Source organism: Rhinoraja longicauda, chromosome 43 (genome assembly GCF_053455715.1).
Source record: "Rhinoraja longicauda isolate Sanriku21f chromosome 43, sRhiLon1.1, whole genome shotgun sequence".
Lineage (NCBI taxonomy): Eukaryota > Metazoa > Chordata > Chondrichthyes > Rajiformes > Arhynchobatidae > Rhinoraja > Rhinoraja longicauda.
The window spans coordinates 92,939-159,747 of record NC_135995.1 but is presented as its reverse complement, the minus strand read 5'-3'; the positions used below and the strand labels follow the sequence as shown (position 1 = coordinate 159,747).

Sequence of the window (66,809 nt, the reverse complement as noted above, 5' to 3'; positions counted from 1 at the left end):
AAATACTTTCTTATAATAATATAAGTGTTGATCATAAAGATCAACAAGGAAGGAACTGTGGAAGAAAATATTAATATCCTTTCTTACTTAATTTTGATTGGAATTGAACAAGGAAACGAAAGGGTGCTTGAATGTGACAATTGGCAACTCTCGTTGACCAGGTGCAGAAGATGTTCGTGGGTTTCGGCAAAGTAAAATTAGACGTGTCCAGGAATATGTTGAAGGGTGGATGGTAAATGTAAACATGAAATAGTAGACGGAGATAAGGAAGCCAATAGTCAATAATCAATAGTCAATAGTTGTTTATTTGTCACATACACATAAATGTGTAGTGAAATGAAACATTACATCCTTTCCTTTAAGCTTGTGAAAGCATCATCTTTTCACTGTACTGTTCTCATTATTTGGCGACATAATTTAACAGCCAGCCAAACTCCGTCCAATAAATGCATAAGAGTCAGGGATCATCTTAGTTGTGCCTTTTATTAAGATGCCGTTGTAGGTGCATTCTTGATTCATGAGGTACAGCTGGCTCTTACGATCAACATTTAGCTGAGCATATGCATGTGACAGATCTAGCTTAGAGAATACCTTGGAACCAGCAAGTTCAGTGTATAAATCTTGTGAGGTTGGTATTGGATGCTGTTCATCATCTACTGCCTGGTTGATGGCCACATTGTAGTCTCCACACAATCTCACTATGTTGTCCCCTTTCGGAACCACTACTGTTGGAGTAGCCCAATCACTGCGATCTGTTTTAACCAGTACACCGTTTTGTTCCAACTGTTTAATTTCAGCTTCCACTTTACTTTTCAGCGAATATGGTACCGGTCGTCGTCTACAGTAGACAGTTTCCACATCGGGTCGAACCCTGATGTGTGCTTGCTCACCCTTTATTCCAATTGTAGCTGTCATTGAAGACAGCATGATGTTCCTGCAACATCTGATCCAGTTGTGTTTGTGCTTCGACTTGGAATACAGATTTCCAGTCCAGTTTCAGTAAGCAGTGCCAATTTTTTTCTATCAACGTTGGCCTATTGACATAACTTGCGACAACTATTGGCTACTTCAAATTCTTGCCATTGTGTTGTACATCACAAACTATCTCTCCACATACCTCCAATACTTCTCCAGAGTACGTTTTCAGCTGAACGTTTGTTTCTGTGATAGGTATATTGCTAAACTTGGATTCATAGGTGTCTTTGCTTATAATTGTGCTATCAGCAGCGGTATCAATACACATAGTAATCTACTGATTGTTCACTTTGACCTTTGTCTGAAAGTCGTCCTTTCCAGACCACCGTTCGTAGTAGAGATGCCGTACAGCCCAAGTTCATTACTCGCTGAGTGTTCTTCGAGATTGTGAATCCCACGCATTTGGTTTTGTCGAGCCTTTTGTTTTGCTTTGTCCTGGGATGGTGCTCTACATGCTGATGCAATATGGCATTTCTTATAACAGTTGAGCACTTAAGAGTCCTTGAACTGGCACTTATTAGGAAAAGGGGAGATGCAACGAGACCTGGGTGTCGTGGTACACCAGTTATTGAAAGTAGGCATGCAGGTGCAGCAGGCAGTGAAGAAAGCGAATGGTATGTTGGCATTCATAGCGAGGGGATTTGAGTATAGGAGCAGGAAGGTTCTGCTGCAGTTGTACAGGGCATTGGTGAGACCACACCTGGAGTATTGCGTACAGTTTTGTTCTCCTAATCTGAGGAAAGACATTCTTGTCATAGAGGGAGTACAGAGAAGGTTCACCAGATTGATTCCTGGGATAGCAGGACTTTCATATGAAGAAAGACTGGATAGACTCGGCTTGTACTCGCTGGAATTTAGAAGATTGAGGGGGGATCTTATAGAAACGTACAAAATTCTTTAGGGATTGGACAGGCTAGATGCAGGAGGATTGTTCCCGATGTTGAGGAAGTCCAGAACAAGGGGTCACAGTTTAAGGATAAGGGGGAAGTCTTTTAGGACCGAGATGAGAAAGGTTTTTTTCACACAGAGAGTGGTGAATCTGTGGAATGCTCTGCCTCAGAGGGTAGTTGAGGCCAGTTCATTGGCTATATTTAAGAGGGAGTTAGATGTGGCCCTTGTGGCGAAAGGGATCAGGGGGTATGGAGAGAAGGCAGGTACAGGTTACTGAGTTGGATGATCAGCCATGATCATATTGAATGGCGGTGCAGTGTCGAAGGGCCGAATGGCCTACTCCTGCACCTATTTTCTATGTTTCTGTTTCGATTTGCTGTGTGTTGACCAGAGGTTTGATAGCACACATCTGCAGAGGTTTGCTGTGAAGGCATTTTCCCTGTCTTGTCATGCTTGTGTTTTGGAACTTCCTTTTGACTGTTGACTATGCCAGCATGTCGTGGAAACTCATGTGCAATTTGACATGCCATCTCCATGGCCAAAGCAGTTTTGCATGCCAAATCAAAGGTTAGGGCTGGTGTGTTCAGTAATTCTGATTGGATTCGCTCATCCAGCAACCCAAATACAAATCTATCATGCAAAGCTCGATCCAGAAATGTCACAAAATTGCAGTGTAGAGACAATTTCTTCAATGAGATAATGTGCTCACCCACAGTCTCAACAGACTTCTGGTTTCTTGTGTGAAATGTATAACTTTCCGCAATCCCTATGGGCTTAGGGTTGAAGTGAGCATCAAGTTTTGAGCATCAAGTGAGCATCAAAACCCAGAAAAAAAAGGTCGGGTCTCCGTTTGGAAGAGACAAATTTACAAATTTACAGTCCCCCCCCCACCCCACACAGTACACAACCACAAAAAACACTACACCACATCTAAACACTACAATTAAGACAAAAAACAGCAAAAAAACACGAAGACAAACGGACCGCAGGTAAGCCGCAGCTGCTAGGGCAGCGCCGCCATCTGTTGTTTTGAAAGACAATACCATGCATAGAAGGATCTGTGGCCTATCGTGCCCAGTTCGCAAACAACTGCTACTCAGCTTCGTATTTGCTGTTTAAAATGTTAAACAATACTGCATATTGCAAAACAGTCCTGCACTGTATTTAAAAGTTGAGTTCACAAACTCGAAGATCCTCGCCGCCATTGTAAGATATTACGGCTTCAGCATGTAGATAGAAACAAGCACAGGTTTTCAGTACACGCTGTTCCCAGTGCGGGTCGTCTTTATTTCACGAAAGTACACTGCGCACACTCACACATGTTCACGAGACTAATAAGATATAGAATATATCACATGACACAAATCATACCATGTGCAGGAAAGAACTGCAGATGCTTGTTTAAATCGAAAATAGAAAATGCTGGAGTAACTCAACGGGACAGGCCGCATCTCCGGAGAGAAGGAATAGGTGACGTTTCGGGTCGAGACCCTTCTTCAGACTTCCCCAGGAACGTGCGGCTGGTGAGCGGCTGCGGCTGAGATTCCAGGGAGACGGGCGGTCGAGCAAAACTCAGCTTCTATGTCCGGGCACCCACTGACACAGTAAGACCACCGTCCACTCACAGGCGAGGTTGTGGAATCCTGTAGCATCTACAAAGCTCCTGTGTTCATAGATCCGGACACAGGGTCGGACTTGCACCCAGCAGCCACCCACCCAACGGTCTTTAGTTCACCATTGTAAAGAGTAGGTGAACATGAGGACCCTGTGGACACTCAGGTGATGGGACTTTGGCACTGCATATCCATGACTGGGGACACTGGGATCCAGTGGACACACAGCTAGCGGATACACACTGGTGCACATGAGGACCATGTGGACACTCGGCTGGTGGAGCTGCCCCCTCCCCCCCCACCGCTCCTCACTCCCCCCGATCTCTCTAAGGGGCGGAGGCCGGGCTCCTCGCGAGATTCCCTCTACGTCACGTGTCAGGTAGCCATTGGATTTCCCCTCTACGTCACGCGTCAGGTAGCCCGCGGGATTCATAGAAACATAGAAAATAGGTGCAGGAGTAGGCTATTCGGCCCTTCGAGCCTGCACCGCCATTCAATATGATCATGGCTGATCATCCAACTCAGTATCCCGTACCTGCCTTCTCTCCATACCCCCTGATCGCTTTAGCCACAAGGGCCGCATCTAACTCCTCTTAAATATAGCCAATGAACTGGCCTCAACTACCTCTGTGGCAGAGAATTCCACAGATTCACCACTCTCTGTGTGAAAAAAAACTTTCTCATCTCGGTCCTAAAAGACTTCCCCCTTATCCTTAAACTGTGACCCCTTGTTCTGGACTTCCCCAACATGGGGAACAATCTTCCTCCATCTAGCCTGTCCACCCCCTTAAGAATTTTTTACGTTTCTATAAGATTCCCAAGACGTCAGAAGGCAGTGGAGGCCAGTTCGTTGGATGCTTTCAAGAGAGAGCTGGATAGAGCTCTTAAGGATAGCGGAGTGAGGGGGTATGGGGAGAAGGCAGGAACGGGGTACTGATTGAGAGTGATCAGCCATGATCGCATTGAATGGCGGTGCTGGCTCGAAGGGCTGAATGGCCTACTCCTGCACCTATTGTCTATTGTCTATTGTCTATTGTCTCGCCCTCAGGTGGTCCTGAGTCCCGCCCCACGTCACGCCGTCAGGTGGACCGCGACCCCTGTTTACGTCACGTCGTCAGGGAGACCGTGAGCCCCGCCCCATGTCACGCCGTCAGGTGGACCGCGACCCCTGTTTACGTCACGTCGTCAGTGAGACCGTGAGCCCCGCCCCACGTCACGCCGTCAGGTGGACCGCGACACCTGTTTACGTCACGTCGTCAGGGAGACCTTGAGTCCAGCCCTCCGGTCAAAAAGGCCCACTTCAAAATTTAACCCGAGTCTGAAGAAGGGTCTCGACCCGAAACGTCACCCATTCCTTCTCTCCCGAGATGCTGCCTGACCTGCTGAGTTACTCCAGCATTTTGTCAATAAATCAAAATTTAATCACTCGTCTATCACTCCGACCTGCGCGAGATCACCACTTACGAGGTGTTTGCGCAGTAATCAACCAGAATCAGAATCAACCAGGGTCAGGTGGACCGCGACCTCTGTTTACGTCACGTCGTTATGGAGACCGTGAGTCTAAACGACGTCAGCCGTCAGCCGTCAGGTGGGATCGCGAGCCCCGCCCCGAAATACGTCACGCCGTCAGGAGGATCGCGAGCCCCGCCCCACGTCACGCCGTCAGGTGGCTCGCGAGCTCCGCCCCACGTCACGCCGTCATGGCGACCGCGAACTCCGCGAGGATGGCGGTTTAACGGTCGGAGAGCGAGGGAGCGCCCGAGGGGACGGAGGATGGAGCGGGGAGAGACGACAGGTGGGGCCGAGTGGCGCAGGGTGGGGTCTGAGAAGGAGAGAAGGGCGTAGCGGTGGGGGGAGAGTGGGGTGGGAGAAGGACGGGCAGTGAGGGGTGTAGGCAGGGTGGGTGGGAGGGAGGGCATGGGGCTGGAGGGGAGGATGGTTGCGCAGGGGTAACAAGGAGGATGGAGAGGAGATAGCAAGGGGTTATGGGAGTGGAGCGGGTGGGGAGGGGGCAGGGGGATGGGCACAGGATCGAGGGGGGGGGGGCAGAGGGGATGGTGAGGGTTTAGGACACGTGAGGCAGACGCAGAGGGGCATTGGGATTGGAACTGGGGAGGGGGAGATTAGGAGGGAGACATGGAGGGGGTTGTAGCTGGGAGACTGAGCCTGGCCAGGGAAGTAAAGGGGGTGCAGACAGCACCAGAGGTCATCTGTCTCTAGTCCGCTCTGCAGCATCCTGTCTCAATGTACAAGACATGGGGAGACCACACCTGCTGTGATATGTACAGTTCTGATCACCCTGCTACAGGAAGGGTGTTAGTAAACCGCAAAAGATGCAACATAGATTGGTTGATTACCTGGATTGGAGGGTTTGAGTGAGAAGGAGAGGCTGGATAGGCTGGGATTGATTTCCATGGAGCAAAGAAACTAAGGGGATGACCTTTTGTTTATAAAATCACTTGAGCACAGATCGAGTGAAGTTCTGAAACTAGGGTCTGTAGGTTTAATGTGAGAGCGGAAAATTTAAAGGGGACTTGTGGTGCTGCATGCCTCTTTGTATTCCAACATTCATTAAAGTTCCAGCAGCCAGATTTGTCGCGTCCCTGACTGATGTCGTGTTTGTTTCAGGAAGCGGATAGAGCGAGAACAATGGGCTCTACATGTCAGAGACAAAGGCAAGGTCTGGTGAGAGGCCACAGGGAACATTAGAGCAACAGACACACGGAAGGCTGAGGTAAGAGGGAGCTGGGACTGGAAAATGGGTGTGTGTTTTGTCTTGCTTACCCCTCATTAAGATCTCACCTTTTCCTTTATCTCTTTGAATTTAGATCATCCAGACATGGCAGATTAGACCCTCTTCCCTAGAATCACCTCCCAAAGCACTCTACCCTTTTACACCACAACACAAAAGGGTAGAAGTGAGAGTAGGCCACCTGTCTCCCCAAACCTGCCCCATAATTTAATGTGACCAGAGCCAATTTGCTCCACACCTCAACTCCTCTTCTGTGCCAAGTGCACATAGCTTTCCATTCCCTGATCTTTGAAAAACTGACCTGTGACCTATTTATCATCAACAATCTAACCTCCAGGGTGGAGAATTCCAGCATCACCATGCTCTCCCTGAATGTGCCTGAACAATTATGGTGTAATTACCATAATTTGCAAATTCACCAACAAATTTAGCTACACAGTCATCCAATTTGTTAATGTAGATAACAAACAACAGTGGAAACAGCACCAGCTTCTGCATCACTCCACTGGTCACAGGCCTCCAATGGGAAAAACAGTGCTCAGAAACTACACGTTGACTACTTCCTCGAAGCCAATTTTGAATCCAATTGTCTAGCTTGCCTTGGATTCCATGTGATCTAACCTTCCACGCTAGTCTACCATATGGCAATTTGTCAATGGTGTTCTAGAGTCCATAAAAAACTGCCCTGCTCACTGTCCTGCCCTCATCGTCGAAATATACTTGTCAGGTTTGTGAGATAGGATTTCCCATGGACAAAGCAATGCTGACTATCTCTAATCCGACCTCGAGTCATACTGCACAGAAGCAGGCTCTTCTGTTCAACTATCCTATCCAGACCAGATTTCCTATCTACGCTAGTCCCACCTGCCAGAATGTGACCCATATCCCTCTAAACCTTTCCTATCCAAGCACCTGTCCAAATGTCTTTTAAATGTTTTACTGCACCTGCCGTAAGGTCCTCCTCTGGCAGCTCGTTCTGTGTGAAAATGCTGCCCACAGATTTCTATTGAATCTTTTCCCTCTCACATTAAACTTAAGTCCCTCTGGTTCTTGAGTTCCCTACTCAGGATAAAAGTTCGCAAGTTACACGAGTAGAATTGGGCCATTTAGTGAATCGAGACCACTCCCCATTCAATCATGACTGATCTCTAACTCCTTACCTCGTTTCTAAAAGAGTGCCCTTTCATTCTGTGGCTATAACCTCTGGTCCAAAGCTCTCCCACCTGTGGAAACATGCTTTCCACATCCACTCTATCTATGCCTTTCATTATTCTGTAATTTTCAATGAGGTCCCCCCTCAACTTTATAAACTTCGGCGAGTGCTGTCAAATGCTCAGACTAGATAGACGATAATGTATTTTCCTTCATATGATCACCTCTTAGCCTCCTGAGCTCAAAGTAATAAAGCCCTAGCCTGCCCAGCTCCCCCTTGTTAAAGAAAACTTTAAAACACAACACCAAGACCTGGCAATACAATCAAGACTTTATTCAAAAGCACCAAACACAGTGATCATTGGGAGCAATTTTAAGAGACTGCTCAACGAACAAAAAAAATCATCTGCTTCTTATGTACAGATTTTCCTTTTGATGTTTGGTTTACCAGGGCAAACACTTTAGAGGTTTTCCTTCCTCCAAATGGTCTTATAACAACTATACATCGCGCACTTCCGAAAGCACAGCAGAGTAAACACAGCCCAATTCTACACCATTACAGATAAGCAAATATCCTGTTACCCTTTCAACCTTATTTTATTGCTTTATGATTGCGATTTATCCTTTGACAACAGAGAACAGAATCTGACTAAAGTAAACTGCAGTGTCAGCTACGCATGCTCAGTTTCAACCTTCTTTGAAACACAGAATTATTATAATGCATGAAGAGCTTAAACATTTTAAGCACTCAACCTTTCCCTATCCCATTCTGTCTTCTTGAAGCATTGCAATTTATCTTTGTCACCCTATAGCTCAGGCCCTCATGTCCTGGCAACATCTTCATCGATCTTCTTTGCATTCTTTTCAGCTTAACAATATCCTTCCTCTAACAGGGTGACCAAAACTGAACACAATACTTCAAATTGGGCCTCACCAACAACTTGTACAACTGTTAACATAACATCCCAATTTTTATACTCATTGATGAAGGCCAATGTACCTAAAGGCTTCTTGACCACATTTTCTACCTGTGCGGCCACTTTGAGCGAACTGAGCACCTGCACTTTCAAAGGTATTTATTCACAAAATGCTGGAGTAACTCAGCAGGTCAGGCAGCATCTCAGGAGAGAAGGAATGGGTGACGATTCGGGCCGAGATCCTTCTTCAGACTGATGTCAGGAGGGCGGGACAAAGGAAGGATATAGGTGGAGACAGGAAGATAGAGGGAGAACTGGGGAGGGGAAGAGAGGGACAGATAAGATGGAGGCGCAGGCAAGTTCCAAGAAAGCAGTTGTGGCTGTGGCTGCACTTTCAAGATCCCTCTGCCCTACAACACTCCCCAGGGCCCTGCCATTCTCTGTGAAGATGCTCCCCTGGTTTGACTTTCCAAAATGCAATCATGCCTTGCTCCTATCTGCATTAAATTCCATTAACCATTCCTCAGCCCAATTACATAGCTGATCAAGATCCTGTTGTGAATTTTGGTCACCATTGTTGCTATCTTCAATAGCACTCACTTTAGTGTCATCTGCAAACTTGCAATTCATGACTTGTGCATTCTCATCCAAATCATTGATGTAAACCACTAACAGATATGGACTCAGCACTGATCCCTGAGGTGCACCACTAGTCACAAGCCTCCAGTCTGAAAAACTACTTTCCACCATCACCTTCAGCTTTCTTCCATGAAGCCAATTCTCTATCCAGCACTCCCTTCCAGAGCAGCCAAATATGCACAACCTGACCAAATTCCTTGCTGAAAACTATATAGACAAATGTCAATTACATTTTTGGTTGCTTCTTCAAATAACTCAATTAGATTTGTATTTGGAATCTCCCATATGCAAAACCATGCTGACTATTCCAAATCAGTCAAGAATCAGAGGAGTTAGGTTCCTGATAAATCTTTCCCCACTCACTTTTTCTTTTAGGTTTTACATCAAAAGGTAGTGGATATATGGAACAACCTGCCAGAGGAGGTAGTTGAACCAGGTACTATCATAACATTTAATAAACATTTGAACAGGTAGAAGGATAGGTTTGGAAGGATATGGGCCAAATCCAGGCAGGTAGGATTAGTGTTCATGGGGCATATGGGTCGACGTGGGGAAGTTGGACTGAAAGGCCTGTTTCCACACTGTGTAACTCTAATCAGCCCATGTCAATAGACAATAGACAATAGGTGCAGGAGGAGGCCATTCGGCCCTTCGAGCCAGCACCGCCATTCAATGTGATCATGGCTGATCATTCTCAATCAGTACCCCGTTCCTGCCTTCTCTCCATACCCCCTGACTCCGCTATCTTTAAGAGCTCTATCCAGCTCTCTCTTGAATGCATTCAGCGAATTGGCTTCCACTGCCTTTGAGGCAGAGAATTCCACAGATTCACAACTCTCTGACTGAAAAAGTTTTTCCTCATCTCAGTTCTAAATGGCCTACCCCTTATTCATAAACTGTGGCCCCTTGTTCTGGACTCCCCCAACATTGGGAACATGTTTCCTGCCTCTAACGTGTCCAACCCCTTAATAATCTTATACGTTTCGATAAGATCTCCTCTCATCCTTCTAAATTCCAGTGTATACAAGCCTAATCCAAATGCATGTATATCTTATCTCAGAATCCTCCCCAGTAATTTGCCAACCACAGATGTTAGGCTTCCTGGTCTATAGTTCCCAGGCTATTCCTTGCAGCCCTTCTTAAATAGGGGCACAACATTAGCCACCCTCCACTCGTCCGGCACCTCACCCATGCCTAATGATGATTCATATATCTCAGCCAGGGATCCTGCAATTCTTCTCAAGCTACCTACGGTATTCTCGGATATGTCTGATCAGGTGCAGGAGATTTATTTCCTTTCAATTACCTTAGGACATCCAGCACCTCTTCAACCATATTACAGACTGTCGTAACTGAGGACCTTGCCCATCTCCTGCAGCACACGGAGATAACCATTTTGGTTTCTGGAGGACCCTATTCTCTCTCTATTTCCCCTCTTTATCTTAATGTACATAAAATCTCTCTGGATGTTCCTTAATATTATTTCCCTATTTTTTGCCCTCCTGATTTTCCCAAAACTTCTCCAGGGTTACACTTGATCCTAGCTGCCTATGCAAGTTCTATGCCTCCTTTTTCCAGACAAGAGGCTCAATTTCTCTGATCATGCCGGCTTCGTTACTCCCACCTGCCTTGCCCTTTGTTCGAATTGGAACATGCATGCTCTGAGCTCATGCCATCACACTTTTAAAAGCATCCCACTTTCCAGATGTTCCTTTGCCTGCAAACAACCTACTCCATCAACTTGAGCAAGTACCTGTCTCATACCATCAAAGTTACACTAGTCCCAATTTAGAATTTTAACTGTGGGTCCACCCTCTCTTTATCCATAACTATTTTAAAGCTAATAGTACTGGTCACTGGCCCTAAAACGCTCATCCACTGACATTTCAGGCACTTGCCTGTCCCAATTTCCAAAGAGAAGATCAAGCTTTGCCCTCTCCAATAGTGGCCTCTACATACAGTGCATTCAGAAAGTATTCAGACCCCTTCACTTTTTCCACATTTTCTACGTTAGAGCCTTATTTTAAAATGGATTAAATTCATTTTTTAATCATAAACGCCCGCCCCAATCGGAGGTCCAGAACACTCTGGAGCAGGTTTTTATCAAGGATCTCTCTGTACTTTGCTCCATTCATCTTTCCCTCCATCCTGACTAGTCTCTCAGTTCCTGCCACTGAAAAACATCCCCACAGCATGATGCTGCCACCACCACCATGCTTCACCGTAGATATGGTATTGGTCAGGTGATGAGCGGTGCCGCTTGACATTCAGGCCAAAGATTTCAATCTTGGTTTCATCAGACTAGAGAATCATGTTTCTCATGGTCTGAGAGTGTTTTAGGTGCCTTTTGGCAAACTCCAAGCGGGCTATCATGTGCCTTTTACTGAGGAGTGGCTTCCGTCTGGCCATTCCACCATAAAGGTCTGATTGGTGGAGTGCTGCAGATATAGTTGTCCTTCTGGAAAATTCTCCCATCTTTACAGAGGAACTCTGGAGCTCTGTTAGAGTGACTATTGGGTTCTTGGTCACCTCCCTGACCAAGGCCGTTCTCTCCTGATTGCTTAGTTTGGCCGGGCAGCCAGCTCTATGAAGCGTCTTGGTGGTTCCAATGTTCTTCCATTTAAGAATGATGGAGGACACTATGCTCTTTGGGACCTGCAATTCTGCAGAAATTGTTTTATACCCTTCCCCAGATATGTCTCAACACAATCCTGTCTCGGACGTCTATGGACAATTCCATCGTCTTCATGGCTTGATTTTTACCCTGACATGCATTTTCAACTGTGGGACCCTATGTAGATAGGTGGGTGCCTTTCCAAGTCATGTACAATCAATTTAATTTACCACTGGTGGACTCCAGTCAAGTTGTAGAAACACCTCAAGGATAATCAATAGAAATAGAATGAACAAAAGCTCAATTTTGAGTGTCATAGAAAAGGGTCTGAATACTTATGTAAATATGATATTTCAGTTATTTCTTTTCAAATTACTTAAAAAAAAATTCAAAACACCTGTTTTCGCTTTTTTATTCTGGGATATTGTGTGTAGATTGATGATAACAAAAGTGGATTTAATCAATTTTAAAATAAGGCTGTAACAGAGCACAATGTAGAAGAACTGAAGGGGTCTGAATACTTTCTGAATGCACTGTATTACCTAAAGAAACTTTCCTGAATTCATTTGACAAATTCCATCCCATCGCAGCCCTTGACACTCTGTCAGTCCCAGTCTATATTGGGAAAGTTAAAATTGCCGATGGTGGTGACCCTATTAATCAGCTGTCGGAAATCTCCTCGCACATTTGTTCTTATAATTCCCGTTGACTATTTAAGGGCCAATAGTACACTCCCAACAAGCTAATCATCTGTTTTTTATTTCTCAGCTCCACCCCTATAACTTCATTGCAAGACCCATCAGAAATGTCATCTGATTACTGCTGTGACATTCTTCTTAATCAATCGAGCACCATCCCCTCCTCTTTTACCCCCACCTCTATCTTGTACCTCTCGCACCTGTACCCGAGATCATTAAGCTGCCAGTTCTGTACCTTGCTTAGCGATGTTTTTGTAATGTTTAAAATGTCCCAGTCGCATGTACCTATCCAAGTCTCGCCCATCAGGCCTCTCCCATTAAATAGATGCAATTCAATAGAAACAAAGAAACATAGAAAATAGGTGCAGGAGTAGGCCATTCGGCTCTTTGAGCCTGCACCGCCATTCATTGGGATCATGGCTGATCATCCACAATCAGTAACCCGGAAGTAAGCAGTAATCAGGAAGCATAGGGTGATGGTGGAAAGTTGCTTCTCAGAATGGAGGCCTGTGACTGGTGGTGTGCCACAGGGTTCGGTGCTCGGCCCGTTACTGTTTGTCATCTACATCAATAATTTGGATGAGAACATACAGGACAAGATCAGCAAGTTTGCTGATGATACAAAAGTTAGTGGTTTTGCAGATAGTGAAGATGGTTGTGAATGATTGCAGCAGGATTTGGAACGATTGGCCACGTGGGTGGAGGAATGGTTGATTGAATTTAATACAGAGAAGTGTGAGGTGTTGCATTTTAGGTTGTCGAACAAAAGCAGGACCTACACAGTAAATGGTAAGCCTCTGGCTAGTGTTGTAGAGCAGAGGGATCTAGGAGTACAAGTGCATGGTTCCTTGAAAGTCGAGTCGCAGGTAGATAAAGTAGTCAAAAAGGCTTTTGACACTTTGGCGTTCATCAGTCAGAGTATTGAGTATAGAAGTTGGGAGGTCATGTTGCAGTTGAAGAAGACCTTGGTGAGACCGCATTTAGAATATTGTGTTCAGTTCTGGGCACCATGTTATTGGAAAGATATTGTCAAGCTTGAAAGGGTTCAGAGGATGTTGCCAGGACTAGAGGGTGTGAGCTAAAGGGGGAGGTTCAATAAGCTGGGTCTTTGTTCCATGGAGCATAGGAGGATGAGGGATCTTATAGAGGTACACAAAATCATGAGAGGAATAGATTGGGTCGATGCACAGTCTTTTACCCAGAGTAGGGGAATCGAGGACCAGAGGACATAGGTTCAAGCTGAAGTGGAAAAGATTTAATAGGAATCTGAACAGTTATTTTTTCACGCGGAGGGTGGTGGGTGTGTGGAACAAGCTGCCAGAGGAGGTAGTTGAGGCTGGACCTAGCCCATCGTTTAAGAAACAGTTGGACAGGTACATGGATATGACAGGTTTGGAGGGTTATGGACCAAGTGCAGGCAAGTGGGACTAGGGTAGCTGGGACATTGTTGGTCGGTGTGGGCGAGTTAGGCTGAAGAGCCTGTTTCCACAATATATCACTCTAACCCATGCCTGCCTTCTCCCCATAGCCTTTGATTCCACTAGCCCCAAGAGCTCTATCTAACTCTTTTCAATTATTCCAGTGAATTTGCCTCCACTACCTTCTGTGGCAGAGAATTCCACAAATTCACAAATTCTTTGCTCTCTGGGTGATTCCACAAATTCACAAATCTGTGGGTGATTCCACAAATTCACAACAGTCCTACGTTGCTTCCTGCTGTGCTATCCCGCCTAGTGAGCTTTCTTTATCACCTTCCATACCGAGTTCCAGCCACTCACCTGCCTCAGTTCTCTCAGTTCTGCAATGAACTCCTTCCCCCCCCTCCACCCAGCAATTTTAATTTGAACCCACCCGATTACCAGCAGCAAACTTTCCTGTCAGGATATTGGTTGGTCTCCAGTTCAAGTGTAACCCGTCCTTCTTGTATGGATCACCTCTGCCCCAGAAGAGATTCCAATGGTTCATAAATCTAAATCCCTACCAATAGACAATAAACAATAGGTGCAGGAGTAGGCCATTCGGCCCTTCGAGCCAGCACCGCCATTCAATGTGATCATGGCTCATCATTCTCAATCAGTACCCCGTTCCTGCTTTCTCCCCATACCTCCTGACTCCGCTATCCTTAAGAGCTCTATCTAGCTCTCTCTTGAATGTATTCAGAGAATTGGCCTCCACTGCCCTCTGAGGCAGAGAATTCCACAGATTCATAACTCTCTGACTAAAAAAGTTTTTCCTCATCTCTGTTCTAAATGGCCTACCCCTTATTCTTAAACTGTGGCCCCTGGTTCTGGACTCCCCCAACATTGGGAACATGTTTCCTGCCTCTAACATGTCCAACCCCTTAATAATCTTATACGTTTCGATAAGATCCCCTCTCATCCTTCTAAATTCCAGTGTATACAAACCTAGTCGCTCCAGTCTTTCAACATATGACAGTCCCGCCATTCCGGGAATTAACCTAGTAAACCTACGCTGCACGCCCTCAATGGCAAGAATATCCTTCCTCAAATTTGGAGACCAAAACTGCACACAGTACTCCAGGTGTGGTCTCACTAGGGCCCTGTACATCTGCAGAAGGACCTCTTTGCTCCTATACTCAACTCCTCTTGTTATGAAGGCCAACATTCCATTGGCTTTCTTCACTGCCTGCTGTACCTGCATGCTTCCTTTCAGTGACTGATGCACTAAGACACCCAGATCACGTTGTACGTCCCCTTTTCCTAACTTGACACCATTCAAATAATAATCTGCCTTCCTATTCTTACCACCAAAGTGGATAACCTCACACTTATCTACATTAAACTGCATCTGCCATGCATCCGCCATGCATCCCCCCACTCACACAACGTGTCCAAGTCACCCTGCAACCTCATAGCATCTTCCTCACAGTTCACACTGCCACCTAGCTTTGTATCATCGGCAAATTTGCTAATGGTACTTTTAATCCCTTCATCCAAGTCATTGATGTATATTGTAAATAGCTGCAGTCCCAACACCGAGCCTTGCGGTACCCAACTAGTCACTGCCTGCCATTCTGAAAGGGACCCATTTATCCCCACTCTTTTCTTTCTGTCTGCAACAACTCCTCAGCCACACATTTATCTGTCCAAATTTCTTGTACTTGCCGTCATTAGCACATGGTACTGGAGGTCCTGCTTTTGAACCATTTGCCTAACTACGTATATTCATTTTGCGGGACCTCTTCCATTTTCCTAATGTCATTGGTGCCAACATGCACAGCACTCACCCTCCCCTTGAGAATGTGCATGCCTGTCCAAATGGTGTAGATCCAGTCCCTCCAACTTCTCTCAAATAACCTCTGCGCCACTGATATCGGGCCCACTGTTCTGCAGCTCCCTGATTTATTCTTGCTGCCCTTTTCAACAATTCCCTTCTTAAATAGTATTGTTCAAAACATCTCACAGTGGTGCAGCTAGTAGAGCTGCTGCCTCGGCTCTCCCATCATCTGGCTTCGAACGAGACCTCGGGTGCTGACTGTGTGGAATTTACACATTCTCCCTTTGATCTTGTGGGTGTCCTCTCAGCTCCCAAAACATCAGTGATGGTACTTTCTTTTAATTCTATCTTTTACATTGTTCTGTGTTGTGGTGAATGGAGCAATTTGGGTGGGCAGAATGGGAAGAGGCAGCGGGAAAGGGGGTGGGGGGAGAGGATGGGGGAATAGGAGAAGGGAGGAGGGAGAAGAGAGAGATTGTAACATATTTACCGAAATGGAGCAATGAAATTCTTATTTGCAGTACCATAATACGTCTAAACGATAACATAAAAACAAATACATTTTCAGTTCATTAATAAAAACAATATTAGTGAAAAACAAAGCAAGCCCAAAGATAAAATGGGGGAGAATAACATAGTTGAGGGTAGGATTTTTTTTTTAAAGGATGCTTGGTGTGCACTCAAAGGTCCTGTTTCCATGCTGTTTATCTCTGACTCTGTCCCAACAACAACACTGTTCTGCTGCTGTGGGACCGTGTGTGGCTCACCCCTCATCCCGCATCCTTGTCAACTCCAAACAACACAACCCAACACTTTTAGACATTTGTGGTAGCATAAAAGCTTTATCCCTGAAATTAGGTGAGTTAATCTCTTCTGGGCTATTTTGAATGCAAATGTACTCTTAAATAACGAGACCAACATCGCACTTAAACTTAAACTGTGTTTTCATCTCCAACCCCGCTTGCAATAAATCCCAATGTGCTGCTTACCTTCCTGACGTTTGTCGCACCTTCATGTCGACTGTCAGGTGTCTCATGCACAAGAACATCTTGATCTGTCTGCACTCCACCCACTTTTGATTTCTACTGCCTTTTCATACTTCACACAAGTGCTTAACCTCGCATTACATAGAAACATAGAAAATAGGTGCAGGAGTAGGCCATTCGGCCCTTTGAGCCTGCACCGCCATTCAATATAACAGTATAACAGGTATAACAGAGCTTTATTTGTCGTTCGGCACCGAAGTACCGAACGAAACTACATAGCAGTCACAGAAAAAAAGAACACAAGACACATAACCCCAACACAAACGTCCATCACAGTGACTCCAAACACCCCCTCACTGTGATGGAGGCAACAAAACTTCCACTCTCTTCCCCACGCCCACGGACAGACAGCTCGTCCCCGACCGACCCGCACAGTCCCCGCACCGGGCGCTGAAACGTCCCGCGGCCGAACCGGGCGATGAAAGGCCCGCGACCAAGCCTTGCGCAGCTAAGTCCAGTGGCCGAGCCGCACCGGGCGATGTAAAGTCCCGTGGTCGAGCCGCACCAGCGATGTTAAGTCCCGTGGCCGAGCCGCACCGGGCGATGTTAAGTCCCGTGGTCGAGCCACACCGGGCGATGTTAAGTCCCGCAGTCGAGCCGCACCAGCGATGAAAAGACCCACAGCCGAGCCGCACCGGGCGATGTTAAGTCCCGCAGCCGAGCTGCACCGGGCGATGTTAAGTCCCGCAGTCGAGCCGCACCAGCGATGTAAAGTCCCGCGGCTGAGCCGCACCGGGCGTTGTAAAGTCCAGCGGCCAAGCCGCACCGGGCGATGTTAAGTCCCGCAGCCGAGCCGCACCGGGCACTGTTAAGTCCAGCGGCCAAGCCGCACCGGGCGATGTAAAGTCCAGCGGCCAAGCCGCACCGGGCGATGTTAGGCCCCGCAGCCGAGCCGCACCCCGCGCCGTGAGGAAGAGAAAAGTCCCCCCCCCCCACACACCACCACCCCCTCCCACACATACACAACAAAAAAAATATATAAAAACCATCCCAACACCGACACACAACAAAAAAAAAAGGAAAAAGGAAAAAAGACGAACAGACTGCTAGTGAGCCGCTGCTGATCATCCAGCTCAGTAACCTGTAACCTTCTCTCCATACCCCCCGATCCCTTAAGAATTTTATATGTTTCTATAAGATCCCCCCTCAGTCTTCTAAATTCCAGCTAGTACAAGCCCAGTCTATCCAGTCTTTCTTCATATGAAAGTCCCGCCATCCCAGGGATCAATCTGGTGAACCTTCTCTGTACTCCCTCTAAGGCAAGAACGTCTTTCCTCAGATTAGGAGACCAAAACTGCACACAATACTCCAGGTGCGGTCTCACCAATGCCCTGTACAACTGCTATGAATGCCAACATACCATTCGCTTTCTTCACTGCCTGCTGCACCTGCACGCTTGCTTTCAATGGCTGGTGCACCATGACACCCAGGTCACGTTGCATCTCCCCTTCTCCTAATCGGTCACCATTCAGGTAATACTCTGCTTTCCTGTTCTTGCCGCCAAAGTGGATAACCTCACATTTATCCACATTATATTGCATCTACCATGCATTTGCCCACTCGCCTAATCTATCCAAGTCACTCTGCAGCCTCCTAGCATCCTCCTCGCAGCTAACACTGCCACCCAGCTTCGTGTCATCCGCAAACTTAGAGATGTTGCATTCAATTCCCTCGTCCAAATCATTAATATACACTGTAAATAACTGGAGTCCCAGCACTGAGCCTTGCGGTACCCCACTAGTCACTGCCTGCCATTCCGAAAAGGACCCGTTTATCCCTACTCTTTGCTTCCTGTCCGCCAACCAATTTTCTATCCACCTCAACACTGAACCCTCAATACCGTGTGCTTTAAGTTTGTACACCAATCTCCTATGTGGGACCTTGACGAAGGCCTTCTGAAAGTCCAGATACAACACATCGACTGGTTCTCCCTTATCCACTCTACTAGTTACATCCTCGAAAAATTCTATAAGATTCGTCAGACATGATTTGCCGTTTGTAAACCCATGCTGACTTTGTCCGATGGCATTGTTTTTCATTAAGTTCCGTTCGCCCGGTTTAAACCCATTCTCTCGATCCGTGTCTGTCTAAGATGCCTTGTTTTGGGAGGAGCACAGCTGGGTAAGGCAGGAGAGGGAGTGGGGGCTGGTGCGCAGTGAGCGGAAATGGTGAATCAGAGGACATGAGTGTGAGAGAGGCATCATCTGCAGGATAATTTTCTCCCACACCAGCAGTGAGCTAATGTTGGCCCTCTGTGTACTGGAATATAATATATAGAATGGATTGGATAATAAACATCCAGAGAAAAGGTACATCCCTCCCCAGGAACACTCACTATTAATGTTGGACACTGAGCTATGAGAGTGTTGTAAAGTACGTAATGTTAGGAACGATGATGTTAATTTTGACAGGAACAGAATTGCGTGATTGCAGCAAGCAGGGATGGGCACATGGCATGGCTGTGATTTTGGCCTGAACTGGACATTCCTGTGTGGTGAATTCTAAATAATTCTTTCCAGCTTTCGGTTCCATTGACGATCCAATGGACTCACTCCTTCAATCATTTTTACCCATTCCTGATATCATGTTTGTGAGATGCCGGTTGCAAAGCAAGAATAGAGGATTCTTCACTTCTGACAAAAAAAACACCAGTCGTTGCATATTGGGCAATATTAACAACTGAAAAGTACGAGATTAAGTAAGAGGCTTTCTGGGAAGACAGACAGAGACATTCTGTGGTACCTTGAGGGGTCAGTGACAACATCTTATGATTTTCAGTTCCCTCTATGGTCTTACTCCTCCTTATCTCTGCAATCCATTCCGTGCAGCATCTGATATATCTTAGCTACTCATCTGCACATTTAATGTTTTCATAGCTGGCAGAGAGTTGAACAGCATGGAAACATGCTCTTTGGCCCAACATGTCAGTGGTTTACCTATATCCCTGAGCAAGTGTTCCTCGAAGTGTTGGAGCAACACAACCGGACAGATAGCATCTGTAGAGGGAATGGACAGATGGTGGTCTGAGTCTGAAGAGGGGGCCTGACATGAAACATCGCCTGTCCACTCCCTCCACAATGCTGCTTGACCTGCTGAGCTCTTCCAGCACTTGGAGTTTTGGTCAGAATTGCAGAATATGCAGTTTGTTGTGTGTCTCTCCACATCTTTATTGTCCAAGTAGCTCTTCAAATTTCTTTAATACATGATAATAGTACATGCCTCAACCACTTCCTCTGGCTGCTCATTCCATATACTCACCACACTCTGAAAAATGTGTCACTCCTTAAACCTATGACTTTTATCCGGAGAAAGAGATTGTGACTATCCAGCTTACTAACATTCCTCAATTTTATAAACCTCCATAAAGACACTACTCAGGTTTTATCCTTGCTCCAGGGAAAATAGACAGCTTATCCATTCTCTCCCTTTAAACTCAAAAGTCCCAACAACATTTTCTAGTTTTGGCTGTTTTGCAGCTGCCAAGACCCCATGCGGTGTCTGCTCATCATAGTTCTCGAGCACTGACACCAATGTGCAAAACAAATGAGTTTGTGGATGTTCCTTTTCCAGTCCTCTCTGTTACTGTAGTCCCACCGCACAGCTGAGTGTCCAGAGCTGCCACGTTACAGGAGGTTGATGTAGAATGTAAAACATATCATGGAGCTGCTGGGCAGAACGGCCTGTTTCTATGCAGGGACATAAATAATTCATCTTCCCTTCTGTGGCCATTGCAGGACAAACGGAAACACATGTTCTGGTCAATTCTGCCCCCTTCAACCATCCTGGCAAAATGAGAGCAAGATTCGGGAACGACAATTACTGGAATCTTGAGCAAAATGCTGGAGTAATACAACGGTTCAGGCAGAGTTTGCTGAAGGAATGGAAAGCCATTTTGGGTTGGTCAGACTGAAGAAAGTGGAAACAAGCAACTTTCAATATCAGGAGCGCAGGTAACATTGATGAATGGAAGGATGCAAACTGAGCAAAATTCGACATAAAGAATCAAAGGGGCAATTGGTGAAATGAGGACTGGAATATGAGGGAACAGGAGAGAGTGACAAGTGGTTGTACAGACTGAGAATCAGTATCCTTGGAAGCTTGAGGGAATAATTGATGATCCCTGTTTTCCAGTATGTGTTCTGTCTTGTTCCACTATTTCCTCTGTGTTGAGCTCAGTCACGATGTTCTCATGCTAATTTTCAAACCGTTTAGTGGTCCCATCTGTCTCCCACGTTGCAGTACTCTCCATAATTTTTAATGGTCCAAGATATATGGCTGCCTCCAATTCAGATCTTTAGATAAACTGATGTAATTTTTCGTGAATGAGGAATGATTGTGTGGATGTTCCTTGTCCAGTCCCCTCTGTTCACTGCAGTCCCAGGACACAGCTGAGTGCACAGTGCTTCCACATTGCAGGATGTTGGTGTGCAGTATAAAACAAGTCAATGTTGTTGGGCTGAATGGCCTGTTCCTCTGCAGTAACTTCCATACAAAACACCCTTGTTTTTGCAACCACTACATTACTAATGGGTTAACTTTCCTGCTCTGTCATCCCTGTTTTTACCAGGAAATCCATAGACTGAGAACAAGGGACCTTTCACACCAAGGAATCAGGTAACCATTGATGAAAGGGCTCAGATGCAAATTGAGCGACAAGGAAACGAGAATTTATGGAAAATGAGAGTGGCTGAGGGGTGGGGATAGGGATAGGAGGAGGGAATGGACAGAGAGAGGCAGTTTTCATAGGAGTTTGAGTGGAAGGGCTTAAATACTTGTTTCTGTGTACCAAATTCAAATCTGCCATCATAACATTTCCAATGGAAGCACTGCAGATTAATTTGCCACCATTCCCACAATCCTGTTTGTAACAAGAAGCACCTAGACGGAAAACAAAGTACTTTACATATCGGGCACAGGTAACATTTTGTGAAAGGCCACAGCTCGTTCCATATACCTACCACCCTTTGCATTTAAAAAAAAAAAGTTGCCCCTCACGTTCCTTTCTATTCAATCTTACCCCCCTCACCTTCAATCCATGGCCTCTGGTTTTGATTCCCCTACTCTGGGGAAAAGACTGTGCATTTATACTATGTATTCCTCACATGAAATGATACGCCTCTATAATATCACCCCTCATCTTCCTGCACTCCCGAGTTATAAAGTTCTGGCCTGCTCGACCAAGGAGTGAATTTCCTGTGTCCTTTTCTGCTGTTTCACCACTGCATTATTTATCATTGAATTAGAATCCTCCATCAATGACTGCCAAGATCACTCAGTGTCTTCTCACAGGAACACAGCAACACAGGGACAAAAGTAGATTGCCTGCCCTGTGTCAATGCAATCATAACTGATCTGCCCCAGGCTTCAACTGATAGAGTCAAAGTGTCATACAGCACGGATACAGAGCATTCAGTTCACCTTGTCCATACTGATCATTAAGTATCAATTTATATCATTCCCAGATATCAACATATGATCTGTCACCTTCTAGGCCTTGGTGATTCAAGTGCTCATCTAGATACTTCTGAAATGTTGTGATAGCCTCTGCCGTCACCATCCTCCATACAGTGTTAAACTCCTGGGCCCTGTCATTTACAGTGTTACTTGCACTCCTGGGCCCTGTCATTTACAGTGTTAAACTCCTGGGTCCTGTCATTTACAGTGTGAAGAAGGCATATGGCGCTGTTGCCTTCATTGGACAGGACATTGAGTGAAGGGTTAGGACATCACCTTGCATCTGGATAGAACATTAGTGAGACTACATGAGTATCATGTGCAAACTCAGATCCTGGGGGGACAGGGCTTTCTCCATCGCTGCTCCCACCCTATGGAACTCACTACCCCAAACCGTTGGAGACTCCTCCACACTCACCATATTCAAAACATCGCTGAAGTCTCACCTGTTCAGTACTGCCTTCAACCACTGAAGGTCACCTCACCTTCTGTCTCCTTTCTCTGTTCGTTTATTTATTTACTTATTTATATATTTATTAATTTCCCTATGTTCTCTAAATCTCTGTAAAGCGTCTTTGAGTATATGAAAAGCGCTATATAAATAAAATACATTATTATTATTATTATTATTATTTCTGGTCACCATGCTATTGAATGCAAAGAATGTGATTGAGATAGAGAGGCTGCAGAAGGATGTTGCCGGGACAGGAGTGCTCAAGATGTGAGGAGAGCTTGGATGCATGGGGGCTGTTTCTTTTTTGGAGTGAAGGAGGCTGTGAGGTGACCTTGCCGAGGTTTATTAAATTACGAGGGGCATAGATAAGATTGATGCTTGCATTCATTTTACCAAGGCAGAGGTTGGAGGCCTCTATAGGCTGACTAAAGCTGGAGGCCATGGGTTTAATGTCTGGCTGGATTATGGGCTATTACCTACAGTACAGAACTTTATTGTCATTCGGTACAGATACTGAACGAAATTACATTTCCAGCAGTCACAGAACACAACAAAAAAGAAAAGAACACAGGACACACGACCCCAACACAAACATCCATCACAGTGACTCCAAACACCCCCTCACTGTGATGGAAGGCTGAACCGAGCCGCGCCGGGCGATGGAAGGCCCCGCGGCCGAGCCGCACCGAGCGCTGAAACGTCCCGCGGCCGTACTGGGCGATGGAAGGCCCCACAGCCGAGCCGCGCCGGGCACTTGTGTCCCGCGGCCAAGCCGCGCTGGCGATGTTAAGTCCAGCGGCCGAGTTGCGCCGGGCGATGGAAGGCCTCGCGGGCGATGGAAGGCCCCGCGGGCGATGGAAGGCCCCGCGGCCAAGCTGCGCCCCGGGGAAGAGACCTAAAAAAAGAAAGGTTTCACCCACCCCACCACCCCCCGCCCCCCCCCCACCCACACATACACAGCCAAAAACAGAAATATAAACCATCCCAACACCGACACACAAACAAAAAAAAGGGAAAAAGACAAACAGACTGCCAGCGAGCCGCAGCCGTTAGGCACAGCCACACGTGACTACAAGGAGAGGATAGCTGATGGAAATATATAACGTTACGGGAGGTATAGAGAGACAAGTCAGTTGGACCTTCTTTCCCAATGTGAAATTGTCAAACACTAGAGGGAATAGATTTAAGGTGAGAGAGACAAAGTTTAAAGTAGATGTGTAGGTTTAGTTTTTTTTACACAGGGTGATGGGTGCCTGGAACATCCTGCCATGGGTGGTGAGGAAGCCGATACAATAGTGGCATCGGAGAGGTTTACAGATAGGCTCGTGGACCTGCAGGGAATGGAGGGATATTGATCATATGTCGTCATGCAGCAGGGAAAAAACCCTTCGGCCCAATTCATTAATGTCGGCTAAGATCCCCTAGTTTAGGTAGTCCCATTGGCCCATTTCCTTCTAAACCTTTCCATGTACCTGTCCAAGTATCTTTTTAATGCCGTTATAGTCCTGCATCAACTACATCCACTGGCAGCATGTTCCATTTACCCACCATCCTCTGAGTGAAAAAACGACTCCCAAGTTCCTGTTAATTTTTTCCGCTCTTACCTTAAACCTATGTCCACTGGTTCTTGATTCCCCAACACTTGGGAAAAGACCATGCACGTTTACCCTACTTATTTCCCTCATGATTTTATATACCTCTATAACATCTTTTGCAAGGAGATATGATTAATTTTATCGTGCTGCATTCGGCATAGAGATTGTGGGCCATAGGGATGTTTCTGTGATGTGCTATTCAATGTCCTAATGTGAGCAGGGAAAGATTTAAATAGGACGTGAGAAACAGTTTTATTCACACAGAGGGTGATGGATGTATGGAATGAATTGCCAGAAGTGGTAAAGGCAGGAACAATTATGACATTTGAAAGTCTTTTGGACAGGTTCATGGATCGAAAAGGATTAGAGGGATAATTATGGTCAGGCAGAGGCAAACGGGAGTTGGGCCAAAGAGCCTGTTTGCATGCCGTAGTTGTGCTTCAGCTGCCAATGTCCTGTTTACTGTCTGTTCTGGGACCGGAGCACAGACACCAATATCTGATGCGACATGTTTTAGTACAACAGGAATGATCCTGCCAGTTTCCTTTTGCAGCCCCCTCTGTTCACTGTAGATCCACCACACAGCACAATGCTGCCACGTGGGATGATGGACGATAAATCTGATAACATTCTCTGCAATTTCATCTCTGTTCCAGTTTCCATATACACAGCTCAGTGTCACATACTGACGTGGCATGGATTATTTTATGGCTACTTCCTCTCTAGCCCACACTGTCCATTACATTTCCAATACACAGTCCACTGGCAGCTTTTATCCGATGACTACTCCCTCTGTTAATACTTATGTCCATTTCTGTTCCAGTATGGCCCTCTGTGTAATAATGGTCAGCTGGTCATTAGGCAGGATTTATACAGGACCTACAGTGCATTTCCTCTCTGATACATTGGTCTGTTACAATTGCAGCCCCCTGCTCAGTGCTGACCCTTCACTGATCTGCGGGTGTTAGAGGAAGTCGACGGGAAACAATGGACTCTTCATTCCACAGACACAGAATGGGGGGTGTTGGTTTGTCTGCTTTGCATGTTTTCCCCAAACCCGCATCAGCTGCACTGTTATCCAGCCCTGCAGTTATTCACTCATGAAGTGGATGTGGAAGGTAGTCAGCGAGCTGTCGCTGAGTCTGTCAACACTCACGGTAGAGTCCCCGGGACTGAGGAGGTTGCAGGTGGTCTCATCTCCCTCCATCCCAGGCAGCAGCACCTCTGCAGAATCAGGTAAGAAGACATCACCACTTGATCAATCTCAGAATTTTACCTCATGTTAATTGATTGTAATTAATTTTCCTGTACAACGCTGAGAGGGAGATCTCACGTTTGTCTGTAGATCTCCCAGTTTGTCTGTAGTTTCACCAACTATTAATTGCTGTCCCACTTTACAGCTTGCACAAGACCCTTGTACCTCATTTCTCTCTGATTTTAATTCCGTGCTTTCATTTGCAGAATGTCACCTGGTGAAATGAGGGTTCTGCTACTGATCCTGGGTTCTCTGAGTGAGTAATTTCCAACAGGGATAAACTGTGTGTTGTGTACGGCAAGAAGAATTGGGATTTATATATTGTCTGTACAGGAGCAATAGCAATGTAACTATTCAATGCAAATGGGCCATGACCAATGAAAATTTGACACAGAATATTAGAACAGGGATTAAAAAGTAGAGACAGCAAGTTTGAAAAGGCAGCAATATTGATATGAAGGAGCAGGCAGATTAGTTTTCCACATTCAGCTGATGCAACTTCTCCACCAATCTCTCTATTCTGTATGTGTGATGGGCTGTTTAAATTAAAGATTCTACAAAACGGATATCGCTATCAGCTCCATTCTTGCACATTATTTCACTTTCACCACCTCAACGTCACAGCTGATACCACTGCCCTCTTCTGTGAAAGACCAGTGCAAAGGGTGGCATGGTAGTGCAGCGGTAGAATTGCTGCCTCACAGCGTTAGATACCCGGGTTCAAACCTGACTCTGGCTGCTGTCTGCGTGGAGTTTGTACGTTCTCCCCGTGACCTGCGTGGATTTTCTACGGGTGCTTTGGTTTCCTCCCACACGCCAAACATGTCGAGGTTTGTCGGCTAATTGGCTTGGTATAATTGTAAATTGTCCCTAATGTGTAGGATAGTGTTCCCGTGCAGGGATCGCTGGTCAGGTATGGACTTGGTGAGCCAAAGGGTGTGTTTCAGCGTGGTATCTCTAAACTAAACTAAAAAAGAGGTTTGTTTAGAACAGGACACTGCCTCCAAATACAAACTGTTGTCTGGTCAGCGACACAGCTCTCTATTTTCTTTCCATTTTTTCATTCTCCATACTTTACACAGCATCTCAAGTGCTTTTGTTGCTTATATGTCAGTGTTCTTCACCCATGTGTTTTCCTGGTTGACCTTGTAAACCTAACATCCTTTGCACCTCCTCTCCGTATCTACTTTTTCAGCTCTTGGTATCTATCCTAAATCTCCCTATTTTTGCTTTGGCCAACCCCATGCTTTCCTCGAGGTCTGTGTGCCTCTTGGATTAGAGTCTCCAATTCTTTAATGGGAACATATTTGTTCCAAGACTTCACTCTGTTCTCCATGATTGACTTCCCCTGCTTTGTATTGCCTACAAGCTGCTGTTGTAAATTGAGTGGTGATAACCTTTTGACCAGAAATGTTAATAATAATAATAATAATAATAATAATATTCATTTATTGTCATTGCAACGAGTACAACGAAATTAAAAAATAGCCAATCCTGACGGTGCGTACAAACATATATGCAATAAATGCAAAAACAAATAAATACATAAATACAATTAAATACAATTATATGACCGATTTTTTAACGGTGTTGCCTAGTGCAAGGTAGTGTTCAGGTCCTGAGAGCATAGTTTTAAGTTGACACGGGCAAAATTTAAAGATGATATGCAGGGCAACTATTTATTTACACAGAGGCTGGTGGGTATGTGGAACGCACTGCAGTGGTGGCAGATACGATACTGGTGCTTAAGAAGCTTTTAGATGCATATGGATAGGCAAGTAATGGAGGCATATAGGTCATGTGCAGACAGAGAAGATTAGCCTAACTTGGGATTATGTTTGACACAGACATCGTGGGCTGAAGGGCCTGTTTCTGTGCTGTACTGTTTTATGGTCTATATTTCCTCCTCTGTGTACTCTGAGAATACTTCTGCATCTCTCCACTTCCTTGCAGTGGTATCCCAGTTGGTGAAAATGCTGTTGAAATTCCCAATCATCAGTGCCTGGGCATCTTTGTATTTTAGGTCTCCTATGAAACCTGTATCTGGCAAAGTTCAGCAGCTTCTCCTCCCAACATTAAGACATGACCACTGTCATAAGCCCACATCTAACTGTGGCCCCAGTTCATTGTCTTTATTTCCTGTACGGTACAGGAACAGGCCCTTCACCCACCTTGTCCACACCGATCAAGTAGGTATAGTGGCCTAGTCCCATTTGCCTGCATTTGGCCCAAAGCCCTCTAAGCTCTTCCTACTCGTATATCTGTCTAAATGTCTTTTAAAGGCCTTTTTAGTATTCCCTTCCATAGCTTCCTCTGGCAGCTCATTCCAGATACTGACTCCCCTCTGACTGAAAAGGTTGTCTCTGAGTCCCTCTTCAATCTCTCCCCTCTCAGCTTAAGACAACGGTATTGTCGAGGAAGAAATAGTGAGGGCTAATAACTTCTTTCGTATGTCAACTATAACAATCAAAAGTGGCAATTGGTGTTTCAGAGAACCGTAGTTGACGCTTTGCTGCAAATGTTGCCAGTTCTGTAGAACTACCCAGGGTGGACGACGAGGACGTAAAGCAGCTCCCACCCCGGCTAATAACTAGTGAATAGGGATGTGGATTGTGGGAATGTGGTGTTAGGGAACCACAGCCAAAGCCTAAAATTAGAGAAATGGAATACAGCAGTGATGACACCCATGTTTCAGGAATGTATTGATTACTAGACCAAATGGACCCGTTGGGCCCAAACTTCTCCTGCCTTGGTGCAGCACCCCCCCTCCTCCCCCTCCCCCCACCTCCCCCACCCCCCCTCCCCCTTCCCCCCTCCCTGCTTCCCTCCCCTCTCCCTCCCCATCCTATCCTCCCCTCCCCTCCCCTCCCCCTCCCTCCTCTCCTCCACCTTTGGAGGAGAGGGGGGAGGAGAGGGTGCTGCACCAATGCAGGAGAGGTTTGGGCCCAACAGGTCCACTTGCTCTAGTATATATTAACGATTTAGACAAAGGAATTAAATGTAATATCCCCAAGTTTGTGGATGACACAAAGCTGGGTGGCAGTGTGAGCTGGGAGGAGGATGCTATGAGGCTGTGGGTTGAATTGGATAGGTTGGGTGAGTGGGCAGATGGAGTATAATGTGGGTAAATGAGAGGTTATCCACTTTGGTGGCAAGAACAAGAAGGCACATTATTATCTGCATGTTGTCAGATTAGGAAAAGGGGAGGGGCAACTAGACCTGGATGTTCTTGTACACCAGTCACTGAAAGTAAGCATGCAGGTAAAGCAGGCAGTGAAGAAAGCAACTGGCATGTTGGCCTTCATCGCAAGAGGATTTGAGATTAGGAGCAAGGAGGTCCTACTGCAGTTACACTGGGCTCTGGTGAGACCACACCTGGAATATTGTGTGCAGTTTTGGTCTCCTAATTTGAGGAAGGACATTCTTGCTACAGAGGGAGTGCATCTTCGGTTCACCAGGTTAATTCCCGTGATGGCGGGACTGACATATAATGAAAGAATGGATCGACTGGGCTTATATTCACTGGAATTTAGAAGGCTGAGAGGGGATCTTGTGGAAAAATATAAAATTCTTAAAGGATTGGACAAGCTCGGTGCAGGAAAAATGTTCTAAATTTTGGGGTTTCCAGAACCAGGGGTCATAGTTTAAGAATAAGGGTAGGCCACTTAGGACTCAGATAAAGAAAATCTTTTTCAGTCAGAGAGTTGTGAATCTGTGGAATTCTCTGCCTCAGAAGGCAGTGGAGGCCAATTCTCTGAATGCATTCAAGAGAGAGCTAGTTAGAGCTCTTAAGGATAGTGGAGTCAGGGGGCATGGGGTGAAGGCAGGAACGGGGTACTGATTGAGAATGATCAGCCATGATCACATTGAATGGTGATGCTGGCTCGAAGGGCCGAATGGCCTCCTCCTGCACCTATTACCTATTGTCTAAAAGCCTTTTAGACCGCCCTATCCACCTGTGGCTGCACCTTCAAGCAACCATTCACCTGCACTCCTAGATCCCTTTGTTCCACAACACTCCCTAGAGCCCTACCATTCACTCTGTAGGTCCAGCTCATGTTAGATTTCTCAAAATGCCACACCTCACATTGCTATGTATTAATTCCTTCGCCCACCTGGCAAACCGATCAAGGTCCAGCTGCAATTTCTGACATCTATCTTCACAATCTGCTATACCGCCCACTTTTGTACCATCTGCAATATTGCCATGAAAGTTCTCTTCCAAATAATTGATTCAAATGACAAACAGTAATGGGCACAGCACCGATCCTTTAAGCACACCACTAGTCTCAAGCCTCCAGTCCGAGAAAGAACCTTTCACCAGCAACTCTTTGCTTCTTTCTATGAAGCCACTTTTCCATCCATTCAGCTTTCTATCCTTTGATCCCATGTGATCTAAACTTCCAGACCAGCCTACCACGTGGGATCTTGTCAAATGCTCTGCTGAACTTCATAGATACAACATCTACAACTTTGCCCTCATCATCCTTTTTGGTCACATCCTCAAAAAAATCATTCATATTTGTGAGACACGACCTCCCACATACAAAACCATGCTGACTCTCGCGAATCAGCCCTTGTCGATCTGAATGCATACATATCCTATCTCTCAGAAATACTCACTAGTAACAACAGAAGTGTTAAGATCACTGGCCTATAGTTTCCAGCCTTTTCCCTGCAGTCTTTTGTGATTGGAGGCACAATGTTTGCCACTGTGCAGTATTTAATGATGACTCATAAATTTCAGCCAGGGCTTCCACAATTTCCTCTCTGGCTTCCCACAGTGTTCTCAGGTATATCTGATCCGGTCCGGGACATTTGTCTACCTTGATACCCGTTAAGACCTTAAGCATCTATTTGACGGTCATACTGGCTGCTCTCAATTTACTTCCATTGACTGCCGTCCTCCTGTCTTTCGCCTCTGTAAAAACAGAGGAGAAATACTCATTGAGGACCTTAGCCATCTGTGTCTCCACACAGTATTGACCGCTTTGATTCCAGAGGGGTCCTACTCTCTCCAGTTACCCTTTTTTGTCTTGTGTATTTATAAAATCTCTTTGGTTTGTCCTTAATGCTATCTGCAAGAGATATCTCCTGGCCCCTTTTTGCCTTTCTGATATCCTTTTTTAATTTTCTCCTTAGTTCTTAAAACTCCTCCAGGGATGCACTTGATCCCAGCTGCCTATACATGTCCCATGCCTCCTTCTTAATCTTGACCAAAGCCTCAATTTCCCTCAAACACCAAGTTTCTTATGTTTGCCTGTCTTGCCCTTCACTCTAACAGGGACGTGCATGTCCTGATCTCTTGTCAGCACACTAAAAAACATCCCACTTTCCTGACGTTCCTTTTCCTGCAAACAATCTTCTCCGATCAACTTGAGCGAGTCCCTCTCTCAGACCCTCAAATATGGCTTCACCACAATTTAGGATTTTAATTCATGGTAAGGCCTCTCGGTTTAGAATTATCTCCCCTGGGGAAAAAAGACTGAGTGTTGTCCGTGTCCCTCATGTTCTTGTGCACCTCAATAAGGTCACTCCTCAGCCACCAATGCTTCAAAGAAAAAAGTCCCAACCGATCCAACCTCTCCCGATAACTCAGTCCTCAAGCCCAAGTAACATTCTGAGTTGTGTTGAGTTTAGTTTATCGGCATGTGTACCGAAGTACAGTGAAAAGCTTTTGTTATGTGTTAAATAATCAGCGGAAAGACAATGCGTGATTACAATTGAGCCATCCACAGTGTACAGATACATGATAGAGGGAATAATGTGAATAAAAAGGCTGCCCACTGTCTCCGCTTCTTTTTGCGATTGCAATTGAGCCTCTTTCTATTGCACTTAGATCAACCACAATATTTCAGGGCATTAGGAGAGGAAATATGGAACGTTGTGTGTCTCTATATGCCGATGACCTCCTTCTTTATGTGAGAGACCCTGCAGCTAGTATCCCTGCTATTGTGTCATTGTTACATCAGTTTGGAACTTTCTCTGGCTATAAACTAAACCTCCAAAAAAGTGAATGCTTCCCCATCAACCCAGCCCTCCAGATCCGACAGGAATCCTTGCCTTTTCCCTTATCTCAAGATGGTTTTGTATATCTAGGAATACGCATTACCCGCTCTTTTACATCTCTGTTTGAAGCTAATTATACGCCTCAAGTTAGCCAAATGAAGGCTGACTTTGAGAAATGGCGTAGTCTACCACTTACTATTGCTGGGAGAGTACAGTCGGTGAAGATGACTGTACTTCCCAGATTTCTTTATTTGTTCCAGTGTTTGCCGGTCTTCCTATCCAAGTCATTTTTTAACAAAGTTAACCAATCTATAACCTCCTTTATATGGGGCAATAAGGTTCCAAGGGTTAATAAGTGTACTCTCCAAAGAGGTCGTGAAGTAGGTGGACTGGGCCTTCCCAGTTTTATTCATTATTATTGGGCATCTAATATCCCAAAGATATTATTCTGGCTCCACCGACCAGATGCAGACTGGTGTCTGCTTGAGTCACAGTCTTGTTCTCCTCGTCGCTTCCAGCTTTAGTATATTCCTCCCTGCCATTGAAATCCTCTCCATTCACATCCAATCCTGTCGTACTATCCACCCTCAAATTTTTTAATCAATTTCGCTGTCACTATAAGTTCACATCAGCTTCAGTTCTGGGTCCCGTTCACAGTAACCATTTATTCCCCCCCTCTACACTTGACTCAACCTTTAGACTATGGGGTTTGAATGGCCTTAAGTGCATTAAGGATTTATACACTGACAAGATATTTGATAGTTTTGATAACCTGTGCAGAAAATATGACCTCGCACATAATCATTTCTTTAAATATCTTCAGATCCGCCACTTTGCCATGAAAACATTTCCTTCTTTTCCTGATCTCCCATCTGTCACAGGGTTGGATAAACTCACTCTTACCGTTGCAAATAAAGGACTGATCTCTGCATTATATTCTCAATTGATGTCTTTAGGGGATCAAAACCTGAACAAAATTAAAACTAGGTGGGAGGATGACCTTGGTATGGATCTGTCTGAGGAATGCTGGACAGAAGCACTGAAAAGAGTTAATTCCTCGTCATCATGTGCAAGATTGGGGCTCATACAATTCAAAGTTTTACACAGGGCTCATTTAAGCAAAGCTAGGCTTGCCGACATCTATCCGGGGACAGACGCTGGCTGTGACAGGTGCTCCTTCTCTCCAGCCAATCTAGCTCACGCATTCTGGTCCTGCCCCAAACTTGGTGACTACTGGACAGTGGTTTACAAAACCATCAGTGAAGTCCTTGGGGTGACAGTGAGGCTTTGCCCACTTGTAGCTGTATTCGGCGTAACAGATGGAACTTTGGGTTTAAATGCAAACCATCATTGCATTCACATCACTTTTGGCCCGTAGGAGAATTTTGCTGGTCTGGAAATCTACAACTCCTCCATCTGCTGCCGCTTGGCTAGAGGACGTAATATTTTTTCTAAAACTAAAAAAGATCAAATTTACACTGAGGGGGTCTGTGAAAAAGTTTTATTCAGAATGGGAACCTTTTCTGTCATACTTTGAGAATCTAAAAGAACCACCCACTGACTGAGGGCACTTGATTGCAGTTGGGGATCTGCCTTTAATTATGTTTTACTTTTATTTATTTACTTATTTTTGTTTACACAATTGCCGATTACCTCACAGGATGGCTGATGCATAATGAATGAGAGAATCCTGAACCATCTGACATGTTGTAGATATTTATGGGCCTGCGCCTTGGAAGAATGTAGAGGTTTTGTTGTCAAATTGTGCATTTGTATTTGTGATATGATATATTGTGAACACATCAGCTGCAAAGGGGTGTCCAGGGAGGGTGGGTGAGGGTTATTTTTGTTGTTATATATAAAGAACAAAATGGAGGGGAATGTAATGCATTACGTTTTTCGTATTGTATCTTTCCTTCAATAAAAAATAAATATTTAAAAGTATTACACGGGGAGAGGGGGCTGGGGAAGAGGAGGAAGTTGTAGAGGTAGGGGCCGAGGAAGGGGACAATGGCAAATAAATGATACAACACGAGGCAAATGCTGGAGATGTGGTAAGACGGGGCATTGGGCTCGAGATTGCAGACGTTCCCCACAGCAACAGGGAAGGGATCCAGGCCTTGCCCCCTTCTCATTCAGTAACCCCTTCCTATCCGGTAATCCTAATCCATCACCACAGGGATGCCGCAGAGGTAAGGCGGTACAGGCGGCTGTGATCAGATTGTCTAAATCAGAAGAAGAACCCAAAGCTGCAGGCAAGATAGGTGACTGCCATTTAGACCTTCTGGTCGATACCGGAGACACAATGTCCTCTGTGCCCCCCCCCCCCCCCCTCCGTGGACATCCCCGTCAGTCAGTCAAATATTAATACTATTGGGGTTGCCGGTGTCAGAACCATTATCAGAACCCACTCGTGTGCAGATAAATGGCAAGCCACTTACTGACGTTTTATAATCTCTAGAGCAGCGCCACTCCCGTTACTGGGAAGACACAAACTGGGAGCAGTCTTACACTGTACTGCAGTCGGCATGTTTATGGAACCCCCTCAAATGCACACACATCAATTGTTAGAGCGGTAGAGTTGCTGCTTTATAGCGAATGCAGCGCCGGAGACACAGGTTCGATCCTGACTACGGGTGCTGCACTGTAAGGAGTTTGTACGTTCTCCCCGTGACCTGCGTGGGTTTTCTCCGAGATCTTCGGTTTCCTCCCACACTCCAAAGACGTACAGGTATGTAGGTTAATTGGCTGGGTAAATGTAAAAATTGTCCCTAGTGGGTGTAGGATAGTGTTAATGTACGGGGATCACTGGGCGGCACGGACTTGGAGGGCCGAAAAGGCCTGTTTCCGGCTGTAGATATATGATATGATAATTTTAATTAAGGAGGAAGAACAAGGGTAAAAGATGCCCATCCGATATTGTTGCCAATTGAGTAGCAATCCGTACAGTCAATTGGTTAACCAAATCCACTGTGCTCTGCAAAGAGTGCAGGATTTAAAAGGCCAGTATTTACAGTATCTTGTTGAAACCAGCCAAGAACATAAACGATCACATTGCACTGCATTATACACATGCCTCCCTAATGCCGGGTACCAGGAAATAGTCTCCCCCTGGTTGAATAACATCGAACAATTAGCGGTCAACCCTTATTTGTTTTTTTGGGGTCCCGGGATTAGGAATAATGGTCCACCTCTCTCAAAACCAAAGGGATCGATTGGAGACGGGAGACACTTCTGAGTCACACCTGACCTCCAGGAACAGCGAAGGAAGTAGGAGAAATGATTTTTAAAAAAAGGTTGAAGGACAAACAGTCAATTCATGTTTTAAAGTTACCAATGGCAAAAGGAGAGGTCCAGATTGACTTCATTAATGACACAGTGGTGATCTCGCGAAGGTCGGTGTGAGTAGAGTAGTGATTAAATTTTGAAGTGGCCCTTTTTGATCAAGTTGAGGGGTTCTAGTTGCCCAATCCCCAGTTTAAATGACTGAACATCGGGAGCGGCACGTGTGTTGGGTGGTAACATATTCCATTCCATTATCATCCTTGGGTAAAGGGAATATTGGCAGCAACGTTTATTGAAATTAAGTGAGTTGATGTTGCGGGGACAGGTATTTTGTCTTGTTTCATGGCGGTTGGTGCTCTGGGATGACGGAAGATTTGATGGCGTGATTTTGTGAATCTCCTTGTATATTGCAATAAGTTTTAGCCGGATTCTGCGGAGCTCTAGGGTATCGCATCTGAGAGATGTCAGCAGGGCCTGTTTCCGCGCGGTATCTCTAAACTAAACTAAACTAAACCCAAACTCCTCCCCACACTCTACCCACTCCCCACACTGCTCATAAAACCAAACTCTTTCCCATTCCCTCTCTCCACGCTCCCCATGGACTGAAACTCTCTCCCCACTCCCCACAGGCTACTCTCCCCCCATTCCCTCCCTCCACGTTCCCCATGGACTAAAACTACCTCCCACTCTCTCCCCACCGCCCACACTCCCCATGGGCCCAAACATCTCTCAATTCCCTCTCACTGTCCACACTCCCCATGTACACAAACCTCTTCCCATTCCCTCCCTCCCACTCCTAATGGGCTCAAACATCTCCCCATTCCCTCCCTCCCACACCTAATGGGCTCAAACATCTCCCCATTCCCTCTCACCACCCACACTCCCCATGGACACAAACATCTTCGCATTTCACTCCCGCCGCCCACACTCCCAGTGAACCCAAATTCCTCCCCATTCCCAAACTCTCTCCCACTCCCCACACTCTCAGGAACACAACCTCCTCCCCGTTCCCTCCCACCGCACCCATAGAAACATAGAAAATAGGTGCAGGAGGAGGCCATTTCTCCCTTCGAGCCAGCACCACCATTCATTATGATCATGGCTAATCATCCACAAGCAGTAACCCGTGTCTGCCTTCTCCCCATATCCCTTGATTCCATTAGTCCTTAGAACTCTATCTAACTCTCTTTTAAGTTCATCCAGTGAATTGGCCTCTGCTGCCCTCTGGCAGAGAATTTCACAAATTCACAACTCTCTGGGTGAAAATGTTTTTCTCATCTCAGTTTTAAACTCCCCATGGACCCAAACTCTCTCCCACTCCCCACACTCCCATGGCCCCACACTCCTCCCCACTCACTCCCACCGCCCACACTCCCCACGAACTGAAACTCCCTCCCCACATTCTGCACGGACCCATCTCCTCCCCATTCCCTCCCTCCATCCTCCCCATGGACCGAAACCCCCTCCCTCCCCACTCTCCCCACTGCCCACACCCCTAGGGTTGCCAACTGTCCCGTATTAGCCGGGACATCCCGTATTTTGGGCTAAATTGGTTTGTCCCGTATGGACCGCCCTTGTCCTGTATTAGGCCCGGGGGGGCACTGTAGGCCCGGACGCTGTAGGCCCATACGCTGTAGTCCTGGACACTGTAGGCCCGGACGCTGTAGGCCCGGACGCTGTAGGCCCTGACGCTCTATGTTCCAACAGTATAGGTCCCGACACTCTAGGTTTCCGACATTTTCGCTCCGGACAGTGTAGGTCTGGAGGCCCGGGCGACCGCCATTGGTGGAGCGGGAGCACGTGGCCGCCGCTGGCTGGGTGATGTCACGTGGGGCGCGGGGCGGTGACGTCATCGTGTCCTGTATTTGGGAGTGAGATAGTTGGCAACCCTACGATACACCCAGTCCTTTCCCCATTCACTCCCATGTATCAATGGGTCCCCAGAATTCCCCCTCCACAGAGTTTCAGTGGAGCCAAACCCCTTCCCAGAGAGATGATCCGAGGACAATTACAATGGGAGAAAAGGTGAATAAGGTCATAAGTGACAGGAGGATTATGAGGCCATTCGGCCCATCAAGTTCACTCCACCATTCAATCATGGGTGATCTATCTCTCACTCCTAACCCCATTCTCCTGCCTTCTCCCCGTAACCTCTGACACCTGTATTAGTCAATGGGAAAAGACATGGAAAAGAGGAGAAGGAGGGAAGTGGAAGCTGTGTGTCAGAGAATTAATGAGGGAGGGAGGGAGGGATGGAGGGAGGGATTGAGGCACGATGGTGTGAAAGAGGTTGAATGAGAAAGACGGATACGGGGAAAGAATGATGAAAGGAATGAGGAAGAGTGAGAGGGAGAGAGAAGGATGAATGAAAGAATTCCCGAAGAAAGAGAGAAGGGAGACAGAGGCAAAGAGGAAAGTGAGCGGTCTGAATAAAATTTTGTCTTCCAGAAAGTTCCGTGGCACATCCGAAGGAACAGAGAGCTGAAGATGGGCCGGTGGAGTCGCCCTATCAGGTTGGCACTGTTGTGGCAAAGAGGCAGGTCGGCGTTTGTCTCCTTGTTGTCCCTCCACACCAGCACTGCCCCTCAGATACTAACTCCATGACCGCGGCCATCTGCACCTCACGCTGCCACGGCAAGGCCAGCAGCATAATCAAGGACCAGTCTCACCCCGGCCACTCCCTCTTCTCCCCTCTCCCATCAGGCAAGAGGTACAGAAGTGTGAAAACGCACACCTCCAGATTCAGGGACAGTTTCTTCCTGGCTGTTATCAGGCAACTGAACCATCCTACCACAACCAGAGAGCAGTCCCGAACTACTATCTACCTCATTGGTGACACTCGGACTATCCTTGCTGGCATTGCCTTGCACTAAAGGTTATTCCCTTATCATGCGTCTATACACAGTAAATGGCTCGATTGTCATCATGCATTGTCTTTCCGCTGACTGGTTAGCACGCAACAAAAGCTTTTCACCGTACCTCAGTACTCGTGACAATAAACTAAACTGAACTAAATTCTCTCCCCCCTCCCAGTGTCGAGCACCAACCACATCCCCCACTCCTGCCCACCGAACCCACGCCTCCCAAATCACCGTCCCCACCCCCCGTCACCGTCTCAGCCCCAGGATACTGACCCCACACCCCCCACCACCACACTGAATCCCTACGTCACATCCCACTCTGCCCACTGAGACTGGCCCACGATGTTCATAAGTGATGGGGCAGAATTAGCCCATTCAGCCCATCAAGTCCACTCCGCCGTTCAGTCACGGCTGATCTATGTCACCCTCCTAACCCCATTCTCCTGCCTTCTCCCCACAACCCCTGACACCCGCACTAATCAAGAAATGATTAAAAATGTCCACTGATTTGGCCTCCACAGCCGTCTGAGGCAATTATATCCAAAGATTAACCACCATCTGACAAAAGAAATTCCTCCTCATCTCGTTCCTGAAGGAACGTCCTTTAATTCCCTCCAGAGGCTGGGGCCTCTGGTCCCAGACTCCCCCACTAGTGGAAACATCCTCGTACCCCACTCCCCCGCTCCATCCCGTTCCACGTACTGAACATCACCAACCCTGTCCCTGCCCCACTCCCCCGCGGCTAGAACCTTATCCTGTGCCTCCACACCCCAACATTCACTCCCCTGTAAACCCCCCCCCCCCCTTAGCTCAGTGAATGTCCCTCCACCCCCAGACTGTGTAACCACCTCTGTCCCCTACACCCCTCCCTGTCTCTGTAACCCCCACCCCTCCGGCCCCTACACCCCTCCCTGTCTCTGTAACCCCCTCCCCTCCGGCCCCTACACCCCTCCCTGTCTCTGTAACCCCCTCCCCTCCGGCCCCTCCACCATGGGCTGTTTATTCTGTTCCTGTAACCGGTGTTTCTCTCCTCACAGGAGCTGGGTCTCGGCGAGCGGGATCTGTACAGCGACCTCAACCTCAGATACAAATGAGCCGCTGCTCAACCCCTCTCAGTGTGTACCCTGCCTCCGCCCACTTTCTCTGACATTTCTCTCTGCCCATCTCTCTCTCTTTTCTCACTCTCTCCAACCAACCTCCCTTCCATTGACTTAAGGAGACGAACAGGGAAAGTTTTCTTTACACAGAGTGGGTGTCCAGAACGTGCTGTCAGGGTGGCACGGTGGCGCAGCGGTAGAGTCGCTGCCTTACAGCGAATGCAGCGCCGGAGACCCGGGTTCGATCCCGACTGCGGGAGCTGTCTACGGAGTTTGTACGTTCTCCCCGTTACCTGTGTGGGTTTTCTCCAGGCGCTCCGGTTTCCTCCCACACTCCAAAGACGTGCAGGTTTGTAGGTTGATTGGCTTGGTAAATGTAAAAATTGTCCCTGGTGTGTGTAGGATTGTGTTAGTGTGCGGGGTCGGCGCGAACTCGGTGGGCTGAAGGGCCTGTTCCTGTGCGGCACTGTTCTACGTTCAGGAATTTAGGGCCAGAATGATCTGTAAAGTGGCACAGAGTCAGAGAGTATCGTTACTGCTCCCTCCCCGTCTTCCCCCTCTCCCCCTGTACTGTTACTCTCACTCCCCCTCTCCCCTCGTACTGTTATTGTGGGAAGAACTGTGGGAAGAACTGACCTGTTGTGTCTTGTGATGAACATGGGCAGCACGGTACTGTGGGAATAGAGCGGCACGTTGGCGCGGCGGTAGAGTTGCTGCCTCACAGCTTACTTCTGCGACGAGGAAGAGACCGTGTACCATTTGTACTTACAGTGTGAGAGGTTGCAGCCCGTGTTCGAGTGTCTGAAGGGGCTGTTCCCCAAGTTTTGGCTCCATTTTAGTCCTGTGCTCCTGATTTTTGGGCACCCGAAACAGAGGGGGGGAGGGATGGTGGGGTCTCCCTGTCGGTCTGCTCCTGGGCCTGGCCAAGATGGCCATTTGCGGGTCCAGGCAGCGGGTAGTCGACGGCCGCACCGGGGTCGGCTGCCTGCCCCTCTTCCGGGCCAACGTCCGTGCCCCTGGAGAGGGAACACGTGTCCACGGGGCCACTGGAGGCCTTCCGTGAACGCTGGTCGCCGCGGGACATCGAGTGTATTATTGATAAAGTTGGCGATGTATTAGTTTGATGTTTGTTTGTTTGTAAACTGCCAATATCGGCAGCCTTTGATCGTGTTACCCTTTTGTATCTTTGTTTTGTTTTCTGAATAAAAGCTTTTGTATATATTTTTAAAAAGAGACCCGGGTTTGATCCTGACTACGGGTGCTGTCTGTACGGGGTTTATACGCTATCTCCGTGACCGCGTGGGTTTTCTCCGGGTGCTCCGGTTTCCTCCCACAATCCAAAAACGTGCAGGTTTGTAGGTTAATTGGCTGCAGTAAATTGCCAAAAGCGAAAAGCTTTTATAGATATGTGAAGAGAAAAAGATTAGTTAAGACAAATGTAGGTCCCTTGCAGTCAGAAACAGGTGAATTGATCATAGGGAACAAGGAGATGGCAGACCAATTGAACAATACTTTGATTCTGTCTTCACTAAGGAAGACATAAACAGTCTGCCGGAAATAGCGGGGGACCGGGGGTCTAATGAGATGGAGGAACTGAGGGAAATCCAGGTTAGTCGGGAAGTGGTGTTAGGTAAATTAAATGGATTAAAGGCAGATAAATCCCCAGGGCCAGATAGGCTGCATCCCAGAGTGCTTAAGGAAATAGCCTCAGAAATAGTGGATGCATTAATGATAATTTTTCAAAACTCTAGATTCTGGAGTAGTTCCTGAGGACTGGAGGGTAGCTAATGTAACCACACTTTTTAAAAAGGGAGGGAGAGAGAAAACGGGGAATTATAGACCAGTTAGCCTAACATTGGTAGTGGGGAAAATGCTAGAGTCAGTTATTAAAGATGTGATAGCATCACATTTGGAAAGTGGTGAAATCATCGGACAAAGTCAGCATGAATTTACAAAAGGCAAATCATGTCTGACGAATCTTATAGAAAATTTCGAGGATGTAACTAGTAGAGTGGATAAGGGAGAACCAGTCGATGTGTTGTATCTGGACTTTCAGAAGGCCTTCGACAAGGTCCCACATAGAGATTGGTGTACAAACTTAAAGCACACGGTATTGAGGGTTCAGTGTTGAGGTGGATAGAAAATAGGTTGGCGGACCGGAAGCAAAGAGTAGGAATAAACGGGTCCTTTTCAGAATGGCAGGCAGTGACTAGTGGGGTACCGCAAGGCTCAGTGCTGGGACCCGTTATTTAGTGTATATTAATGATTTGGACGAGGGAATTGAATGCAACATCTCTAAGTTTGCGGATGGCACGAAGCTGGGTGGAAGTGTTAGCTGCGAGGAGGATGCTAGGAGGCTGCAGAGTGACTTGGATAGATTAGGCGAGTGGGCAAATGCATGGCAGATGCAATATAATGTGGATAAATGTGAGGTTATCCACTTTGGCGGCAAGAACAGGAAAGCCGAGTATTACCTGAATGGTGACCGATTAGGAGAAGGGGAGATGCAACGTGACCTGGGTGTCATGGTGCACCAGTCATTGAAAGCAAGCGTACAGGTGCAGCAGGCAGTGAAGAAAGCGAATGGTATGTTGGCATTCATAGCAAGAGGATTTGAGTTTAGGAGCAGGGAGGTTCTACTGCAGTTGTACAGGGCATTGGTGAGACCGCACCTGGAGCATTGTGTGCAGTTTTGGTCTCCTAATCTGAGGAAAGACGTTCTTGCCTTGGAGGGAGTACAGAGAAGGTTCACCAGATTGATCCCTGGGATGGCGGGACTTTCATATGAAGAAAGACTGGATAGACTAGGCTTGTACTCGTTTGAATTTAGAAGACTGAGGGGGAATCTTATAGAAACATATAAAATTCTTACGGGGTTGGAGGCTAGATGCGGGAAGATTGTTCCCGATGTTGGGAATGTCCAGAACTAGGGGTCACAGCTTAAGGATAAGGGGGAAGTCTTTTAGGACCGAGATGAGAAAACATTTCTTCACAGAGTGGTGAGTCTGTGGAATTCTCTGCCACAGAAGGTATTTGAGGCCAGTTCATTGGCTATATTTAAGAGGGAGTTAGATATGGCCCTTGTGGCTAAAGGGATCAAGGGGTATGGAGAGAAGGCAGGTACAGGTTACTGAGCTGGATGATCAGCCATGATCATATTGAAGGGCCGAATGGCCTACTCCTGCACCTATTTTCTATGTTTGTTTGTTTGTAAACTGCCAATATCGGCAGCCTTTGATCGTGTTACCCTTTTGTATGTTTGTTTTGTTTTCTGAATAAAAGCTTTTGTATATATTTTTAAAAAGAGACCCGGGTTTGATCCTGACTACAGGTGCTGTCTGTACGGAGTTTATACGCTATCTCTGTGACCGCGTGGGTTTTCTCCGGGTGCTCCGGTTTCCTCCCACACTCCACAAACGTGCAGGTTTGTAGGTTAATTGGCTGCAGTAAAATGTCCCTCATGGTGTACGATAGTGCTTGTGTGTGGGGTGATACATGGTGATCACTGGTCAGCGTGGTCTCGTTGAGACAAGGGGCCTGTTTCCACGCTCCATCTCTAAAGCCTAAAATAAAGATACTTAATTCCAGCGAAGTTTCCTATCAGTGCAAGACTAAACAGTTTAAATGTTGGGATAGTACCTGCCTCAACTACCTCCTCTGGCAGCTTGTTCAACACATCTGTGGGCTGAATGGCCTAATTCTGCTCCTATCACTTATGACCTTCGTCAGATGAATCCAATCTCCTCCATTAGAGTCGGAAGACGGGTCCCGACCCGAAAGGTCACCTATCCATATCCCCCACAGATGCTGCCTGACCCGCTGAGTTACTCCGGCACTGTGTATTTTATTTGTAATCCAGCATCTGCAGTTCCTTTTGTCTTCCCTCCATTTCCCGACGCTGCCCTCGCCCTCCCTCCCGCCCGCACTCACCAGGGTCCCACACACACACGCACTCGTCAACCACCGCGGGAACCTCACGGCGGTCGAAGGAGCAGGGACCACGTCACATGCGCATCGGACACAGACTGGGGAAACAGCTTGCATGAGCCGCGTGTGTATTGATGCAGCGCTGCAAGAAATCACCGTTTCAAGAAATCTCACAGGAATAAAGTGAAACCTGCAGGGACCAGCAGTTTGATCAAAGCAACCAGAGCAATGAGCCCACGGCACAGAACGGTTCTCCTAACGTGCTGCAACAATAAAAGTGACTGATGTATCAATCGCCATGTTGATGAACTCAGTGCGAGAACCAGACTGCATCACAACAGCACAGTCAGAATATCCCAGTGGGGGCAGTCTATCCCAGTCGGAAGATGCAGTCTGGAGAGGGTCGGACATGCGGCAATGATACCCGTCCCTGGTCCCCAATTCACACAGGGAGTGGGAACCACGGACCCATCCCTTATACCCCAGACTTCTCCACACAAAGTATCACCATAAAGAGGGAAATACAGCAAGTGCCAATATTGATACTGACTGGAAACATAAATAATTACTCAACGTGATTCAAAAGGAAATAATTGAAATAATAAAATAAAATAATATAAAGGAAATGATAACACTGACAATTGGTGAACTTTTACTGTTCTACACAGGCTCTCAGGTGAACAGTGAAAGCTGCTGTGTCCTTAAAAACATTCCCTCACACGGGGCACGTTTCACGGCAGGTGTGAGCTTTCTGCTGAGAGAGATAAAAAAAGCTCTTCCCACAGACAGAACATGTGGACGGCCTCTCTCCGGTGTGGGTCCGCTGGTGTCGGTGGAGGTGCCCTGTCCGTGCAAAGCCCTTCCCACAGACAGAACATGTGTATGGCCTCTCTCCGGTGTGGGTCCGCTGGTGTTTCCGGAGGTCCCCTGAGTATGCAAAGCCCTTCCCACAGACAGAACATGTGTATGGCCTCTCTCCGGTGTGGGTCCGCTGGTGTAGATGGAGAGTCCCTGCCCGTGCAAAGCCCTTCCCACAGACAGAACATGTGTACGGCCTCTCTCCGGTGTGGGTCCGCTGGTGTTTCCGGAGGTTCTCTGCCATTGCAAAGCCCTTCCCACAGACAGAACACGTGTACGGCCTCTCTCCGGTGTGGGTCCGCTGGTGTCGGTGGAGGTGCCCTGCCCGTGCAAAGCCCTTCCCACAGACAGAACATGTGTACGGCCTCTCTCCGGTGTGGGTCCGCTGGTGTAGGTGGAAGTACCCTGAGTATGCAAAGCCCTTCCCACAGACAGAACATGTGTAGGGCCTCTCTCCGGTGTGGGTCCGCTGGTGTCGGTGGAGGCTCCCTGCCCGCGTGAAACACTTCCCACATTCTGCACAATCATGCCGTCTCTCCGTTATTCGTCTTGGAATATCACCTGACTTCCCTATTGCCCTCCTTCCGTCAGATGGTGTGAACAGACTCTGCTCACGTTTACTTTGTGGATCTGTGTCCACTCTGGGGGAAGAAGGTTGACCAGCTGGCGTTGGGCTGGAGGCTTCAGGATGCCTTCTTAAGTGCCTTGTAAGGTACTCCGCCGTGGTAAATGCTATAGTGCAGTGAGGGCAGGGATGACAGTCTCCTTGGGTCACGCCGTCTACCGCTGGAGAAGGAAACAGAAATGATCACTTTCAGCAAAGAAACCACGCTCTGATTTGGAAGACAGATTAGTAAATGCTTCAGTGTTAATGGAGCTGCTCGGAGATGTTAATTGAAATAATTTACAGGCGTGACTAGTGAAAGATTGTGGGGAGGAGGGATTTATCAATCACCAGATGATTCTGATAAAGACTCGAGGGGGATGGATTCTGTCTTTGATATCCCCCAAGGAACAAGGTACACGTCAGTAAGTTTTTAAGAATTCTTCTAACCCAGTGTGATAACTGGTTTGTTAAAATGGGCAAGTGAAAAGCAAAGTGCAGATGTCAAATAACATCATGAGCTGGGAGTTGCTGAGGATGACAGCAGGGCAAAGGGGCTGACTGCATCTTTGTAAATGCTCAGTGATTCAGCGTGAGTTGCTCCAAGGATGTTTTGAATAAAATCAGTGCATCCACAACGTTTTTGTGCTTCTGACACCTGCGACATCATTCAGCACAATTCTCTGCACTTCACTATTCTGCAAATTTCTCATCCTTACTACAACTGCTGCTTTGTTTTTGATCATAGTTTCTGACGTGCCACTTTAAACACCCGTAATTATTTTATAGTAAATTAGTTAAAGTTTGATTGTGTTGAACAATCCCTGTTCCAGGGGTACACTGGCCCTATCCCTGACCTCTATCTCCGTCACATTGACAAGTGCATCGGTACTACCTCCAGCACCCATCCAGAACTCATGGACTTCATTAACTTCACCACCAATTTCCATCCTGCACTCAAATTCACTTGGACCATCTTTGACACCACCCTCGCCTTTCTTGATCTCAGTCTCCATCACAGGCTGACATCTATTACAAACCCACTGACAGTCCACAACTACCTTGTCTACACTTCTTCCCACCCTGCTTCCTGCAAAGACTCCATCCCCTACTCCTAATTCCTCCGTCTACGCCACATCAAGATGAGGGGTTCCCTACCAGGACATCTGACATGTCCTCATTCTTTAGGGAATGGAGGTTCCCCTCTCCCATCAGAGATGAGGCCTCACTCCTGTTTCCTCGGTACCCTACAGCTCTGCCTTCCTCCCCCTCTCCCTATTCGTAACAGAGACAGAGTCCCGCTAGTCCTTACCTTTCACCCCCATCAGCCCTCACATACAACACATAATCCTCCGACATTTTCGCCACCTCCAACGGTATCCCACCACTAGTCACGTCTTCCCATCGCCACCCCTTTCCGCCTTCCACAGAAACCATTCCCTCCGCAACTCCCTGGTTAATTGGGCCCTTCCCACCCAAACCACCCCCTCCCCAGGTACCTTCCCTTGCAGGAGATGCAACATCTGCCCCAATACCTCCTCCTTCAAATCTGTCCAGGCACCCCAACAGTCCTTTCAGGTTGGGCAGAGATTCACTTGCACCTCCTCCAACCTCATCTACTGTGTTCAAGATGTGGACTCTTACACATCGGCAAGACCAAACATCGTTTTGCTGAACACCTTCACGCAGTCCGCCTGAACCTACCTGATCTCCTGGTTGCTAAACACTTCAATTCTCCTACCCATTCCCACACTGACCTTTCTGTCCTAGGTCTCCGCCATTGTCAGAGTGAGGTTAAACGCAAATTGGAGGAACAGCATCTCATATTTTGCTTGGGCAGCTTGCAGCCCAGTGGTATGAATATTGATTTCTCTAACTTCAAGTAACCTCGGTATTCCCTTTCTCTCTCTCCCTCCCCCACCCCAGTCGCACCAGCTTCTTATTTTCACATAAACAAACAGATAACAAAGGCCTGTTTCCCTTATTCACAAAATTCTGAAGTAACTCAGCAGGTCAGGCAGCATCTCAGGAGAGAAGGAATGGGTGATGTTTTGGGTCGAGACCCTTCTTCAGACTGATGTCAGGGGGGCTGGATATAAGTGGAGACAGGAAGATAGAGGAAGAACTGGGAAGGGGAAGACAGCGACAAAGGAATTATCTAAAGTTCAGGTCAATGTTCATTCCACTGGGCTGCAAGCTGCCCAAGCCAAATATGAGTGCCCGGGGATGGGGTGGTTTGGGTAGGAAGGGACGAATGGACCAGGGAGTTACGGAGGGAACGGTCTCTGTGGAACGCAGAAAGGGGAGGGGATGGGAAGATGTGGCCAGTAGTGGGGTCCCGTTGGAGGTGACGGAAATGTTGGAGGATGATTTGTTGGATACTCTGGCTGATGGGGTGGGACATCTGATGTCCTAGTGTGAAACACCTCATCCCGGGCGCAGATGCAGCGTAGATGGAGGAATTGGGAGTAGGGGATAGACTTTTTGCAGGAGACAGGGTGGGATGAAGTGTAGTCCAGATAGCTGTGTGAGTCAGTGGGTTTATAGTAGATGTCAGTCACTAGTCTGTCTCCTGTGATGGAGATGGTGAGGTCCAGAAATGGTAGGGAGATGTCGGAGATAGTCCAGAAATGGTAGGTTTCCTTTATTATTTTTACTTTTTTGCATATCTTTCATTCATTGTTCTTTATCTCTCCACATCGTTGTTTAATATCTCTCGTTTCCCTCTTCCCTAACTAGTCGGAAGGGTCTCGACCCAAAACATCACCCATCCCTTCACTAACGAGATGCTGCCTGTACCGCTGAGTAAATCCAGCATTTTGTGTCTATCTGCAGCATCTGCAGTTCCTTCCCACACAATTAAAGTTGCCTGCAGTTCCCCGATTTGTGCAGAATCCTCACATTTTGGGTCTTGGTTTGACATCCACATTGTGGTCCATGTGATTCCCAGCTCCTTGGCATAGTCATCACCGTACCAGACCAGCAACTCGCAGTGAGGAGGAACCGGCTTGCAGGTCCTGTAGTAAATGTTGCCCCGGTGCTGGAAGGCAACAAGGTTCTGTTCCTCCTCCTTTCTGGCACAGTTCACAAATCTGCAACACAACAAGCACAGATAGAAGGTACAACAGTCACTTAAAATTATAAGTGAACACAGAACGTAAAATATATCAGCAAAGTCTGTTGAATGGGTGATGTCCCCAGCCATGGTCCAAATTCAACCTGAAATATTGTACACCCTTTGTCAGCACACTGCTGAAGGAAACTTGAACTTTGTTTCCCTTCCCACAGATGCCGTCTGACCTACGCAGTGTTTCCAGTCTTTTCTGTTTTTATGTCTACCTGGTATTACTGTTGTTGGTATTGTATTGATTACTTTCTATTTATCTGCATGTTATTGCGTTAACAGACTTGTTAAGCTGCAGGAAGTTAGAATTTCATTGTGGAACGATTAAACACTGTTGACCCTGGCTGTGTTATTTACAGGGAGGCAAAGACAGAGCAGCTGTGATGCAGCGTGGCGTGAATTGAGTTATTCTTCTCTTGGAATATTGGCTTCACGGAGATACCCCAGATTTTAACATCAAGACCTGATTTTAAACTGTGGCATCAGTGCCCCAGTCACAGATCAAGACATGACAGGCTGAATATTTGATGCAGTTTTGCAGCATCAGGTGACATTCACGAAAGGATAGGAGAGAATGGCCAAGTGTAATAGGAATCGATGTAAAAGGTGAGATGAGTAATGGATTAAAAGTGTTATATATGAATGTGCAAAGTATAAGAAGTAAAGAGGATGAGCTTGAGGCTCAGTTAGAGATTGGTAGATATGACATTGTGGGGATTACAGAGACTTGGCTGCGGTAGGATCGCGACTGGGAACTGAATATTCAGGGTTATACGTCCTATAGAAAGGACAGGCAGGTGGGCAGAGGAGGTGGGGTAGCTCTGTTGGGAAGGGATGAAATTGAGTCCTTTGTGAGAGATGACATAGGGTCTGACGATATAGAGTCACTGTGGATAGAGTTGAGGAATTGTAAAGGTAAGAAGTCACTAATGGGAGTTATGTACAGACCCCCAAACAATAGCGTAGATATAATAATAATAATAATAATGTATTTTATTTATATAGCGCTTTTCATATACTCAAAGACGCTTTACAGAGATTTAGAGAACATAGGGAAATGAATAAATAGATAAATAAGTAAATAAGTAAACGAACAGAGAAAGGAGACAGAAGGTGAGGTGACCTTCAGTGGTTGAAGGCAGTACTGAACAGGTGAGACTTCAGCGATGTTTTGAATGTGGTGAGTGTGGAGGAGTCTCTAACGGTTTGGTGTAGTCAGTTCCATAGGGTGGGAGCAGCGATGGAGAAAGCCCTGACTCTGCTATCCTTAAGAGCTCTATCTAGCTCTCTCTTGAATGCATTCAGAGCATTGGCCTCCACTGCCTTCTGAGCCAGAGAATTCCACAGATTTACAACTCTCTGACTGAAAATGTTTTTCCTCATCTCAGTTATAAATGGCCTACTCCTTATTCTTAAACTGTGGCCCCTTGTTCTGGACTCCCCCAACATTGGGAACATGTTTCCTGCCTCTAACGTGTCCAACCCCTTAATAATCTTATACGTTTCGATAAGACCTCCTCTCATCCTTCTAAATTCCAGTGTATACAAGCCTAGTCGATCCAGTCTTTCAACATACGACAGTCCCGCCATTCCGGGAACTAACCTAGCAATTAAATAGCAATAATATCCTTCCTCAAATTTGGAGACCACAACTGCACACAACACTCCAGGTGCGGTCTCACTAGGGCCCTGTACAACTGCAGAAGGACCTCTTTGCTCCTATACTCAACTCCTCTTGTTATGAAGGCCAACATTCCATTGGCTTTCTTCACTGCCTGCTGTACCTGCATGCTTCCTTTCAGTGACTGATGCACTAGGACACCCAGATCTCGTTGTACGTCCCCTTTTCCTAACTTGACACCATTCAGATAATACTCTGCCTTCCTATTCTTACCACCAACGTGGATAACCTCACACTTATCCACATTAAACTACATCTGCCATGCATCCACCCACTCACACAACCTGTCGAAGTCACCCTGCAACCTCATGGCACCTTCCTCACAGTTCACAGGGAGACAGGGAAAATCAGGTTGGTTCTGGACCCCAAGAAAGGGAGTTTGCAGTGTGCCTTCGAGATGGATTCTTAGAGCAGTTTGTACTCCAGCCTACCAGAGAGATGGCAATTCTGGATTCAGCGTTGTCCAACAAACCAGATTTAATAAGGGAACTCGAGGAAAAGGAACCGCTTGGAGGTAGTGACAATAATATGAATAGTTTTAATCTGCAATTTGAGAGGGAGAAGGTTAAATCAGAAATGTCAGTGTTGCAGTTGAACAAAGGGGACTATGAAGGCATGATAGAGGAGCTGGCCAAGGTCGAATGGAAAAGGATCCTAGCAGGAATGTCGGTGGAACAGCAATGGCAGGAATTTCTGGGCATAATCCAGAAGATGCAGGATCATTTTTTTCCAAAGAGGAAGAAAGATTCTAAGGGGAGTAAGCCAAAGGTTTGGGGAACTTTTAAAGGATAACAGAAGGTAACAAAAAGGGCAATACAGGCTGAAAAGATTAAGTACGAGGGGAAGCTGGCCAGGAATATAAAGAAGGACAGTAAAAGCTTCTTTCAGTATGTTAAGAGAAAGAGATTAGTTGGGACAAATGTGGGTACGTTGAAGGCAGAAACGGGTGAAATTATTGTGGGTAACAAGGAAATGGTGGAAGAGTTGAACAGGTACTTCGGAACTGTCTTCACTAAGGAAGACGTAAACAATCTCCCACATGTACAGATTATTATCTGAATGGTGTCAAGTTAGGAGGAGGGGGAGTTCAACGAGATCTGGGTGTCCTAGTGCATCAGTCAATGAAAGGAAGCATGCAGGTACAGCAGGCAGTGAAGAAAGCCAATGGAATGTTGGCCTTCGTAACAAGAGGAGTTGAGTATAGGAGCAAAGAGGTCCTTCTACAGTTGTACCGGGCCCTGGTGAGACCGCACCTGGAGTACTGTGTGCAGTTTTGGTCTCCAAATTTGAGGAAGGATATTCTTGCTATGGAGGGCGTGCAGCGTAGGTTCACTAGGTTAATTCCCGGAATGGCGGGACTGTCGTATGTTGAAAGGCTGGAGCGATTGGGCTTGTATACACTGGAATTTAGAAGGATGAGGGGGGATCTTATTGAAACATATAAGATAATTAGGGGATTGGACACATTAGAGGCAGGAAACATGTTCCCAATGTTGGGGGAGTCCAGAACAAGGGGCCACAGTTTAAGAATAAGGGGTAGGCCATTTAGAACGGAGATGAGGAAGAACTTTTTCAGTCAGAGAGTGGTGAAGGTGTGGAATTCTCTGCCTCAGAAGGCAGTGGAGGCCAGTTCGTTGGATGCTTTCAAGAGAGAGCTGGATAGAGCTCTTAAGGATAGCGGAGTGAGGGGGTATGGGGAGAAGGCAGGAACGGGGTACTGATTGAGAGTGATCAGCCATGATCGCATTGAATGGCGGTGCTGGCTCGAAGGGCTGAATGGCCTACTCCTGCACCTATTGTCTATTGTCTATTGTCTACTAGAGGACAGAGGATCTAGGGAGACAGAGGAACTGAAAGAAATTTGCATTAGGCGAGAAATAGTATTGCGTAGATTGATGGGACTGAAGGTTGATAAATCCCCAGGGCATGATGGTCTGCATCCCAGGGTATTCAAGGAAGCGGCTCGAGAAATCGTGGACGTATTGGTGATCATTTTCCAATGTTCAATAGATTCACGATCAGTTCCTGTGGATTGGAGGGTCGCTAATGTTATCCCACTTTTCAAGGAAGGAGCGGGAGAGAAAACGGGGAATTGTAGACCAGTTAGCCTGACATCGGTGGTGGGGAAAATGCTTGAGTCAATTATTAAAGAGGCAATAATGGCACATTTGACAATAATGGCAGTAAAAGGATAAGTCCAAGTCAGCATGGATTTATGAAGGGGAAATCTTGCTTGACTAATCTTCTGGAATTCTTTGATGTGACAAGTAAAATGGATGAAGGAGAGCCAGTGGATGTAGTGTACGTAGACTTTCAGAAAGCTTTTGATAAGGTCCCACACGGGAGGTTGGTGAGCAAAATTAGAGCACACAGTATTGGGGGTAGGGTACTGACATGGATAGAGAATTGGAAGGCAGACAGGAAGCAAAGAGTAGGAATAAACGGGTCCTTTTCGGAATGGCAGGCAGTTGCGAGTGGAGTGCCGCAAGGCTCAGTGTTGGGGCCGCAACTATTCGCCATATATATTAATGGTTTGGATGATGGAATTACAAGTAACACTAGCAAGTTTACAGATGACACAAAGCATGAGGTTATCCACTTTGGTGGCAAAAACAAGGCGGCAGATTATTATCTCAATGGTGTCAGATTAGGTAAAGGGGAAGTGCAGCGAGACCTGGGTGTCTTTGTTCACCAGGCACTGAAAGTAAGTGTGCAGGTCCAGCAAGCAGTGAAGAAAGCCAATGGCATGTTGGTCTTCATAACGAGAAGATTTAAGTATAGGAGCAAAGAGGTCCTTCTGCAGTTGTATAGGGCCCTGGTAAAACCACATCTGGAGTATTATGTGCAGTTTTGGTCTCCTAATTTGAGGAAGGACGTCCTTTCTATTGAGGCAGCGCAGCGTAGATTCACCAGGTTAATCCCTGGGATGGCGGGACTGTCATATGAGGAAAGATTGGAAAGATTGGACCTGTATTCACTGGAGTTTAGAAAGATGAGAGGGGATCTTATAGAGACGTATAAAATTATAAAAGGACTGTACAAGTTAGATACAGGAATAATGTTCCCAATGTTGGGGATGTCCAGAACCAGGGACTACAATCTAAGAATAAAGGAGAGGCCATTTAAAACTGAGGTGAGAAGAAGCATTTCACCCTGAGAGTTGTGAATTTGTGGAATTCTCCGACACAGAAGGCAGAGGAGGCCAATTCACTGGATGGATTTAAAAGAGTCAGATAGAGCTCTTGGGGCTAGTGGAATCAAGGGATATGGGGAGAAGGCAGGCACAGGTTACTGATTGTGGATGATCAGCCATGATCACAGTGCATGGCGGTGCCGGCTCAAAGGGCCAAATGGCCTCCTCCTGCACCTATTTTCTATGTTTCTTTCTCCTCACTTGCCCACCTTTGTCCCACCCCACCTCTCTTTTCCAGCTTTATTCCCTTGTACTCCATCAGTCTGAAAAAAGTCCCACCCGAAACGTTGTCTGTCGATTCCCTGCACAGATGCTGCCTGACCCACTGAGTTCCTCTCACACTTTGCTTTTACTCCAAGAATCCAGCATCTGCAGTCTCTTGTGTCTCCTTTCTTAAATAACCCAGTTATTGCTTATTATTATGATCAGCGTTAGTCTTTCCTTACCTAATCCAGTTCGATTTAGATTCATCCTGTGCATCAATGTATTCAGTGTCATTGTTTGCCTTACTGATCTATAAAAAAGATATTTGGTTAATAAAAACCACATTGATAAAGAAAACAAACGTGAAGCTTACAGTTCCCAGTTCCCTTCAACTAACTACCACTTCATCTATTTTACTTGATTACACTTTTATATCAGAGCACTCGAAAATTCCTGCGAATTAAATCACATGGCAAAGAAACCCCAAGAATATAATAAACATTTTGCACAATTTCAAGGAGCTTTGTCGGATTGTAATAGTTTCTTTAATTTTGGTAATGTCACTGTGCTAATGATTTCTGATTAGTCAGAAACATTCAATGTATTCTCAAACAAGGAGGTCGGACATCAGGGTGAAAGAGGGGCAGCAGAGCAGGAAGGAGATGGGGCACTGAGTCAGCTCAGAGATTGGGTGAGGGAGACCAGTCTGAGCAGTGAAGTGGGAATCACTGGAACAGAAGAGAAAGACAAAGAGTACAGACCCTTCAGTCTCTAATCACATTGACAACCAAATTAAAATGGAAACATGTAATTAAGAATCTAAGTTACAGAAATTATTTTCAGTTAGCTTCAAACTGTTTCTTTATTGGTAAGAAACTTGATGACTTTGATTAGAATATAAAATAATTCAGCTACAAAAAAATTGTAATAAAAACAGAGAATTCAGGATACCCAGCAAGGCAGGCAGCATTCGTGGAGGATAAAACACAGCTCACATTTCAGGATGATGATCTTTCTTCAACAAATGTTATCAAACCTGCTGAGCATTTTCCATGATGAACTATTGGAACCACTTACCGCCCATGAATAACCACTGATAGCAGCTTCTTCTTCATTTGAAACTTCTCCTTCATAGGGTCCAAAATGAATGCCCCTAGGAATAACCTTCCCTTCATTCCAGACGCCAAGACCGGCTTTATGAATTTTGGACGTGGCAATGCTGAGGCCCTCTGGTAGAGTTAAATGAGCTCTATCGGGGCGATTGCAATCAATGACAGTGTCCTTCATGAAGATTGGTGGGCCATGCACAGGGCATTCTTCAATAAAAAATGTCTCACAGGCTTCACAAACTATAACGGAAAATATAACATTAAGAACTGATCAGGGTGTTGGTGTTATTGAAAATGGCTGCACTTGGTACTGAAAATGCTTGTTGATCCACAAAAGATGCTATCTTATTAAAAGTATTTCAGAATATAATACGACCATGATGTAGATGTTGTGCAGAAGATCTTGGAAAAATTACTCTTTCCAAAATTACTCTTCTGAGGAAGCATTGAAAATGTGAAAGATTAATAGTGGCCGATTTGTGAAGAATCCCTTCGTGATGTTTGTCCCTCATGAATATCTTCTGGGTAAGATGCCGCTATTTAATTAAAAATGGCTGCCGTGTTGAACTATATGGATATTTATAAACATCAAGAGAAAAATCATGACCATGGAATATAATTTTGCATTTAGTAATAACAAGCATGATGTAATGCAGAGTATGTTTAACGGTAACAGTGCTGTAGTGCATGGAGTCAACTCCAAGAAAAGTGTTTTGAAAGATAAAAGTAACAGTCTATTATGTAAACTTATGAAGCATTTGTAACAAGGCAGATGAATTAAGACCATTGACATAGGTGCAGGAGTAAGCCATTCGGCCCTTCGAGCCAGCACCACCATTCGATGTGATCATGGCTAATCATCCACAATCAGTTCCCTGTTCCTGCCTTCTCCCCATATCCCTCGATTCCGCTAGCCCCAAGAGCTCTATCTAACTCTCTTTTGAATGCAGCCAGTGAATTGGCCTCCACTGCCTTCTGAGGCAGAGAATTACACAAATTCACAACTCTCTGGGTGAAAATGTTTTTCCTCATCTCGGTTCTAAATGGCCTACCCCTTATTCTTAAACTGTGGTCCCTGGTTTTGGACTCCCCCAACATCATAGAAACATCGAAAATAGGTGCAGGAAGAGGCCATTTGACCCTTCACAGTGCTCATGGCTGATCATCCACAATCAGTAACCTGTACCCATACCTCTGGATTCCACTAGCTCCAAGAGCTCTACTGAACTCTTAAATTCATTCAGTGAATTGGCCTCCATTGCCTGCTGTGGCAGAGAATTCTACAAATTCACAATTCTGGGTGAAAAAGTTCCTTCTCACCTCAGTTTTAAATGGCCTCCCCTTTATTCTTAGAATGTGTCCCCTGGTTCTGGACTCCCCCAACATTGGGAATATTTTTCCTGCATCTGCCTTGTCCAGTCCCTTTATAATTTTATGTCTCTATAAGATCCCCTCTCATCATTCTAAACTCCAGTGAATATAACCATGGTCTTTCCAATCTTTCCTCATATGACAGTCCCTCCATCCCAGGGATTAACCTCGTGAATCTACACTGCACTGCCTAAATAGCAAGGTCGTCCTACCTAACATTAGGAGACAAAAACAGCACACAATACTCCAAATGTGGTCTCACCAGGGCCTTATACAACTGCATAAAGACCTCTTTACTCTTATACTCAAATCCTGTTGTTATGAAGGCCAACATGCCATAAGCTTTCTTCACAGCCTGCTGTACCTGCACGCTTACTTTCAGTGACTGGTGTACAAGGATACAAAGGTCTCGTTGCACTTCCCCTTTACCTAATCTGACACCATTGATATAATAATCTGCTTCCTTATTTTTGCCGCCAAAGTGGATAACCTCAGTTATCTACATTATACTGCATCTGCCATGCAGCTGCCCACTCACTCAACCTGTCCAATTCACCTAGCAACCTCCTAACATTATCCTCACAGTTCCCACTGCCACCCAGCTTTGTGTCATCCGCAAACGTGCTAGTGTTACTTCTACTACCATCATCCAAATCACATATCGTAAATAGTTGCAGCCCCAGCACTGAGCCTTGCGGCACTCCACTCTCCACTGCCTGCCATTCTGAAAAGGACCCGTTTATTCCTACTCTTTGCTTCCTGTCTGCCAACTAATTCTCTATCCATGTCCATACCCTACCCCCAATGCCATGTGATTTAATTTTGCTCACCAACCTCCCGTGTGGTACCTAATCAAACAACGGCTTTCTGAAAGTCTAGAAACACTACATCCACTTGCTCTCCTTCATCCATTTTACTTGTCACGTCCTGAAAAAAATCCAGATGATTAGTCAAGCAGGATTTCCCCTTCATAAATCCATGCTGACTTGGACCAATCCTTTTACCATTATCCAGATGTGCCGTTATTACCTATTTAATAATTGACTCCAGCATCTTCCCCAACACCAGGATAACTGGTCTATAATTCCCCGTTTCCTCTCTCGCTCCTTTCTTGAAAAGTGGGATAACATTAGCTACCCTCCAATCCACAGGAACTGATCCTGAATATATTGAACATTGGAAAATAATCACTAATGCGTCCACAATTTCTAGAGCCACCTCCTTGAGTACCCTGGGATGCAGACCATCAGGCCCTGGGGATTTATCAGCCTTCAGTCCCATCAGTTTACCCAATCCTATTTCTCGCCTAATGCAAATTTCTTTTAGTTCCTCTGACTCCCTTGATACTCTGTCCACTTGTGCATCTGGAAGATTGTTAGTGCCTTCATTAGTGAAGACAGGTCCAAAGTACCTGTTCAAATCTTCCGCCATTTCCTTGTTACCCATAATCATTTCACCCGTTTCTGTCTTCAAGGGACCCACATTTGTCTTTAATAATCTTTTTCTCTTAACATACCTAAAGAAGCTTTTACTATCCTTCTTTATATTCTTGGCCAGCTTCGCTTCCTACCTCATCTTTTCAGCCCCTATAGCCCTTTTTGCCATCTTCTGTTGTCCTTTGAAAGTTGCCCACTCCTCTGGCTTCCCGCTACTCTTTGCTATCTTATACATCTTTTCTTTTCGTTTTATTCCATCTCTAACTTCCCTTGTCAGTTATGGTTGCCTCCTACTCCCCTTAGCATCTATCTTCGCCTTTGGAATGAAATGATCCTGCATCCTCTGGATTATGCCCAGAAATTCCTGCCATTGCTGTTCCACCGTCATTCCTGCTAGGATCCCTTTCTATTTCACCTTGGCCAGCTCTTCTCTCATGCCTTCATAGTCTGCTTTGTTCAACTGCAACACTGACACTTCTGATTTAACCTTCTCCCGCTCAAATTGCATATTAAAACTAATTATATTACAGTCACTACGTCCAAGCGGTTCCTTTACCTTGAGTTCCCTTATTAAATCTGGTTCAATGGACAACACGAAATCCAGAATTGCCTTCTTCCTGGTAGGCTCCAATACAAGCTGTTCAAAAAATCCATCTTGGAGGCAATCTACAAACTCCCTTTCTTGGGGTCCTGTATCATACTGATTTTCCCAGTCTGCCTGCATATTGAAATATCTTTAACCACCCTAGCATTACCTTTGTTACATGCCAATATTAACTCCTGATGCAACTTGCACCCTATATCCAGGCTACTGTACCTTTATTACATGCCAATTTTAACTCCTGATGCAACTTGCACGCTATAACTATGCAAAAAGAAAAGAGATTGAATAAAGTATACAATGTAGAAAAGTAATTGCATGGTTTGTATCTAAACTGAACTTTACCAAATGCAAGACAAAATTGAGTTGGCCGGACTAATATAATTTTACATGAGTGCAACTGTGATGAACAGATTTGGCTCAGGGAATTATGTGGTGGAATAAGAGAGGTTAATCAAAAATGTCAAAGAAAGAGAGCATTTCACAAAAGGGAAATCAAATATTTGTGTTGTCAAATTCAATCTTCATATAGAAAGGGAAAAAATGCTGAATTCGTGGGAAAATGAATTTGAAACTGAAATGAGTCTGGAAATATTCTATCCAAGACAAATGCTGGTAATCCCAGCAAGTCAGAGAATTATGGAAATAAAAACAGTGTTAGCATCTCACATTGAAGTTCCAACAAAGGGTCTTCCTCCTCAAACATTAGTCGTGTTTCTCTTTCCACAGATGATGCTGGATATCTTGTGCAACATGACAGAATTAACTGGTAGCTTTGCAATAAAGAATCCTTTGGGACTCCTTGTTTAAATAACAGGAACATACATTGATCTTATGAGTGATGAAGTGAAAACGGAACATAGAGAATTATATTAAGCCATTTACTGATATATTAAGGTCAGATTGCTTAGATTAGGAAATTAGATGGAAAGTTATGACAGTTGGAAAATTGTAAGTATTTAAAGGCAAGGATTAGTCAAAGATAATATCTTAGAACGGCACCTGCAATGTTTCCACGATTATTGCTGACAAGAAGGTAGATGGCAAAATAACTCACAAAATGACATAGATACCCACAAAATGACATAGCAGGAACAGTTAAAAGACAAGAAGATAAAGAAAGATTAACAATTCATTGTTCTTCCCACAATGTATCACAACAGTTTGATTAATATTTTTGGTAACGTCAGTTGGTCATACTGCACATAGCCCTATATTAATAATACACAAAGCAATACTCTTACATTCACATCCTTTATGATGCCCCCAGTTACCAGGAAAGTGCCTAAATTGGACATGAACCACACTTTCTTTAAACAGTCACTCTCATTTTACCAGGGAATGAATGTCAGATTCCAATGTCTGACAAAATTCCAGAAGTTAACATCAAATGTTACGGAAAGTACCAGTGATTAATGTTAAAATAAAAATTAGTTCATGAGTGAACACAATTTTGTGCTCTTGAACCAAAGCCCGCATTGTTCCACCATTGCACTGGCTACCAATGCACTGTGTCATCACTTCAATGCTCCTAATGAAATATGGTTGCTTTGAAGAAATAAATTGGTTCCTTTGGACATACACAGGTAATCGTCATCACGGAGCTCCTGTTCTTCTGTATAAATGATCCTCTCTTTATTTCGTAAATTATAAATTCTTTTGTCTGTCTGTTTGGTCGTTCCCTCGCTTGTAGATCCCAAAACTGAAAAAAGAAAGCCAAAAATAACCTAATTACATTGTTTCAAGTCAGGTAAGTGGTTGAACTGTAAAATATGGAAGTTAGTCACATAATATGCAACATGTTCTATGAATTGAATTGACATGGTGGTAGTCAGATGGTCATTATATCATCTCCATCATTTACTGGAATGCACAGGAGTTACTCATTTTGAGTTTTACTTTTACAAACAGAATTACCTGTTGCTCTTTTGATTCTTTTCACCAACACTGTGCCTTCCTTCGTTTCCTCATTGGCTCCTCCCAAATCTCTTTTGCCCTCCCCTGTATATGACATGACCTGTAATGAGACATTTTGGTGCAAACTGTGATTCATAAGGAACGTCACCCATTCCTTCTCTCCCGAGATGCTGCCTGACCTGCTGAGTTACTCCAGCATTTTGTGAATAAATCGATTGGCTCTACTTCTTCTCGATTATTTCTTCCATCGCATTATTAACTGAGATACTCAACTAAGCTACTAATAAAAGCAGTAACTGCCTTGTGTGCAATATTTCAGTGAACTCTCGTCTTTCGTACTCTACTCTAAAAGGAAGTATGATATTGTCAGCAAATATGGGAAAATGTGGGAACAATTGTTCCTCTTTCAACAATAAAAACTTATTTGCGAATGTTAGCACCTGACTCCAACAGCAGTGACGAAGATTTATCTAAAAAGCAGTCATTTCTATCTTGTAGAAAATAAAATGCCAATGTAGAGCCACTCTGTTAATTCTCACTTGTCCTTTATCCTGGGAATAATTTCTGTTCTTACCTTTACGACGGGCTTTCTTTTCGTATTCTTGCCATTTTCATTCTTAAAGATTCTGACTCCTTCGGAAAAAAAGTGCCACATCAGTGCTGCTTTGGAAAAGAACAGACTGTATCTCAATAGTTTGGCAATTCTGGATATATCTAATGTTTTTGAGTTAAAAATGGAAGCAACATATCACAAAAGTAAAAATTAGGAAAAGTAAATTTACACTTCATAAATAACACATTGGGAAAAACATTTCCATTTTAAAGAGTATCCTACCACTCCAAAGATAAGAATAAAATCACCCTTGCACCAGATTCCATAGGCTAATGGCCTAATTGATTAGAATCAATTATTGTTGAAAAACTGCATTTAATATTTCAAACAGATTTAAATTACGTTTTGCATTTTTTGTCAGAAGTTTAGGTGTCCAATCCTCATCTGATTCGCTAGATTCGTAGACTTGGGTTTGATGCCTTCTCCTCCGATTTGTCATGAATTCTGGCTTTGGTACATCCAATCCTGTGAAAAATAAAAATGCTCATCATCTGTTATGGCCAACCTCAAGTATTTATCTTCACTGAACTTACCAGTGCAAATATCTGTGGAAATATCACTTTGCAATGTTATCATTATTTCCTCCAGAGTATTCATGCTATTATTCAATTGTCACGTCTATTTGACAAAGACAGCAAACAACCTTACAATTATTTTTCAGAGTTAAAGAAAAATCAACCAGTATGAAGAGTATGACGGATGAGAATGTTTATATTTCCAGGTCAGAAATCGCAATGACCACTCGTCCCTGTGGTAAGTGAAATCAATCAGAATTCTTCTTTCCATTCCTCCAGGTTTAAAGTAATGGCTTATTCTAGCTGCCTGTACTCACAGTGACACTATGTGCCATGGTTGAGTAAATGGATTGAATAATGAACAACTAGGGCAACCCACCTCTTCATTAATGGGAACATTGACCTTTGTCCAATTTCTGATTTCAGGACTGTGACAAGTTGCAACATCAAAAAGCATAACTGTGCCCCAATGTCTATGGGGTTGTGCTATCCATGGTCACCATCTTCTGAATGACATAAAGCTTTGGTATTGATTGTAAAGTTAGTTCAATTTGAAATCACTGATGGAATTTTTGAATGTTGGTAAGGAACCTCTCCTGGAGGAAATAGTCATTAAAAGCAAAACTGTACATATCCTGCTGCCAATAATCTGGGACTAATCACAAGTCTGCTGCGTGTACTCATTTCATCAAAAGTCATGACAAATCTTACAGTTTGACACACGTAACCTGCCTGATATATTATTATTAACTCCTGCCTGATATATCAATGCCTTGCAAAATCAATACATTTGCAAGGCATTAATATATCAGGCAGGAGTTTCTCCCTTGGGACCTTTCAAATTTTCCAATGACCAGTGGGGTTAAGTTGCTGCCTTACAGCGAATGCAGCGCCAGAGACTCAGGTTCGATCCAGACTACAGGTGGTGTCTGTACGGAATTTGTACGTTCTCCCCGTGGGTTTTCCCCAAGATCTTCAGTTTCCTCCCACACTCCAAAGATGTACAGGTATGTAGGTTAACTGGCTTGGTAAATGTAAAAAGAAATTGTTCCTAGAAGTGTATAGGATAGTGTTAATGCGGGGATCGCTTGTCGGCGCAGACCCAGTGGGCCGAAAGGGCCTGTTTCCGCGCTGTATCTCAAAAACTCAAAAAAGTGTGTGTGCACATAAAAATGAGGGCAGGAACAGATACCGCAACATTTACTCTCAACATTATCTTTCAGACATTTGTTTATTTTTTGAAAGAATGAGGGCATCACAGGCAGAGCTGGCGTTTCTTGTTCTTTCCAAATTGCTCCTTGCGTGACATGGTGCAGAATGTGGAGGTTGTGGTGCTCCCAAGCACCCATTGCCCTCAACCTTTATGATGTAGAGGCTGCAGGTTTGGGACATGTTGTTATAGAAGTCTTACCACAAAGACTCCAGTGAATTATGGGGATAGTAAACAGTGCATTTCAGGTTGGAGAAACCAGTGTACTTTGGAATGAAGAGTGCCAGGCCTCTTGAGTGTTGTGGATGATCTCTTCCAGGGATGTTGAGATACATTTCAATGTCCACATTGATATCCCTGGTTTATTGGCAATCCCTTGGTGTAGAGGATCACTACTCCCATTCCAGCTCTGCCAGTTTTGAGAGAACTGATTCTGTAGGTCTTTGAGTCAGCTAAAGATTCTGCTGCTGATGTCTATATGAGTGAATGGCTTATGAGGTTGGGATCATGATATTTTTGAGACTCTTTGATTTCCTGAAGAGGTCAAAAGGCCTTCCAGGTTGTCCTCCTCCATCTTGAACAGCCACATATCAAGGATTCCCACAAATTAATTATGCTGTTACATTTTCACAAAGGGCAGCCATAAAGCATTTTCTGCATTCTGCAAGATCTGAAGCCTTGATGCCACTTTGTTCATCTGGGAGAAACCAATGCCTATGGTTTACATAATCCTGTCAATTAATTTGCAGAATTTTACAGAGAGCAGTTGGTTTATGTTAATTGTTGTCACGTGTTTGCAATATTGGGAAAAGCTTTAACTTGCATGCTATCCAATCAAATCACATAATACATCACAAGTAGAAAAGGGAGAGTGAAGGGAAAGATGGCAGACTGCAAAATATATTTCTCAGTATTGTCATGCAACAGTTCCAGAGAAAATCAACTAGGTTGGAGAATCGGGACTGTATCTAGCTTATCGAAGGACCATTCAGTAGTCTGTTAACTGTGGGGAACAGTGGCTGTTGTTTCAATGAGATTGGTCCACAAAGAATTGTTGGTAATCTTACGCCCAAGAATCATTTGAACTTTGGCACTATTGATGATGATTGGGGCATGTATTCTATCCTAAAGTCGAGAACTAGCTTTTCATCTTGTGACATTGAAGGGAATGTTGTTAATTTAACACTCAGTTACAAGGAACTCTTTCTCCTTCCTGTACTCTGTCTCCTCATTGTTCATGACCAGACAGCGGTGTCATCTGCAAACTTATAGATGCGTCATTAATGACACATTTGATTAAGCATCTACAAACTTGTGGAGCCTGTTGCAAGTAGTACCTGTCTCTGAGACATTAAGGAGAGCAGGAATTACTGTTGCACAGTGGACCAAACAGTTAGTCTCAGATTGGAGTCTGTATCTTCAATTACTCATTCCTTCACACAACAGAAATCACTGCCTGTGTTTTCCTCCAATGGTTTTTTCCAGACATATGGAAATATATTCCCATTTTCCAAGGCTCATTATGGAAATGTTTTGCAGGAGTGTGCTGTACTTGAGGGAGCAGTGACATGTTAAGAGAGGAACTTCAAGGATAAAACACAAAGTGTTGGAATAACTCAGTCACTGGCATGCACAAGTGATGACACAGATTTGTTTGATCCCGATCCCAATTTTTCCAAATTATGTCAAGTTTATTGTTGTATGCATGTACGATGTAGATACAATGAAAGGCTACTTTGCAGAAGCATAACAGGTTTAGAGATGGATATACATAAAACTAATTATGTAGAAATTCTGTAAGACTGCTGCGAGAAGACTGTGCAACTCTACAAGACATCAGTCAAATTACGTTGTTATGAAAAGTCTATGGTTGTGCAATAGGAATCACGGTTCCATTAGGATTGCACATATGGTTTCAAGAATATAGTTGTCAGAAAGTAGCAGATCCTGGTGGTGAGACTTCAGGCTTCAGTATCTCCTACCTGATTGTAGCAGCAAGATGAGAGAACAGCCCGGATGAATGGGAACCTTGATGACCGATGCCGCCTTCTTGAGGTGGGTTCTCATGTAGATGCTATTGATGGTGGGGAGGTGTGTGCCTGTGATGGACTGGGTCGAGTCCACCACACCATGCAGCCTCTTGCATTCCTCTGCATTGGATTGCCTTAGCAGGCCATGATGCAACCAGTCAGGATACTTTCTACAGTACATCTGCGCAAGTTTGTTAAGAGTTCGGCTAGAGGTTATTGTTGCAGCACCATTCAACCAATTTCCCTCTCTCTCACATCCAGTTGCAAAGGAAGGCACAGAGAACCAGGTACTGGGCCTTACTGGTAATTTGGAGGGGGTGATGGTGTTGAATGCCAAGCCGTAGTTGATGAATAGCTGTCTGACATGTATTCTCGATGGTCTACAGCAGAGTGCAGAGCCAGTGAGATAGCATTACTGTTGACCAGCTTTGAAAGTTCAAACTGAAGTGGATCCAAGTCATAAAACATAGAAAATAGATGCAGGAGGCCATTTGGCCCTTCGAGCCAGCACCGCCATTCATTGTGATCATGGCTGATCATCTACAATCAGTAACCTGTGCCTGCCTTCTCCCCATATCCCTTGATTCCACTATCCCCTAGAGCTCTGTCTAACATTTGTGAGGCAAGAGTGGATTTGCACCCTTGGCAACCTCTGTAGGCACTTTATTACCGTGAATCTAAGTGCTACCAGATGGAAGACAGTAAGGTAGATCACAGTGGCCTTCTTAAACATGGGAACGATAGACCCAATGTTGGATCAGGTGGGAACCTTGAGCACAGATGCAAGAGGTTGAGGATATTCATGAATTCTCAAAGTAGTTACTCGACACAGGTTTTTCGTACTCAGCCATGAACACTGTCTGGACTGGATGCTTGATGTGAACTCACTTTCTTGAAGGAAAATCTGCCAATGACTTCAGAGACCAAGATCACAAGGAAGAAGCCAACAGCAATTATGTTATCAAAGAACAGGAATGCTCAATATCTTCAGACATATTGTCAAAGTATACCTGAGGAGTGAAATGGTGAAAAGGAAGGATCTCACCAAGGACCTGGTCTCAGAAACCACAGATCTATTTAGTTTTCATGTGGGGAAACAAAAATAATGTCAGCATGCATCATTAGAAAAGGGCAAAAAGGGAAAAAAAAAATAGACAAAATTTTGTACAAACCAACAGCAAGCATGGCTTCATAATTCCGCTTCACATTCTTATAACGGAGCTTCTCCCAGTCACTTATTTCTTGAAATTCTTCCTTGGAAAAATAGCCAGCAATGTCTTTGAAATGGTCAGCATCCTGGAAAAACAAACATTGTATCTGAATCACTTTGGTGCATAATCTGTAATCATCAGATATTAATTCCAAAACAGATTTGAAAATATTTTTTTTTTTACTTATTACAGGACAATTCCTGTTTAAGTTTAATTTTACAACTTAAAATTAAAGGGTAACTTCTTCAAGATAGTGAGATATTTCTTCACTCAGAATATAGTGAGTTTTTTTCTACGGTTGAAAGAAATAGCTGTTAATTACATTCCAGCAAGATCAACACATTATTTATTCCAAGAAGTAATAAACCATATCACAGTAAGAGAGGAAACTGCATTTAGAGTGCAGGTCAGGCGTGATCTGCCTGAAAGGTCCAGACCCAAAATGTTGCCTGTCAAGATTCAAGATTGCAGCTTCCAGCCAACAGACATCAGTGTCTACATTTCTGGCAATGAAGACAGTGACAATCATGGACTTCCCCCACACTGAAGTCAGGAGCAGCACACAGTGGCTCCTGCAAAAACACTATTGTAAAAAAATAAATTGCCCTGTAAGGAGTTTGTACGTTCTCCCCGTGACCTGCGTGGGTTTTCTCCGAGATCTTCAGTTTCCTCCCACACTCCAAAGACGTACAGGTATGTAGGTTAATTGACTGGGTAAATGTAAAAATTGTCCCTAGTGTGTGTAGGATAGTGTTAGTGTGCGGGGATCGCTGGGCGGTGCGGACTTGGTGGGCCGAAAAGGCCTGTTTCCGCGCTGTATCTGAAATATGAAATAAATATGAAATAATAATCAGCAAGCCAGGCAGCATCTGTGGAGGTAGAAACGGAGTGAATGTTTCAGGTTAATATTCTTTCCTCACAGCTGGAGAAAGTTGCCAGATGGAGACAGACAACTAGAAGGATGAAGGAGATGGTCTGAATGGCCTCCCAGATCAATATTAATGTCAGTGATCCACTCCAGAGCCCAGGGAACTCATCCATTCCTCATTGACACCAATTCCTGGGGTTGGGATGGTCTGTGAAGGAGCAGCAGCATTTTCCCCGTTCCCAGGCCCCCGAGAGGACATTTATCCGGCATCTTCTGCCCACTCTCCATGTCAAAGCTCCCTGGAGTCTCACCTCTGAGCCCTGCATCCCAGACATGGTCTCGTCTCCTTCAGCAGCGTCTCCCATCCTGAGCTCAGCCACTCACTTCACACCCCACCTCGACTAAACCCCACCGGCGGCGGGAAAGCGAGGACAGCGGGCGACTCGCGACGGATTTTGGCGCCTTTTGCCGCCGAGGGCTCGAGCTGTCCACGTGACCCGCGCTCTGTTTGGAGTCGCTCACGTGACGCGCCGCCAACGGCCGGGGGGCGGGGGGGGGCTATAAATAGCGGGAGCGGGAGAGAGGCGGCGATTAGTGGAGAGGTTGAGTCGGGATCAAAGATACTGGAGGAACAAGATGAACCAGTCCGTTGAAATAGCCCGTACTGTAGTGTAGTGCGCAAAGGAGCCATTTTAGTGGGCAACCCCCCCCCCCCCCCCCCCCCCCCGGCTCTGCCACTCGCAGTGTAATCAGTGTTGTGGGGGAACAGTGTGTGTGATGATACCATTAAAATGCAGAATATGTCTCATCTATCAATGCACAGATTTTTGTTATTTTTCTTTTTAAATGATTTCTGCAAGTTTCTGCCCACTAAAATGGCGTCATGACGTACTACGGTTTTTAGGGTCGAGTGGTCAACCTTGTTCCTCTAGTATCTTTGGTTGAGGTAAAGTTCAGTGGAGGCTAGGATTGGGTGTGAGGTGAACATTAGTTGAGGGCGGCACGGTAGCGCAGCGGTAGAGTTGCTGCTTTACAGCGAATGCAGCGCCGGAGACTCAGGTTCGATCCTGACTACGGGTGCTGCACTGTAAGGAGTTTGTACGTTCTCCCCGTGACCTGCGTGGGTTTTCTCCGAGATCTTCGGTTTCCTCCCACACTCCAAAGACGTACAGGTATGTAGGTTAATTGGCTGGGTAAATGTAAAAATTTTCCCTAGTGGGTGTAGGATAGTGTTAATGTGCGGGGATCGCTGGGCGGCACGGACTTGGAGGGCCGAAAAGGCCTGTTTCTGGCTGTATATATATGATTTGATATGATATGATTTCCGCAAGTTTCTGCCCACTAAAATGGCGTCATGACGTACTACGGTTTTTAGGGTCGAGTGGTCAACCTTGTTCCTCTAGTATCTTTGGTTGAGGTAAAGTTCAGTGGAGACTAGGATTGGGTGTGAGGTGACGTTTAGTTGAGGCTGTGGTTTAGTCAAGGTGAGGGATTTAGTCAAGGTGAGGGATTTAGTCGAGGTGAGGGGTTTAGTCGAGGTGAGGGGTTTAGTCGAGGCGAGGGATTTAGTCGAGGCGAGGGATTTACTCGAGGCGAGGGGTTTAGTCAAGGCGACGGGTTTAGACGAGGCGAAGGGGCTTGGTCGAGGTGAGGAATTTAGTCAAGGCGAGGGGTTTAGTCGAGGCGAGGGGTTTAGTCGAGGCGAGGGGTTTAGTCGAGGCGAGGGATTTAGTCGAGGCGAGGGATTTAGTCGAAGCGAGGGATTTAGTCGAGGCGAGGGATTTAGTCGAGGC

General features: G+C 45.6%; 2 protein-coding genes across 6 annotated transcripts; one reads left to right on the top strand and one right to left on the bottom strand.

Annotated features, from left to right (window-relative positions):
- Nucleotides 1-6,130: 6,130 nt before the first annotated feature.
- On the top strand, nt 6,131-39,709 carry LOC144612165 (uncharacterized). 5 transcript variants are annotated; one of them, XM_078431724.1, is made up of 8 exons: nt 6,172-6,213; nt 15,692-15,816; nt 20,269-20,484; nt 21,102-21,148; nt 24,963-25,273; nt 25,499-25,548; nt 37,035-37,099; nt 38,485-39,709. In XM_078431724.1, the coding sequence occupies exons 5-8, from the start codon at nt 25,080-25,082 to the stop codon at nt 38,539-38,541; spliced, it is 366 nt and encodes a 121-aa protein (XP_078287850.1). In that variant the 5' UTR covers nt 6,172-6,213; nt 15,692-15,816; nt 20,269-20,484; nt 21,102-21,148; nt 24,963-25,079; the 3' UTR covers nt 38,542-39,709. The 5 variants fall into 5 exon arrangements, with proteins under 5 accessions (XP_078287854.1, XP_078287850.1, XP_078287851.1 ...); XM_078431725.1 differs by lacking the exons at nt 6,172-6,213; nt 15,692-15,816 and adding an exon at nt 8,387-8,455; XM_078431728.1 differs by lacking the exons at nt 15,692-15,816; nt 20,269-20,484 and having other exon boundaries at nt 6,131-6,213.
- Nucleotides 39,710-43,186: 3,477 nt separating this feature from the next.
- LOC144612121 (uncharacterized) lies at nt 43,187-65,381 on the bottom strand. Its single transcript, XM_078431678.1, has 9 exons — nt 65,328-65,381; nt 63,239-63,378; nt 62,220-62,250; nt 58,570-58,669; nt 58,235-58,354; nt 53,213-53,484; nt 52,378-52,445; nt 46,835-47,025; nt 43,187-44,115 (listed from the first exon to the last, which is right to left on the bottom strand). The coding sequence occupies exons 1-9, from the start codon at nt 65,379-65,381 to the stop codon at nt 43,187-43,189; spliced, it is 1,905 nt and encodes a 634-aa protein (XP_078287804.1).
- Between the last annotated feature and the right edge of the window lie 1,428 nt (nt 65,382-66,809).

Coding starts and splice junctions, on each gene's coding strand:
- LOC144612165 (XM_078431728.1), top strand. CDS start 25,080: ATGTTTTCCCCAAACCCGCATCAGCTGCACTGTTATCCAGCCCTGCAG. Junction 25,274..25,498: donor CAGCACCTCTGCAGAATCAG/GTAAGAAGACAT, acceptor TTTCATTTGCAG/AATGTCACCTGGTGAAATGA. Junction 25,549..37,034: donor ACTGATCCTGGGTTCTCTGA/GTGAGTAATTTC, acceptor TTTGTCTTCCAG/AAAGTTCCGTGGCACATCCG.
- LOC144612121 (XM_078431678.1), bottom strand. CDS start 65,381: ATGGGAGACGCTGCTGAAGGAGACGAGACCATGTCTGGGATGCAGGGC. Junction 58,670..62,219: donor ACTTGCAACAGGCTCCACAA/GTTTGTAGATGC, acceptor GTCTCATTACAG/GTCATGTCATATACAGGGGA. Junction 53,485..58,234: donor CCGTGATGACGATTACCTGT/GTATGTCCAAAG, acceptor TTTCCGTTATAG/TTTGTGAAGCCTGTGAGACA.